Genomic DNA, 72089 nt, shown 5'->3' on the forward strand with positions numbered 1-72089 from the left:
GGATAAAACACCAGCTCTGAAGTCAAGAGGACCTAAATTCAAATCTGGTCTCAGACACTTAACACTTCCTACCTCTGTGATCCTAGGCAAGTCACTTAATCCCAATTGCCTTGCTAAAAGAAAAGAAAAAAAAAAGAAAAGAAAGAAAAGAAATGGGGTAGGGAGGAAGTGTAAGAAAAGGTGAGGAGGGAAGTGCTAAGTTCTGAACAGTTTTTAATGTTAGAAGATTTTGTCTGAGCTTAGAAGTAATAGAGAACTCCTGGAGTTCTATTGAATATATAGGAGTAACATGATTGTACCTGTAATTTAGCTTCTGAGTCGAGGATGGACAGAAGGGCCGAGACTTGTGACAGGTAGAACAATCCACAGCTTATTGAAATAGTCTAGGGATGAAGTGATGACATCTACTCTCCCTAAGTTTACAGTAAATAATATACCTAGGAAGTCCTTAAGTTTTAATCCTCAGACTTCACCAATTTGTAATTAGAATAAGCCTTATAATTGAATGTTTATCAATTTAGTTTAGAAAGACCAACTTTCATAGTTTTCATATAACTTTCTAAGATGCAATTCCTATTTTATCATATATGCCATATATATAAAACCTATTCCCAGAAAAGAGATACAATGCAGTGCACATAAAAATATTATTCCATTTATAAGAATTGGGAGTCATTAACAGATAGCTTTAGCAATAGTGAAGCCAAGAATTTTACTCTTATCCTTAAAATATTGGGGTTGAAGTTCCTTAGTGAGAAAATAGGTTTACATTGATATTATGAGCTCTTAAAGCAAAAGTTAATTGCATTTACCCACATTATCAGTAGGATATTCTTGCAAAATAATCTTAAATCACTGAAAATAATTTATGCTACACAATTTTGCCACTGCTAATAAAAGAGAATGACATAATTCCTTAATAATTCTCATGTCAGAGATAGGATTACCATTGCCTTCTAAATTAATACTACATTGACTTTGTATGAAGTTATTTTTCACAGGCAAGGGATTATGTGAAGGAAAGCTCCTTGTAAAAGCATGATAACATTTTAAAATACATCCTCTACTTAACATACTTACTAAATCCCACAAAAATGCATTATTAGGTAAAACATTGTTAGAGAGAAGAGTTAGCTATGTGGTTATAATGGCAAAAGGGGGACAATAAGTAGGCAGAGGAGTTAATGCCTTTTGAACCAAGATATAATTCTGTTCAAATACATAGCATCACATTTTTCATATAATACATTCAACAATGTTATAGTAGAATTTCATGATGTGGTGTGGTTTGGTTATGGCAATTTGTAGCTAAACGGATAGAGTACTGATCTGAGTGTAAATCTACTTTAGAAACTTGCCAGCTACATGACATTGTCAAGTCATTCTCTTTACCTCAGTTTGCTCAACTATAAAATGGAGAGTATAATACCTACCTCGCATGGATGTTGTACAGAATCAAATGTGATATTTTTTTTCTTTTTTTTTTGTTTTTTTGCTGAGGCAACTGGGGTTAAGTGACTTGCCCAAGGTCACACAGCTAAAAAGTGTTACGTGAGGCCATATTTGAACCTAGGTCTTCCTAACTTCAGGGCAGGTAACAAATACAATATTTCAAAATAAAAATTTTTAGCACAATGTCTGGCACATAACACATATTATATAAATACATATGCCTTTTTCTTCTTTGGTTTTAATGCATTAATGATCATATTGAGAAATATAATTGGGGATTAGATTTGTAGGTTGTCCAAAAGGCAGCAAAACTAATGAGACATATGAGTAGGCTGCAAAAATTTTACCATAAAAGAATCACACAGGATAAATAGCATGGAGGGTTATAACAATGAATTGATAAATAACAGGAAAAGGCAGCAGTTAATTCATTTAAAAAAAATGAATATAACCTACCAATAAGGCCTTTGATCCATCCATAATCAAGAGATTAGGCGAAAAGCTTATGCATGTTAGGTGGTTTCCTGGTGGAGAATTTCCCGTAGGACATAAACAAGAGTCAAACAGATTGAGACATAGGTCTAGATAACTTTGAGATATGCCTGTTCAGAATAAGGTATATCCAAAGCCATAACAATAACTAGCCACATTATTAAAGTGCAGTTTCACTATGGATGTAATCTTTCAATTCATTTCTTCTTTCAAGTCCCTCTAAGCTAAAGAGCAAAAATATTGACATATATGAAAGTTCCCTTTTGTGTAAGCATAATTTTAAATGCATATTTTTTTAAAAAATGATTCATTGTTTTTATACTTTTTTACCTCAGAGGGTTTTTTTTAAAACAATAATGGCTTGAATACATTGAGCACTTCCTAGATTGGAGGGATGTAGGTGAGGCACAGCATTCCCTGTTGCCAATTACAAAGAAAGAACAGAGATAACACAGAAAGAGAGACATAATAGAGAAGACAGAGAGATTCAAGACACAGAAGAAAGAGAGAAAGGCAGAAAGATATGGAAAGATATCCTGAGGGTAAGAAAGGAAGCATTCCATGTCAGTTATAAAGCAGAAAATGGGATTATTCAGCAGGATACCAGACCAAGGAAAGGAGCAGAAATCTCTATTCAGTTTCGATAAGAATGGATTAAAAAGTTACCTCTATATTTAAAGATAGGAGACTTCATACATTGCTATTTACAAGATACAATATAGAAAGTCATGACTATATATTGCCAGGCAAAGAGAGGAAAATGCTTTTTAATTAACATAATATTGTGCACTCATTTAATTATTTAGTTTTTTAGAACATACCAACCAAAATTAGACAGATTTTTTTTTTTCTCTGATGAAGTAAGGCTAACTGATTCAGGCTGTTAGAGATTGTAAACATGAAAGGCAGATTGCCTTCTAAAACATTTTTGCTGAATTTTGGTGTAATCAAAAACTCTGTTTTGCTGAGTGAAGGAAAAACTCAGGCCTTGAAGATAAAAGTGTGTCAGAGAGCTTGGAGCCAAATTTTGCCTATTGAAATAAATGAAACAGTACTCACCAGGGATCATGGTGGCAAATAGAAAGCATAACAGGTGCAAGAATGATAAATGAATTTTGTTCCCAACATGTAATTGCACCAGTGCTGATCAAGGATCATAGGAATTAGCTTTGGTAGCTAATAAAATTAGTTTTGATAAGAGGGTATAAAGAAAGCAAACTTGAGCTTTTACTTCTTGAATATATTAGCATGTCATTCATTGACCCGTCCTTTGTTGTGTCAAAATGAAATTATAACATACTTCTGTAATTTCCAAAGTGGCTATGATTTTACAGCAAAATAAGATTCATTAGATGTTGACTCCAATTTTAGCTAGCCTGAAGGAACCTTCCAGACCATCTAGACAGATCCCTCATCTTACAAATGAGAAACTGAGACAAAGGGAAGTTAAGTGATTTACAAAAGTTCACCCAGGGAAAAATTAAGGAGAGCTAAGATTCAAACTTATCTATGCAATGAATGAATGTAAATGAATGAATGAAATGACCAAACAGATTCTTTGACTTCAAATCAATTCTTCTTTTCATTTTACCATATTGTTTCTTTTTATGATAATAACAATAACAATTATCATTTATATAGCAACTGTTGTATGCTAGGCACTATGCAAAGTGCTTTACAAATATTTCATTTACTGAGATAAATACATATCACATCAAATTATCTATGCATAGCAACAGGGTGTGGTTTCATTGCTACTCAGATTGAAGTTCTTTGGCTAGAATTATGCTCTGTGTACTCTAGTATTGAAAAAGTGTTGTCCAAACATTTTTAATAACTTCTCTGAGTTATTTTGTTTTATTTTTTATTTTTTATTTTTATTTTTGCTGAGGCAGTTGGGGTTAAGTGACTTGCCCAGGGTCACACAGCCAGGAAGTGTTAAGTGGCTGAGACCAAATTTGAACTCAGGTCCTCCTGACTTCAGGACCAGTGCTAGCTGCTCCATTATTTTGTTAAAACAAACAAACAAATAAAAAAGCCAACTTTTTTTTTTTTTTTTTTTTTGCAGATAAACTATCTTTTCCTTTAATTCCCTTCCCTCCTGAATTCCTACTATTCCCTTACAAATGTGAAATCTTCCCTTCTCTACCACTCAAGCATGACATAGCCTATTTTGTTCTACATATCTCTAATGTAACTCATATAATTATCACACTGTTATTGTTATGCCACAGTTCTCTTTAACTGGCCTGACTCAGTTTCCCTGTCCCAGTTTCCTTTACTGTTCTGTCTCTTCGGCTCTCGGGTTATAAATTAGCAAGATAAAAGAGTAGATCTCCTGATTCTTTTATGGATTTACAATATTCCTTTAGAATATTCCAAGATTAACCCATGATATCTTTACTTCTTTGTCTCTGGAATTTTTAGGTTTTATGGCTTCCCCTCCCTGATAAAAAAACTTTCCCTCCCTTTCTCTTCTTTGTCTCCAAAAAGGTATTTAAGAAGTTGGGGTTCCTCCATTCATTGCTGGAGAATGGCATCTGGCAGCTGTATGCTGGACACTGGATTCTTTGGGTCCTCCAGCCCTGGGACCAATATGGATTCCTTGGTCCCAGTATACTTATCTCTGTCTGACTGGATAATCTGAGACGAGAGTCCTGTCCAGTCAATCTTACTCTCCCATTAATAAAATATTAAAACTCTCTAATCTCTCTCCTGCCTCAGTTTCTCTGGCATTACATCATGACCTAGGTCACTGTATATTTTCTAATGTAATGCCGGAGAAACTGAGGCAGGAGAGAGATTAGAGAGTTTTTAATATTTTATTAATGGGAGAGTAAGATTGACTGGACAAGACTCTCGTCTCAGATTATCCAGTCAGACAGAGATAAGTATACTGGGACCAAGGAATCCATATTGGTCCCAGGCTGGAGGACCCAAAGAATCCAGCGTCCAGCATACAGCTGCCAGACGCCATTCTCCAGCCCTGAATGGAGGAACCCCAACTTCTTAAATACCTTTTTGGAGACAAAGAAGAAGGGAGGGAAAGTCTTTATCAGGGAGGGGAAACCATAAAACCTAAAAATTCCAGAGACAAAGAAGTAAAGATATCATGGGTTGGTCTTGGAATATTCTAAAGGAATATTATAAATCCATAAAAGAGTCAGGAGAGCTACTCTTTTATCTTGCTAATTTACAACCCAAGAGCGAATAATCCTTAGTTTTACTGGGTCAGAGACAGAACAGTTAAGGTAACTGAGACAGGGAAACTGAGTCAGGACAGTTAAAAGAAAACTGTGGCATAACACTACTACTTACCCCACTAGCCTACAGGTAATGTGTTTCTGAAAAAGAAAGCCATTAGAAAAGTGCCTAATTCAGACATGATTTAAGAAAAAAAAAAGATAGTGATCCTATAGGTGACATAACATAATAGATAGGGAAATGGACTTGGAGTTAAGAAGATTTTGTTTTATAATCCAGCTGAGACACTTGCTAGCTCTGAAATCTTTGATAGTCACTTAACCTTTCTGGGTCTCAGTTTACTCATTTGTAAATGAAACTATTGGACCAGTGAACTTTAAGTTTCCAACCAGCCATAAACTATGATTCTATGATTACCACTCCAAGCCAGAATATATTCTAAAACAGGGAAGAGGAAAAAGACATTAACCACTGAGTCATAACGCTCACCCTTGGACATAATGTTTTCTCAATTTTTTGAGTCTTCTAAATTACAATTTAGTATCTCTCTTCCCAAATATCTTTTAACTGCCATTATAACCAGTACTTCAAAGCCATTCCAACCCTCTATTTCTGAGCACATGACTCAGACTTCTCCTTTATTGAAAATATTAAGGCCAGCATTAAGTACATGAATTCATGTACTTCTCTTTTCTGTATCTCTAAATCCTTAATTATTCTTTCTTTTTTCTTCCATCTTTAATCTTTCCTTTTCTTCTGGCTTCTTTTTTTTTTAATATATAAAAACATATCCAGGTATCCTGAGCTATAGCTGCCTTCCATTTGACCCTGCTTTCTCTTTCAACAAAGCCACACTTTTTAACTACTTATGATCTAAATCTAATCTAACGTTCCACAGTGCCTTTCTAAAACCTTTTCAATTTTTCTCAAATCCCCTATTCCTCCCTTCTCCCTCTTCTCTCAGCTGAGAATCTTGTCTTATATTTTACAGAAACAATTGATGCCATTCTCTGTGAGCTCCCTCTTTTTCCCTCTTTCTCATCTCCTATCACTCAGATGCCTTTTTTCCAATATCTCTTTCACCCTTATCTTACATGACAAAGTGCCCTCACTCTTTACCAAGGTTAATCCCTCTTCTTGTTCAAGTGATCCTATTCCATCCCATCTCCTCCAAAAGATTGCCTCCTCTGTCATCATCACATTTTCAATTTTGCCCTGTATACTGGCTCATTCCCTACTGCCTATAAACATTCCCATGTCTTCCCTTCCTGAAAAATTCTTCCAGTCCTACTATCATCCTATATTCTTCTCTTTGTATCCAAACTCTTTGAAAAAGTCATCTACAACAGACACACATTTTCCCTCTTCTCACTCTCTTCTTAACTCCTTACAATCCATCTTCTGACTTTATATTCAACTGAAACTGCTCTCTCCAAAGTTACTAGTGATCTTTTAGTAGCCAAATCCAATAACCTTTTCACAATTCTTATTCTTGACCTCTATGAAGGATTTGATACTGTTGATAACTTTCTTCCTGATACCACTCTTCTCTCTAGGTTTTTGGGACATTAGTTTCTCCTGGCTTTCCTCCTATCTATGTGACCATCCTTTTTCTATATCTTTTGTTGCAATTATCTTCCAGATAACACACCCATTTTGAACATTCTTGAGTAGAACTTTCCCATAACAAAAGTAAGGGTTCTTTCATTTTCTCCATTTTCAACCTTTCCTATCTCTTCTTGATCCATTCTCCATTGTCTCTTCAAGACAATCTCCTTATTACTAAGCCTGATTTGATCTCAACACATCACAAGCTCCTTTTAGTCACTCTTTTCCCATTTTCTTTTTCATATACTTTCTATAGTGTAATGTCCCTTTAACGCCCCCAACAACAACAACAACAAAAACAGTGATTCAGCTCTAAGCAGGATGTTACCATCTGTCTCTTTCCTGTTATGTCTACTCGATTTCTGCCTTTATCTGTTCCTTTGTGTACATTTGGGAAGAAGACTCTTACTGGTCTCTCTGCTACTATTCTGTTTGTTATTGTCTTTGCCTACTGCATTTATGTACTCTTTCTGCATTTCTTTTATTTAGTGTGCTTGAGAAGTAAATTCTCTCTTCAGTTCAATTTTTCCTTCTATAAATGTTTCAAATGTTTCTTTATTATTGAATATCATTTTTTTTATGTACAATTCAGCTCAGACTTGCAGAGTAGGTCATGCTGCACTGAATCCTGAGCTCTTTATTACAAAAGCTGCCTCATGATCCTTTGATAGTTTGTGTGCCTTTTTAGTACTTAATCCATTATTTTTATTAATCCATTATCCCATTATCTCTTCATACTCTCTCTCTCTCTCTCTCTCTCTCTCTCTCTCTCTCTCTCTCTCTCACACACACACACACATTTTATCTGTTTGTGTCCTTGTAGGTATAAATGTATATAAGTATATCTGTGGCTATATGTGCATGTTTGTATACATACACAAACACACATACAAGTATATACTTGAATAATATGTCAAGGGAGTATGTCACACAACAATTGTCTTATTGAACGAATGATTGAAAATGAATTAATGTTTACAGTGGGCAAAAAATCGTGCTAAGTTCTAGGATTACAAATTTGAATGATACTTCTTTCTCTCAAATAGCTCACATTCGAATAGTGGGAAACAACAAATATAAGGGGGAATCATCTATAAGACAGACAGAAAATCCAGTAGTCCTTTTCTTCTGGTTGTAGGATTGAGACCATCAGCAATACTAGGGAAAAGGCAGGACTCTCTGGTTGTGCCCACTTGTACTTCAGTGTAACTATATTTATCCATGAGTAACTCACAAGAAAGAAATCCAAAGTATCAAGAAGATTCAAAAATCTCCCCATACCCAAATCTCTACTAATGTGGAAGCCTAATAATTACTCATAATCTGGGGAGTCTTCCATTTTCTGGCTTTACCTCCTTCCCTACCTCAATGGGAACCTCCTCAGCTGCACCCTGGCTAAATCCCCAAATCTTTCTTTTTCCTTTTCAATATACACATACATACTTTTTATTTTCTCCCATATTAGATTGTAAGCTCCTTGAGGGCAAAGTTTTTGTTTTTGTTTTGTTTTATATTTTGCCTTTCTTAACATCCCAAGTGCTTATCCTAATGCCTTGCACATATCAAATGCTTTAAAAATGTTTGTCTGGGGAGGCAAGGCCGAGGGGGAGGGAACTCACCTGATTTCTCTTTCAAAACTCTTCAAATTCCTTTAAATAATGACTCTAACCAAATCTTTGAGCATCAGAATACTAAAAAAGACAGAATAGACCATTTTCCAGCCAAAGACAAATTAGAAGGCCAGTAAGAAAGGTCTGTGGCACCATAGTGGGAATCCAGTGTGTAATTCCAGTGCAGGCTATGCTAGTGCGGTCCCAGCTCCAAAGCCCCTGCCCTGGCCTTGGTCCAATGGTAGGGAAGTTGGAACTGGTCTGACCTCTGAATCAGTGCCAGTACTTGCTTCTAGACCTCTCAGCCCAGAGACACCAAAGAGAACTTGGAAGGTTAACAGAAAAGGTCTCTGGCAATAGAGTAAAAGTCCAGTGGGCAATCCCAGCACAGCCTCAGCCTAAACTTCAGGCCTGGTCTAGCACCAGCAAAGCATGACTCTTGAATTACCAGAGGCACTAGAGATTTCTAAACCTCTTAGCCCAAAGACACCAAAGACAACTTGGAAGGTCAATGAAAAAGGTTTGCAAACAGGGTGTGGAGGGCCTTGGGAAATCAGCAAACCAAAAATGGGCATGGGCAGGGGAGAGGGAGTGATAGCAAATATTAGGAAGATCTCTGTTGCTTTAACAAACTTGCTCTTATAGCTACAATGGGATGGGGACATTCCTAAAACTTCCATGGCAGAAAAGAGTGCTTATGGTCAGGTCCCTAGAATGATCTCTAAAAAAAGCTGGACAAAACTCTTGAAGTGGAACCAAGATGGCAAAATAAAGTTAGGAAGCTATGGGAACTTTCCCAGTTTTCCTCAAAAACTACATGAAACCAAGACTCTGAACAGAGTCTGATGGAATGAAACCTCTCTCCAGCTCAAGATAAACTGAAAATTTCAAGAAAGGTCATTCTCCCTGGGGTGAAAGGGTGTTCAGCCCAGATCAGACAGACTCTGGGAGAGCCAGTGAAAGGGTCTTACAACAAGTCAACAGCTGAGACCCTCATTCTGACTCAGCAGAGGAGCACAGCAGGGGGGCAGTCTCCAGTCCCAGCTCAGAAAGAAACCCTGGGAACAGAGTCCTGAACAGAGCAGGCAAAGTTACCCCTACAAACACAAGCGGGCACTTTGCTCACAGCCAAGGTGAGAGCTGCACAAGAAGCTTGGGACAGCGCCTCCTTTATCCCAGGAACAAAGGTCAACCATAAAGTTCATAAAAGCGAAAAAGAAGAAATACCAAAAGAAAAGGAAAGAAAATGAACAAGAAGCACAAAAGAACCTTGACCATAGAAAGCTACTATAGTGAGAGGGCAGACCAAAACACAAACTCAGACAAGGAGAGAATTAGTCTCAAGCCCAAAAAGACTTCTTGGAACTGCTCATAAAAGACTTTAAAAGGTAAAAGAAAAAAATGAGAAAAGGAATGAAAGGTATGCAGGAGAGAGTGAATAGCTTGGGACAGGAAAGAAAAGAATTGTCTGAAGAAAACAACTTTTTAAAAAGTAGAATTAACCAAATGGAAAAAGACATACAAAAGTTAACTGAAGAAAATAACACAAGAAAAAAAACAGAGCAAATGGAATTTAAGACAGCAAGAATCAGTCAAACAAACTAAAAAGAATGAAAAAAATGGAAGAAAATATGAATCCCTCATTGGAAAAACAGCTGACCTGGAAAATAGATCCAGAAGAGAGAATTTAAAAATTATTGACCTACCAGAAGGACATGAGCAAAATAAAGAGCCTGGATAGCACTTTTACAAGAGATCATTAAGGAAAATTGCCCCAATATTCTAGAAACAGAGGGGGAGATACTAATTGAAAGAATTCATCAGTCACCTTTGGGAAGAGATCCTACAAGGAAAATCCCAAGGAACATTGTTGTGAAACTCTAAAATTACAATCACAAGGAAAAAAAAAACACTGCAAACTGCTAGGCAAAAACAATTCAGCTATCAAGGAGCAACAGTCAGGATTATTCAGGATTTGGCAGCTTCTACAATAAAAGATTTAAGGGCCTGGAATATCACATTGCAGAAAGCAAAGGACCTGGAGTTACAACCAAGAATTAACTACCTAGCAATATTCAGCTCATCTTTTAGGGGAGGAGATGGAGCTTCAATGAAGTAAGAAATCTTCAATCGTTTCTATTGAAAAAACTAAACTAAACTAAACAGCAAATTTAATCTACAAACCCAGAACTCAAGAGAAGCATAGAAAAGTAAACAGAGAAAAAAATATATATTATATAAAGGTTAAACTACTTGCTTCCCTAGATAGGAAACTGATATCTATAACTTTTGAGAACTGTATCTGTCACTGGGGCAGACAGAGGGGGACATCACTGGATTGAGGATATGATTGTGGATGGATTCTGATGTGATCACATCAAAGAAAAAAGACATTAAAGGGTGGAAATTAGATCTGTTCTGGAAACAGAGGAAAGGGGAAGTATAATGGGAGAAATTAGTTCACATGAAGAGATGCAAAAGACTTATTACAAACCAAGGAAAGAAGGGAGGGTAATGAGCATTGTTTGAAGTTTGATCTCATCAGTTTTGGTTCTAAGCGATAATAATTTAATCATTCTCTTGGGTATACAAATTTATCTAACCCTATAAGGAAGTAGGAGGAGAGAGAAGAAAAGAAAAAGGAGGGACAAGATAGAAGGGAGAGAAGAAACACTAGGAGAAAAAGAAAGAGAAGGGAAGAAAGGTTGATAGAAGACAAAGTAATGGGTTGAGTGGGTTAAAAAAATAAAACACTACCAAGAGAAGAGTGAGAAATGGAGATAAGGTAGTGGGTGGAAAGTGGGTGAAAAAAAAAAAAACACACCACCAAGGACAGGGTGGAAAGTGAAAACAAAATGTATATATAGAGGAGAAAATAGGATGGAGGGAAACAGAGATAGTAATCATAAATGGGAGAGGGAATGGGATGAATTTCTCCCAGAAAACTAAAGAGAATAGCAGAGCGGTTTAAAAAACAGAATCCTACAATATATTGTTTACAATAAACACATTTGACATAGAGAGACACATACAGAATAAAGGTAAAAGGCTAGAACAGAATTTATTTTGCTTCAGTTGAAGTGAAAAAAAAAAGGAGGGTAGCAATTCTGATCTCACATAAAGCAAAAGTAAAAATAGATTTTATTAAGAGAGATAAGGAAAGAAAGTACATCTTGATAAAGGGTACATGAATAATGAAGTCATAATGATACTAAATGTGTATGCACCAAGTAATAGAGCAGGCAAATTCCCACAAAATATTTTTTAAGCCAGTTACAAGAAGAAATAGCAAAATTGTTCTAGTGGGAGATCCCAATCTTCCCCTTTCAGAAGAGACAAATCTAACCACAAAATAAACAAGAAAGAAATTAAGGAAGTTAATAGGCTCCTAGAAAATCTAGATATGATAGACCTCTTGGGTATAAAAACCTCACAAACAAATGCAGAAAGGCAGAAACAGTAATTGCTTCCTTTTTAGACCATAATGAAGTAAAAATTATATTAAATAAAGGGGCAGGGAAAAATAGACAAAAAAACAATTCAAAATTAAATAATCTAATTCTAAAGAATGAGTGAGTAAAACAACAAATCACAGAAATAATTCATAATTTCTGAACTCAAAGGAGAGATGAATAAAATAGAAATTAAGAAAACTATTGAACTAATAAACAAAACTAAGAGTTGGTTTTATGAAAAAACCAACAAAATAGATAACGCTTTGGTTAATTTGATCAGAAAAATTTAAAAAAATAAAATAAAATCACCAGAATTAAAGATGAAAAGGGTGAACTTACCACCAATGAAAAAAAGAAATTGAAGGAATAATTAGCAGCTATTTTGCCCAATTGTATAACAGCAAATCCAACAATCGAACCAAAATGGATGAATATTTACAAAAATATAAATTTCCAGGTTAATAGAGGAGGAAATAAATTACTTAAGTAATCCCATTTCAGAAAAAGAAATTGAATCAGTCATTAATCAACTTCCTAAGAAAAAGTGCCTAAGGACAAATGGATTCACAAACATTTAAAGAACAACAAATTCCAATACTATGTTAACTCTTTGGAAAAATAGATAATGAATGAATTCTGCCAAATTCCTTCGGTGACTCAAATATGACACTCATATTTAAACCAGGAAGTGACAAAACAAAAAAAGAAAATTAAAAACTAATTTCCCTAATGAATATTGATGCAAAAATTTTAAATAAAACATTACCAAAGAGATTATTGCAATTTATCAGCAGGATAATACACTGTGATCAAGTGGAATTTATACCAGGAATGCATGACTGGCTCAATATCAGGAAAACTATTATAATAATCAACCATATCATTAACAAAACCAACAGAAATCATATGATAATCTCAATAGAGGCAGAAAAAGCTTTTTGACAAAATGTACTACCCATTTCTATTAAAACTATTAGAGATCATAAGGATAAAGAAAGCTTTCTTTAAAATAATAAGCAGAATCTATCTAAAACATACAGCAAGCATTATTTGTAATGGAGAAAAGCTGGACACATTCCCTATGATATCAGGGGTGAAACAAGGATACCCTTTCTGACTCTATTGTTCTAGAAATGTTGGCTTTAGCAATAAGAAAGAAAAAGAAATTTAAAAAACTTACAATAGACAATGAAGAAATAAAACTATCCCACTTTGTAGACAATAAGGAAATAAAACTGCTACTCTTTGCAGATGATATAATGATATACTTAATCATAGAAAATCATCCAAAAACCTACTGGAAGAAATTCAGAGCTTTAGAAAAGTTGCAGGATATAAAATAAACCCAGACAAATCATTAGCATTTTTATACATTACTGACAAAGTCCATCAACAAGAGCTAGAAAGAGAAATTTCATTTAAAATTACTGTAGACAAAATAAAATACTTGCGGGGGAGGGGTGTCTACCTTCTGAGACAAACCCAAGAACTTTATTGAACACCATTATAAAATACTCAAACAAATAAAGACATACCTAAAAACTTGGAAAAATATTAATTGTTCATACTAGGCTGAGCTAATATAATAAAAATGACAATTCTGCCTAAATTTGCCTACTTGTTCAGTGCCATAACAATCAAACTACCAAAACATAATTTTATACAACTAGAAAAAATGATAACAAAATTCATCTGGAAGAACAAAATATCAAGAATATTAAGGGAATTAATGAAGAAAACACATAGGATGATGGCTTTATAGTACCAAACCTAAAACTACATTGTAAAGCATCAGTCATCAAAAAAAAATAATAAAATTGACATATTGGCTAAGAAATAAAGTGGTGGGTCAGTGAAATAGATTAGATACATAAGAAACAATAATTAAGGACTACAGCAATATAGTATTTGATAAACCCCCAAATTCCAGCTTCTGAAATAAAAACTCACTATTTGACAAAAATTGCTGGGGAAACTGGAAATAATATGTCAGAAAGTCATATTTCATATAGACCTATATATCATATCCCATATCAAAACAAGTTCAAAATGGATACATGATTTGGGCATAAAGGATGATACCATAAACAAATTAGTAGACCATGGGATAATTTACCTATCAGACCTTTGGAGAAGGAAGGAATTTATGACCAAAGAAAAACTAGATACCATTATGAAATGTGAAATGGTTAACTTTGATTACATTAAATGAAAAGGGTTTTGCCAGTATTTCTGATAATGATTGTATTTCTAAAATACATAAATTACTGGGTCAAATTTATAAGAAAACAAGTCATTCCTCAATTGATAAGTGGTCAAAATATATGAAGAAACAGTTTTCAGATGATGAAATTAAATTCATTTCTAGTTATATGAAAAATGCTTGAAATCACTATTGATTATAAAAATGCAAATTAAAACAATTCTGAGGTACTACTTCATACCTCTCAGATTGGCTAAGATGACAGGAAAAGATAATGATATATTTTGGAGAGGATGTGGGAAAATTGAGACACTAATGCATTGTTAGTGCAGTTGTGAAATGATCCAACCATCCTGGAGAGCAATCTGGAACTATGCCCCAAGGGTGATAAAACTGTGCATACCCTTTGACCAAGCATTACTGTTATATATCTCAAGGAAATCATAAAGGAGGGAATAGGATCCACATGTGCAAAAATGTTTGTAGCAGCTCTTTTCAAGGTAGCAAAAAAATTGGGGAATGGCTGAACAAGTTGTGGTATATTAAAGTAATGGAATATTATTGTTCTATACAGAATAATGAACATACTACTTTAGAAAGGACTGGAAACATTTACATGAATTGATACTGAGCAAAACAAGCAGAATCAGAAATACATTTTATTGAATAACAGCAAGAATATGGGATGATCAACTGTGAAAAACTTGGTTCTTCTCAGTGGTTCAATGATCTAAAGCAATCCCAATAGACATTGAACAGAAAATGCCATCTGCATCCAGAAAAAGAACTGAAACTGAATGTAAATCAAAAAATGTTATGTTCACTTTTTTCTGTTTTTTTTTTTAATCTCTCTCATGGTTTTTCCCTATTGCTCTGATTTTTCTATCCCAACATAATTCATAAAGCAATATGTGTTAAGAATAAGTAAACAAATGATTTTTTTAAAAACAAAACTTTTGACATTTAGGACAATGCACACACCCCCACCCCCCACTCTGGAAGCAGAGAGTTAAAATTCAAGTAACAAAGGAACATAGAATAGTTTATCTCTCAGACTTGTGGAGGAGAAAGAAATTTGTGACCAAAGATGAACTAGAGACCATTACTGATCACAAAATAGAAAATTTTGATTACATCAAATTAAAAAGCCTTTGTACAAATAAAACTAATGCAAACAAGATTAGAAGGGAAGCAACAAACTGGGAAAACATTTTCACAGTTAAAGGTTCTGATAAAGGCCTCATTTCCAAAATATATAGAGAACTGACTCAAATTTATAAGAAATCAAGCCATTCTCCAATTGATAAATGGTCAAAGGATATGAACAGACAATTTTCAGAGGATGAAATTGAAACTATTACCACTCATATGAAAGAGTGTTCCAAATCATTATTGATCAGAGAAATGCAAATTAAGACAACTCTGAGATACCACTACACACCTGTCAGATTGGCTAAGATGACAGGAAAAAATAATGATGAATGTTGGAGGGGATGCGGGAAAACTGGGACACTATTGCATTGTTGGTGGAGTTGTGAACGAATCCAACAATTCTGGAGAGCAATCTGGAATTATGCCCAAAAAATTATCAAATTGTGCATACCCTTTGATCCAGCAGTGTTTCTATTGGGCTTATATCCCAAAGAAATACTAAAGAAGGGAAAGGGACCTGTATGTGCCAAAATGTTTGTAGCAGCCCTGTTTGTAGTGGCTAGAAACTGGAAAATGAATGGATGCCCATCAATTGGAGAATGGCTGGGTAAATTATGGTATATGAATGTTATGGAATATTATTGTTCTGTAAGAAATGACCAGCAGGATGAATACAGAGAGGACTGGCGAGACTTACATGAACTGATGCTAAGTGAGATGAGCAGAACCAGGAGATCATTATACACTTCGACAACGATATTGTATGAGGACATATTTTGATGGAAGGGGATTTCTTTGACAAAGAGACCTGAGTTTCAATTGATAAATGACGGACAAAAGCAGCTACACCCAAAGAAAGAACACTGGGAAACGAATGTGAACTATCTGCATTTTTGTTTTTCTTCCCGGGTTATTTATACCTTCTGAATCCAATTCTCCCTATGCAACAAGAGAACTATTCGGTTCTGCAAACATATATTGTATCTAGGATATACTGCAACATATCCAACATATAAAGGACTGCTTGCCATCTAGGGGAGGGGGTGGAGGGAGGAAGGGAAAAAAAAATTGGAACAGAAACGAGTGTCAATATAAAGTAATTATTAAATAAAAATTAAAAAAAAAAAAACCAATTAAAAAGGCACTCAGAGGAGAGACACAAAAGGCAGTATGTGCCAAGAAAATCAGACTACCACTGACATCTCCCCTAAGACTCATAGAGATAACTCAGGACATTGAACCCCAAGAGCCTTGGGAATAGCAGTGCTTCTAGCCCAATGCCCTTGGACCATCATCCTGGGAAGCAACTCCTTTGAAGAGTCAATCTGGCTATTGTTCCTGAAAGTGTTGTAGTCATGGCTGCCAAGAGAGTCTTTACCACCAAAATCTTTGTCACTGTCAGCTGCTCCAACACCAAAAATTGACATGACTTTATCAATAAAAATGACAATTAAGAAGAATCACTTTCTGCTTTGCCACTTCAGCCTAAGAATCATGAAACCTTTTTATCTGACTTGCCCCTGAAACCCCCTGTATTTGTTACTGAAATGCGATCTCCTAGAGAACAAGGACTGTCTTAGATTCTATTCGTAACTCTAGCTCTTTGCAAATAGTAAACACTTAATAAGTGCTTTATTAATTAATTATTTTAGAGTTGTATAATCCTGAGCAAGTCATTTAATTTTTATTTGCTTCAGTCTCTTCATTTATGAAATGGAAATAATAATAACCCCTATCTCCCAATCATGTTATGAAAATGAAATGAAATAATATCAATAAAGTGTTTTGCAAACCTTTAAAAAAAAATAAAAAAATAAAATAAAATAAAATAAAATTCAAGTAACAAGATAGGGAAAGGAGCAGACAACAAAAAATTTTTCTGACCATTAAAAGTCACTATGGTAACAGGAAGATCAAAACACACATACAGAAGTAGTTAACAAAGTCAAAGTCCCTACATCTAAAGCCTCCAAGCAAAATAAGAATTGGGTTTATATCATGGAAGAACTCAAAAGGGATTTTGAAAATTGAGTTAGATAGAAAGTGGAAAAATTAGAAATAGAATTGAGAGTAGGGCAAAAGGCAATATAAAAAGACAATTTGAAGAATGCTCATAAAGCAAATCTAGGCAATTGGATAAAGAGGAACATAAGCCTAGTGAGAAAAATAATTCCTTAAAAAACTAGTTGTGCAAATGGAAGCTAATGACTTTATGAGAAATCAAGCCACAATAAAGCAACCCGCCCAAAAAAAAATTAAAATAGAAAAAATGTGGAAAAACAACTCTGAAAGTCATGATCAGAAAAAAAAATGAACATCAGCTTTCAAGAAATTATGAAGGGACACTTCCAATATGCTAGAATCAGAGGATAAAATAGAAATTGAAAGAATCCACCAATCACTTCATGAAAGAGATAATAAAATGAAACCTCCCAGTAATATAATAGCTAAATCCTAGAACTCCCAGGTTGAGAAGAAAATTTTGCAAGCATCCATAAAGAAACAATCCAGACAAAGTGGAGCCACAGTCAGGATAACATGAAATTTAGCAACTTCTACTTTAAAGTACCAGCTGGCTTGGTAAAGGTTATTCCAGAGAGCAATGGAGCTAGAATTAAACAAAGAATCCTCTAACCAGCAAAACTGAGTATAATCCTTCAGGGGAAATGATATATATTCAATGAAATAGAGGATTTTCAAGCACTTGTGATAAAAAAGACAAGTTAAATAGAAAATTTAATTTTCAAATATAAAACAAAGACATACTCAGAAAAGTGATATCATAAGGTATTTAATAATATTTATCTAATATTATATATCCCATATTTCTACATAGGAGGATAATATTTATATTGTTATTATGACAGGAGTACATGTAGACAAAGGGCACAAATGTGAGTTGAATATGAAGGGATAATATCTTTTAAAAATGTAATTAAGGGGTGAGAGAGGGATATACTGGGGAAAAGGGAAAACGAAAAGTGGAATGGTGTAAATTATTTTCCTTAAAAAGAGGCAAGAAAAAGCTATTACAATGGAGGGGAAGAAGGAAGAAGAGGGAGAGGGAGTGAACTGTACTATCATCAGAACTGACTAAGAGGAAATAACATACACATTCAGTATGGGTATAGAAATCTCTTTTACTTTGCAGAAAAGCAGGAGGGGAATGAAAGATAATTATAGAAAGAGGAGGGGAATAAAAGAGAGGGCATATTTGGGGAGGAGGTGATCAGTAGCAAAAAACTTTTGAGAAGGAATAGGGTGAAAGGGAAGAGAGAATAAAATAAATGGGGAGAAATAGTTAGCAAAAGAATTTTGAAATAAATTTCTCTGATAGTTTCATTTCTCAAACATAGAGGGAACTGAATCAAATTTATATATGAAAAAATATAAGAGCCATGCCCCAATTGATAAATGATAAAAAATATGATCCATACCCAAAAGGCTATAAATTCATGCATATCCTTTGACTGAATAACACCACTACTAGGCATGAATCCCAAAAGAATTTTTTTTTAAAGGAAAAGGACCTATACATAGAAAAATATTTATAGCACTTCTCTTCTCAGAACAAAAAAAAAATGAAAATTGAAGGGATGTCCATCAATTGGAAAATGGCTCAACAAATTGTGTTATATGATTAAGATGGAATATTATTGTTAATGGAAAATGATGATGGAAAATAATGGGAAACTGGAAAGTCTTCCATGAATTCAAGCAAAGTAAAATGTACTAACTATATACAAAGTAATAGCAATGTTCTGGGATGATCAGCTGTAAATGATTTTGCTATTCTCAGAAGTACAGAGATCCACGACTATTCTGAAGAACTTATAATGAAAAATCCTATTCATACCTAGAGAAGTAACTGATTGTCTCTCTCTGTCTCTGTCTCTCTTTGTTTCTATCTCTTTGCCCTTTATTTTTCTTGAGAGGTTTTTTTGGAGATGGGTGGGAGATCTGTTTTCTTTAGCAATATGACTGTTATGGGAATGCTTTGCATAATGTCTATTTGGTTTCTTAATGAGGGCAGGGAGTGGGGATATGGGAAAGGACCCAGAAACCAAAAGTTTTGAAAAACAAATGTTTAAAAAAATGTTTTAAGTGGAACTGGAAAAAGTTAATTAATTAATTTAAATAAGACTAAAAAAGATAATGGAAAGAGCAGACAAAAATGTTAGGGTTTTTTTGGTAATAAGTAATTTTGAATAAAGGCCTCATTTCTCAAATATATAGAGAACTGAGTCAAATTTATAGAGATACAAGTTAATCCCTAGTTGATAAATGTTCAAAGAATAGGACCAAGCAATTTTCAAAGATAACAAAGCCATTTTTCAAAGATAACAAAGCTACTTTATATTGTCTCCCATATATATATTTATATTTGTATATAAATATATATATATTTAACTCACTATTTATTAAAGAAATTCCCATTAAAACAACTCTGGGGTACCATCTCACACGTATCAGAATGAAAAAAAATTGCAAAAAGGGGAAAATGTTGGATGTTGGAAACCCACACTAATGGATTGTTAGTAGAGTTGTGAACTGATCTAACAATTATGAAGAATAATTGATAAATATGCCCAAAGAGCTGTAAAACTGTCATAACTTTTGATCCAGCAATACCACAGCTGGATCTGTATCCCAAAGATATCCAAAGAAAAAAAGGAAAGGACCTATTTGTATAAAAATATTTATAGCAGCTCTTTTTATGGTGACTAAGAATTAAAAATCAAAGGGATGCCCATAAATTGAGGAATAACTAAATAAGCCATCATATATGATTGCTATGGAATATTATTGTGCTATAAGGAATGACCAGCAGGATAATTTCAGAAAAAAACCTGGAAAGACTTACATGAACTGATACATAATGAAATGAACAGAGCCAGTAGAACATTATATACAATAACAATAATAATGTTCAATAAAAAATTGTGAATATCTTAATTGTTCTTAGCAATCCAAAACAATATCAAAAGACTAATGATGAAGCATATTATCTGCCTCCAGAGATATATTGTTTAAATACAGACCTGAAGCATGCTATTTTTTACTTTCTTTTTTTCTTTTACTTGAGTTTTCTTATACAAAATGACTAACATAGAAATGTTTTACATAATTGTACATGCATAACCAGTATGTGATTGATTATAGTCTCAGGGAGAGGGAAAGGGAAGAGGAAGGGCGTGAGGAACAGAATTTGGAATTCAAAACTTTAAATAAAAATGTTAATAAAAGGAAAAAAAGGGTGAAGAAGTATTTGAAAAGAAGATATATATATGTGTACATTTTCATATACTACATATGTATACACATAATATATATGTATATATTATCTAAACACACTTATTAATAATAAAAGTTACATGGCATCTATTATATATAATTTATTTATTTACACTCAATTCCCACTTTTTCAATTTACTATTTGTTTGATGTAAAGCAGTCACTTAATTTCTCCGAGTTTCTTTCCTCATCTATAAAATTAAGGGGTTGGACTTTATGATCATTAAAGTCTTTTCCAACTGAAAATTCCATGATTGATGTATGATCATAATTTGCATGTTGGTCAGATACTCTGGAAAAGATTTCTGAGCAAACATGCACCAGATTTACATAGGAGAAGGAAGCATAACCACTAAAAATATGGATATAGAAAAGTATAAAGGAATATTTTGCTTTGGCAGATGCTGACACTTCTGGATGTACATTTTACAATGAAAACGTAAATTGGAACTGTCTCAAATTTTTAAATTTCTTCTGTGAAGCATCAGTTTGATGAACATTTTTCTCTTTCATTAAATTCAAGATACTCTTTGAAAAGACACTCTGTCTTTGTGGATGTGCTTTGCTACCTATTCTGTCTACCATCCTGGGCTTGAAAGGAAGAAGTTTTGGGCCTCTTCACTTTTCCTGATTGGCTGCTATGCTCTTCCTTGGTACTGGAGGATGCAATCTCGCTGACACAGCTGACAGCACTGAGATGATTAAAGGATTGGGGGAGAACAGAGAAGAAGAGAACAGAGTATGGGAAGTGTGAATTACTTGTCACATTTTGCAATAATTAAGGCATGAATGGGGGAAAAAAAGAAAGTAATTCCTTAGAACTCCAGAAACTTTAGAATACAATTTTCAATATAATACAGACTTCTTTTTTGTATTTAAAATGGTTTGAATTCATTAAAAAGATTCTAGTAACTTGATTTTTGAATCAGAGGAAAAGCCAGCTTCCAAAGATAGTCGAAAATCTCTCCTTTTGACCTGGTCATCTGTTTGGAAGTGTCCCCCACCTAAAAAATTTGGGCATCTGTGTCTTTTAATCAACATTCATATGATTTTATATTTCTGTTTAATTATTTTTTTTCTTTCTCCCTCATCCTCTTGTTCTTACTTCATCTCAGTTGTCAAACATTGCTGTTGTTTCTTTGAAACTATAACATTTCTGTATATGTCCCTTTTTCTCTCTTTATAGGGTTGCAATCCTATATCAGGACTTTATTACCCTTCACCTAGATTGGTTTTCCCCTTTATTGGTTTTCCAGATTCCAATCTCACTGTTTTTTAATTCATATTTAATTCATCACCATACAGATGTCCAAATTATATTCCTAAAAGCATGTTTGTCCCTGTCATTCCCTTCTTAAGAAGCAGCACTGATTTCTATTTATCATAAACAAGTTACTATTAGTAATCCAGTGCCATGAGCTTACTAGGTGTTCCTCATTGATGTTTAATTTCCATCTCTGATCCTTGGTTTAGAATTTTCCAAACAGTTGAAATATTCTGACTCCTCACTCTGATGTATATAATCCCTAATTTCCTTCAAGGTTCAGTTCATGTCCCAACTCCTACATGATATTTATTCTAATTCTATCTCCTTGCCCCCATACTTATACACGTTCCCTCATGAAACTAGGGGAAGCTAGATGGTACAGTGGATGGATACTGGATCTAGAATCAAATTAACCTGATTTTAAATATGATCTCAAATACTTAGTAGCTGTGTAACTCAGAGCAAATCACTTAATTTCTGCTTTACTCTGTTACCTTATCTGTAAAATGTGAATAATAATATTACCCACTTCCCAGGGTTGTTGTAAAAATCAAATAAGATCATAATTGTAAATCACTTAGCATGGAGTCTGGCATATAGTAAGCACTCTAATCACTGAATGGATGTGACCCCAGTCAAACTGAGACCAGTTGAAGCTTACAAAGGCCAAGGTCTCCCATTGCATCTAGGGACATTTCCTGATCTATATTTGCCCCCTGGACCCAGATGGCTCTGGAGGGGAAAGTAAGGCAAGTAACCTTGCCCAGGCCTCCCTCACTTAAATCCAATTCACTTGTATAGCATAACATCATCTCCCTGATGTCATGGTCCTCTGCAAGAATGAGGGACGAACAACAACAGATGTTAGTAATTATTATTATTATGTTTCTTTATATGGACTTTGCATATACTTTATCTTTACTTATACGTGTTTATATTGTTTCTTCCCAATATAACAAGGGTGTGAACTGATTTTGTCTTTGTAGCCCCAGAGCCTTAAATAGAATTTGATGAGTCTTAGCATCTCTTTTAATATATATTAAATAATTGAAGTGACCAGACCCCAGTGTCTACATCTACCATTCTCACTCACTGTTTAGCCATCAAGAAAATAAATATAGATGGTCAAAATAAATGATAGTGACAGGCAAAAATTGATCAAAATAATGAGACTGGATCTTATTTTAAAAACAGCACTCAGTAATAGTTACAACTGGTTTTTTTTCTATTTTTTAAATGGAAATATGTCAGAAATTTTGGAATTTTTTAAAGCATAAAAATAGCTTAATTTTATAAGACAGGAGAGGAAATAAATTTTGAATTAAGACACATTTTTATCTTTCAGAAATAGGTAAGGTTAAAGTTCTGTTTCAAGGCAGAGGAATAACTAGATGAACTATCAAAGTCCTTTTCTGTGATGTTGAGAAATAGTAAAAAGTACTAGATACTAGGGAAAACTGAAGGCCCATTATGCATAATATCCCATAATATTCAATAAGTTACATTAACTTGCCAGCCCCACTAAATGGCTAACAGAAAATCAAAGTTCTTTGAATAGGCCAATTTTTTTTTTTATTAACATCTTAGGATAATTCTGGGGAAAAATAATAATTTCTTCTTTAAGCTCTTGAAAAGCATAAAACCAGACAGTTTTTCAATGTTTGATGCTAATAAGTAGTGATGAAAACACGACCAGCTTGCCCTTTGATTTTCCTGGATCTCATTGAAAGCATATTGCTCAGTTCTTTGTGTCTAACTGTTTAACCCCTGCATAAGTCAGCAAGTGTGCTTAAGCTTTTGAGATTAGCCTAATGTCCCCTGGCTCATCGCTGGCATTCAGATAGTTTTATATTTCATAATTCTTATTGTTTTTTATGCAAAGCTAAAGAAATCACCAAAGCAAGACAGAACAAACATCCTTCTCCAGATTAACTAAACGAAGGTACCAAGAATTATCAACACAGAAGGCATGTAAAAGTGTTAAACCCCAAATTGAATGCTTTCTCAAGAGACAAAATAATCCCAGCCACCTAGGAAAATCAAATGACATCTAGTCTCCTTGTACTGCCTTCCAGATTGTGAAGTGAGGAAGAAGAAAGTCATATCTGTGACTGCCTGAAGGTGAAGAAGAAAGTTTGCTTGAGTAAATTACTAGACCAGAGTTAGAAATTTAGTTTGGAATCAGAGGCCCTTTCTAAAAAATCAGGATTCTGGATTATAACTTCACTTCATTTCATTGCTGAGTCAAGTGTTTATTTGAATTAAACTGCAGTCCATTTGCAGCAAAATACCTACACCAAAGCTGTTCAATGCAGTAACTCCTAAACAGAGGAAAAACAACATTTCTCAGTTTCTGAATGAAATTGATGAAGGTAATAAATCAATTGGGGGAATGGAATTAATTTGTTCATACTGTAATCAATTGAATCTTGCCTTCTCTGCACAGCATGTGGATTATAGAGGAGAGCCTTGCAACAGGGATCTGGCTGCACAATTTGTCTCAGATATTTACTAATTATGCAAGTCACTTAACTCCTCTGGGTTCCAATTTCCTCAACTGTAAAACAAGGAAATGACCTCTAAGACTCCCTATATTTCCCAATTCTTGATATGATCATATATCCAACCATACCCATTGGCTTGGTTTTGGATACTCACCACTTTCCCATCTCTCCCAGCCTCCTTCCCCTCTGATTGGAGGGCTGAAAGACAAAGCACTAAACTCTCAAAGCTTGCCTTTGTAGAGGTCTAGATTTGGATGTCCAGCTCATTGTCTTCTCCCTCTGAAGCTCAGCTTAGTTTCCACTCCATAGAACAACATGCCTTCATCCCACATAGTCCCCCTTTTTTCCCTTCACACTTTTCAGCTTCTTGTTGTGTTGATTTCTCACAGTATATTGTAAACTCCTTGAGGACAGGGAATGCCATTCTTATTTGTATTCTCAGCACTTAGCATGGTGTCAAGTAGTAGGTACTTAATAAACTTTTTTTCCCCCAAACTTGCATTGAATCATAAAAGATCACTTAGAAAAAATAGAATTTTCTCATGATTTCTACAAAGAAAAGGCAAATTCCTTCCAATTTTTATGTAGTCTAGCTCCCAGAATTCAAGTGAATAAGCATATGTTAAGCCCTTACTAATTCCAGCCGCTGTGCTAAATGCTAGGGAAGACAAAGAAAAACAAAGATATGGTCTCTGCCTTCAAGGAGCTGACATGTGAATGGGAGAGACAATAAGCAAACAACTTTTAAACTACATATTTGATATATATGCAGCGTAAATTTGAAGAAATCTCAGAGGGAAAGCACCGGTGTGCGGAAGAAGGGCGGAATCTAAACTGACATAAAGAAAGCTAGTGGATGCTGGAGATAGAAACATAGAGAAATGACTTTACAGGGATGGGATCTAGACAATAAAAAATGCATAAAGATAAGAGATGGAGTGTCCTGTGTGAGAAATCAAAAGGATGTCAATGTCTCTGGAGCATAAGAGTATGAAGAAAGAAGTAAAGTATCAGAAGATTTAAGAGGTAGGAAGGTGCCAGATTATGAGGAGATTTAAAGGCCAAAAAGAGAGGTGGAGGGGACAGGATAGCTGATCTTAATAGTAATAAAAGAACTACCAGACCCACACCTTAGGAAGATTACTTTGGCAATTGAGTGGAAAATGAACTAGAATGAGGAAAAGACTTGAGGCAGGAAGACCAATCAGATGTCGGTCTCTTATCACCTCACTCTTGGATGATTGTAATGGAAGGGTGTTATATTCATCCAAAAGTGGTGTGGTGAAGGACTTATATTATGATTGTGGCAATTTTAGAAGAGAAAAAGGGTACATCTATAAAAGTTGTTGTGACAGTTAAAAATCTATAGAATTTTTCAACAGATTGGATATGGGTGATGAGAGAGTAAGTGGGGAAACATAAATGGAAAAACACAAGAACTCCAAGTTATTTATGATTACCTTCTTATGTCATATATAATATTGATAATCTGAACTTCAGCACTTCCTTAGTGTTGGAAAAAAAAATACCCCTTTCTTTATTCCATGATCTCTGCCAAATCTGAGAACTTATCAGTGAGTGTTTCCTTTTGCAAGCTATAAGTGAGTTTTGAATCATACTACTAACCAAAAGTTCATTCCTTGATAGAATCATAGTACTTAATACTTTTCAAAGACTCTTTTTTTTTTTTTTTTTTTTTTAATGACTGGAGACCATTCCAGGCTAAATGGCTGGGTAATTCCATTTCTACTCTGTTACTTTGAATTAACATTAACAACACTTAGGATCTCCCCAAAAGGTGAAATTTCTTCCTCCTTAAGCCTACATGTTGTCCAAAAATCCTCTGGCCTCTTATAATTCTTCTTAGTAACTAAAGACACCCAGAGAAAATGTGTCTTTCTTTTAATAACTTACAAAGACTTAGTGAAGAAGTGGATAAAATAATGGCCTGCGAGTAAAGAAGTTAATTCAGATCTACCTTTGAAATTCACTCATGTTGTGACATTGGAAAAATTCATTTATTTCTTTGAGCCTTGATTTCATCATCTGTAAAATGAAAGGGTTGAATATGAGTCCTTCAAAGTTCCCTTATATGTCTAGTTCCATGATTAATATTAATTTTTAGAACTTTATTTTTGTAGCACAAAAGTGAAATTTCCCAAACAAATAACACATTGGAGAACAAGAAAAGGAAATAGGAAGCACAGCTACTCACTGACTGGCCATTGGTCAATCACAAAATGACTTTGGGGAAAGAATGGGATCCATATCCTAGCTACCAAGCCCAGCTGTTGCCTTCAGAGTCATATTTCAGTGATAATCATGGTAAAGTTCATTCAGTCATTTGAGAAAATTTAAGAATTGTGAAGGATTCTTACTGCTTTGATTGATGATTTTAATTTGCGCTCTTCTTCCATCACCTCATTCCCTACTCAGAATACCATATTCTTAAAGCAAATAGTTTATTAGTTAGTCCACAGAAAAATTAGATAACAAAGAGAATTTGAACTAAAAGAACTTAGGCTACCTAATAAGCCCTCTCATCATATAAATGAGGAAACTGAGACTTATGTTTTATTGTCGGTCATTTTCAATTGTATACAACTCTTCATTATCTCATTTGGCTTTTCCTTGCAACAATTCTGAAGTAGTTTGCCATTTCTTTCTCTAACTCATTTTAAAGATGAGAAAACTGAGGCAAATAAGATTAGGTGACTTACCCAGAGCCATACACTTTGTTATGTATCTAAGGCCAGATTTGAATTCAGATTCTTTCTGACTCCAGGATCAGCATTTATCTACTATATTCCTTAGTTATACAGAAACTGACACATAAAAAGATTAACTTGATCTTCTCTAAGACACAAAGAGAGCAAAAACTAAAGAAGGTTTTGAACTCAGATTCTCTGACACCAGAATCAGTGCTTTTTGTACTGTATCATAGTCTTTTAAGGATATATTTATATATTTATGAGTTATTCGCCAAATTCATACTGACAGGTTGGGTTCCCCATTACTCTTCTCAGAATTCTAGAGATTCTAAGAAATCCTTTCAAATAGTAGTTGATAGGCCTTCAAGCTTATAGATTCAGAACTTTTATTTCTTTTAAAAAATTAATTGTTTTATTTCTTTCTGATTACATATTCATATTAACTTTTTAAATACACATTTTGTTATGAATCATGATGGGAGATAAAAATAGAACAAAAGGGAAAAACCGTGGGAGAGGAAAAAAAAAACAACAAAAAGAAGTGGACATAGCATGTGTTGGTTTGCATTCAATCTCTATAATTCTCTTTCTGAATGCAGTTGGTGTTTTCTATTGTCTTGGATCACTAAACCACTGAGAAGAACCAATCCTTTCATAGTTGATCATTGAACATTCTTTCTGTTACTATGTACAATGTATTTTTGATTTTGCTTATTTCATTCAGTTCATGTAAATCTTTCCAGGCCTTTCTAAAATCAGCTTGCTTATTATTTTTGTAGAACAATAACATTCTATTACTTTCATATACCTTCACACTTATTCAGCCATTCCTCAATTTGCTACCTCAAAAAGAGTTGATATAAACATTCAGATTGGGTAGGTCAGTCTATCTAGGCTGAGTCAGATAGGTCATCAGGTTCCTATACTGACTCCTCACCAAAAGGTGAGTTCTGAACTAACGTAGGCAGTTTTCCCTGCCTACTGGCTTAGTAGCTACTAAATAATGCCTTTTCTTTACTTTTTGTTCTTTTCCTTTCCTTCTTTTCCTCCCACCCCTTATAGAGGCTATTTCAATAAAGCAGTAGAAGCTTGAAGCTTCTTTCCTTGGACTCCTTCAGAATTCTAGCTCTAAGGTTGTCAGTCACTTTAGTGAATTATTTGTTGTTTGTTGTTCAGTCCTGTCTGACTCTCTATGACCCCCATAGGGATGTTTTTTGGCAAAGATACTACAGTGGTTTTCCATTTCCTTCTCTAGTTCGTTTTACAGATGAGAAAACTGAGGCAAACAGTATTAAGTGATTTACTCCTGGTCATACAACTAGTAGTTACTCTGTATTTATTTATTTTTCCTTTCCACATAAATTCCTCCTGCTCCAAAATCCCTTCTCACTTTAAAAACACTTTATGTTTCCTTTTTGTGAACAATACTTTTCACATCCCATACTAGTTTTGGAATTTTATGTAAATGAGTATCTAGGAACAACATGAATAAAGTCTGTATCCTATAAGGATGTCTGTTGGTCTACTGGAAGCTTCATATGCAAAGAAAATATACAAGTTACCTAAATTTTGTAAGGTTGGAAATATAGATTAGATTGCATTAGATGACTTTCTCATTGTCTCTTGGTTTGTTGTGGCATTTACCTGGCAGTTTTATATTTCATGGTTTTCCCTTTCTGTGTCTCTGTCTTTTAGCCTCTTTAGAACTTCAGCTTTTCTAATAGTCTAGCCCTAGAAAGTTACATAGTTTTCTACTCAAAAGACCTAAAGAGGATCTAAAGAGAAAAGCTTTCAGAAAGCTTTGCATCATAAAGCTCTGCCCCTTGCTACAATCTCTTTTGTTCAATCTTCAGTGAGAAGAATATAACTTTTACATTCCTTCTGCATTCCAAGCTTTATGGCAGATATGAAGGTCAGTAGGGGAGAATGTTATCCACTTTTAAAGATCAACTTAGTTTTGAATCAAGGTAACTCTGATAAAAAGAGAAATCTGTGCACTCTCCTAACTCACTACTCATTTTCCCAAGAGCTACTACATTTTTATAGCTAAATCAGAGGTTGGGAGAAATGTATATTAATCTTTCTGCTCAAAGAGTTAGAAGATAATGAGATGTCAATTGGTAATTATGATCTAGCCACATATGACTGAGTATATAGGCTCTTATTCAAATGATATCCTACTATCCAAATGATAACCTACTAGAATGCAAGGAAATCAATCTGGAGTCCAAACAAATCAGTAGTCAAAAACCAAGCTAATGATAATAGCTTGATTCAAGTAGAAAACTTGAACTAGTCATAATCCTATGATTCAGGGCTTACTATAAAGGAAGGCCTACAGTTCTTAAATTGCAGTGATGACAGCAATTGTAAGGAACTACAAATTGAACCAAGAGGAACGTTTAAGCCTTAAACTTGGGTAAAAAAGAACTCATCATGGTACTGTATGCATATGTTATCTCTACATGTCTGAAATTAAAACTCAAAAGAATAAATAGAAGTACAAAAGAGGAATCAATTGAACCCCCCCCTAAAAATTATTTATGACTACTAACATATGGCCTGTAATCCCCTGCTACTAGAGTAGGCTGAGATTATTAGGTGATCACTAAAGTTCTCTGTTCTGAATTGCAGAAGGACTAAAGTACTAGTGGTATCCACACTGAGTTTGGCATCCACATGAAGGGCCACCAGGATACTTAAAGCAGACCAGATCTGCTCAGATTGGAAATTGGAGCAAATCAAAGGTTCTGTCTGAGTCAAAAAACATTGAGATAAGAGTATGAATGGCTATTGTACTTCACACACACACACACACACACACACACACACACACACACACCCATAAAGAGATGGGTGAGACCAAAAATTAAAAAAAAAATAAAATAAATGATGTATTAATGAATTTGTATAAGAACAGGGAGTCACCCAAATCCAATGGAAGTCAAGATAACTTTCCAGATCATCAATAATACTTTTCAGAGTTAACTTACATGGGACAAGTATAAAATATGGCTACTATTTTCAAAGCTTCAATTTACTCCTTTGCATTGCGATTCATAACTCTATGGTTTAGAGAAATGGACTTCTACTCTGGGATTTGGTTCCTTTATTCATAAAATGAGAATATTGAACTAGTAATTTCTAAGGTCCTCTCCAAAACCAACAATCCATGAGTTTATAAAATTAGTTCCAAAATTAAACTAATTTATAACATTTGTTATTAGACAAGATAGGAAAAAAAAAACTGGTTGTTTGTCTTTAAAATATGGAGAAAATTAGCCCACAGGAGTATATTTGATCAAGAAATAACCTCTTTAAAATCTTTGATTTACTCAAGTTTGACGAATATCACGGTAAAGTTCAATGTTAATAATAATAATAGTATATAACATTAAAATGTCTATCATATGTAAGACAATGTCCTAAATAATGAGGTAGAGGTGGAGATACAAAGATCAAATATAGCTCACTTTCCATTAGATTCTTGTAAGGAGAAACAGACAATGTTTACTTAAGGTAGAAAGTTAAGACCTGGAATATGGACTGCAAATTTCTCCAATAGATAATAAATTTCTTTAGGTTCAAAATTCTTTCACTTGTGTCTTTGTGTCTCTGGCACCTTGCATAGTTTGCCACAATTAATGCTTTTAAGCATTTAATGCTTTTTAAATGAAAGACTGTTAGAATATTTGTGGAGGGAGAAAATATGTTCTATGTGAGGGAACGTGAACATCTCTGTGGTAAAGTGCTTAATCATTGGCTACTGTCAAAGAAATGTGGGTCCATAAGGTGGAAGATGGAAAGAGGGGATAATAATGAGAGCATGATGCAGTCATGGGAATGAGAAGTAGAATTGGCTTACCTGGGGGCAAGGTATCAGAAGGGGGCAGTAACACTATATAAATTAAGGTAATCAAGAACCTAAGATCGTTAGTTCTCTGATATAAAGGAATGAATGGACAAGTAAGAAATATAGTAAAATAATAAAATAATAAATTTCAAGAAATTAGGGATTGATATAGATTTCTAAATTTCTTTTTATCACTGATACTTTAAGAGTCTATATGGGAATATAAACTCAATTAGATCAAAACTTCTGCTGATTTTTTTGATTGTCTACTTTTCTTATCCTTTATCCTTTCTACCATAGTTTGGTAATTATAGTCATAGGCTTGTTAATTAAAAGAGAAGATTCTGTTTTTTGATCCAATATGCTAATTTCCTTTGAGAAGTAATAAACAATAGGACAATATCCTTAGCTAAAATAGACACACAAAAATGTGCACACATCACACACACACACACACACATACACACACACACACACACTCTAAATAGGTGAATGTTGAAATAACTAATGATATAGCTGTACCCAGGAAATGAAACATGGATATTTTTTTTTCCTGAAATGATAGCAAGGCAGATAACTCTAGAGTAATAGTACCAAGTCTCAAATCTTAAAGCTCCCATTTCTTTGCTTTAAAGTAATAAGATAGAATGTTCTGTTCACTTTTCTTTGAATTCTCTTTTAGGCCAGGTTGTAATTTCCTGTTCTTTGATAAAGCTCCAGGAGACAGTTTTTTTTTTTTTTTTTCAGCAATGAATTTCCCTGTGTCCAATGTAATACCAACATCCACTTCACTATATTATTTATAAATTTAAGAATAAAGTTAACTTTCCCATAATCTTATTATAATCTGATTTCTAACTCTTTCTGCTTTTTGACTTGCATGTCTCCTTTTGTTGGCAGATGTGAAATAAAGGATCCCAAGGGAGATAAGAAACATTTTATAAGGATGAGAAGTAAGCTAAATTAATTGGATAAAGTGTAAGTTAGAGTGAACATTTGCTGATGTGGTTGAAACTAAGTGTTGAATAGTCAAGATTGATTAGCTTAGTTCATTTGAACATGCTGCATCAAAGAGTCACATTATAAAAGTCAATTTCCACATAAGCTGTGGCTTATCTATTCCATGGCTACAGATTGCAGAGTCAGAACTACCAATTCTATCCCTTGGAATAAGTGATATTAAATGCAGTTGGGACAAGTAACAAAAAGCAATCAGACTCAAATCAACTTTGCAATTCATGATATAAAATGAATACAAGAAATAATTAAGATAAATGTAGTTGTACAAGAAGAGCAATAAATTACTAAAGTTACCTCTTTGCTATAGGATTGTTTTTGGTTTTGAACTATCTAAATTTTATTATCCTAAAGCAAAATCTCACTTACCACATTTGGATATACTTCTGACACCTTGAATAATTTACTGTATGCCATGGGCTTGTAAATATAGGCTGCTGATCACAGGTTGCAAAGTAGTAGATATAAGGTAAGAGAATGTAGATGGATCTATATAACCTATTCTCTGCACTAGAAATGCAAATCTGTCAGTGGTCCTATAAATGGTGGATAAGAATCATTCTCTCCTTCAAAAAACACATTGTTTTGATGATTCGATGGCTCCAGCAACAGTATTATCAGTGTTTTCCTCTACTCTATACCCCCCCTAAAAAAGCTGAAAAGTAAATAAAATGGAAAGTCAATAATAGTTTTTCGATTTTATTTATTTTTCACCTTTTACTTGATTTACAAGCACACTCTAGCCTAGGAGATGTTTAAGAAATTTGCTATTGAATCTAACACACACTGTTGAAATAAAATGTTTCTGATTGAATTGATACATTATGTTGGAGAAGGTATTCCATGTTTTAAAGAAATAAATCAGGTCTGGATTGTGTAATTAATATCATGTGATTTGATTTCATCACCCATTTTTTAAAGATCATCTGACTTAAAATAGGAAGGGGATAATGGAATTTATCTAGTCTAATGTCCTCCCTCATTTTTGAGATGGAAAAACTGAATCCCACAGAAATTACAAGATTTTTTCCAAAGTCACAAGTATTAATTAACTGACATGCAATTCTAACCTAGGTCACTTGTCTACATGATTAATGCTCACTCCATTACACCAAACTTTTAAGCACTGGATAAAGTCAAAACTCCATTATAATGGAAGCTAATGTACCTACTACACATTTGATTTGTATCATGGTACCCTTAGTGTTTCATTATGAAGTTTTAAAATATGTAAATTGCTATTTAAACAAAAGATTTTAGATGCCTCAAATATTTATAGTTTTGAAATCACTTTGGTAAAATATAATCTGGATAAATTGGATATTGGATAAATTTGGATAAATTATTTTCAGAAAGTCTAAAAAATAAATTGAGCTGTATTTTATGCTTTTTTGGAGCAGAAGTGGTCACTACTGTCTTGGCAGTTGGGTGGCAAATTGTATAGACCATTGGTCTTGAAATCAAGTAGGCTTCAAATACTGCTTAGAACACTGAACAGATGAAGGTTCCTTAGTCTTTGTGGGCCACAGTTTTGTTTTTTTGTAAATTTCTGATAATATTAACACTTACCTCCTAAAATTGTTGAGAAGACCAACTGGTATAACACATTTACAATGTTTTCTAAATCTTTAAGGAGTGATATAAATGCTAAGCTATCATTAAGAGGCAGCTAGATGATGATTGCTATCATTGTTAATATTATCATTCCCTATATGCTTCTCCAAGGCTCTCCTTCCAACTTTGTATACCCATAGATTCTGATGCCTACACTATTTGTATGATGTCTTACCCACAAATATCTTTGATCTGGTGTGGGAGAAAATGAATTAGACTCAAGGTCTTCTGACCAGTTTTCAAATCCTTCGGCTTACAATCTTTTTGACCCTGGATAAGTCCCTTAGTATCTTAGAGCTTTGGTTTTCCAGCTCTAAATTTGTATGGATATGTTAGAAGTGAAGCTTTGGAAAATCATTTGGAAAGAGAATTAAGTTAGTTCTAGTAAACTTCAGGCATAATAACTAAAAATTAAGTGACATGTCTTATCCTAAAATAGGGATGAACCAATAAACAAGGTGTAAAATTAGAACTCTTTCCTAGAAATATTAATCCAGCATTTACTTGTTCCACCTGTCTTCTTCACTAGCCAAAAGTCACTACATGCAGTTATTAACTGTATTGTCATATACTCTCATTGTCATTGATTGTCATGCCCTGAACCTCCCAAGTCAGTGATGTTGTTCTTGTGCCAGATCTACAAGCTCTCTCAAATCTCCTTAAGGTCAATCTTTATTTTTATCCTATAAAGGCAAATGATCAAAAAGAAACAAACTTATAGTCAGATAGTGTTGGCAAACATTCATTTGTGGCCAAAGTAATGAGAGCAGGGCATTATAAATGCCATATAGAGAAGCTTTTTTTCCCCTCTGGATATTGTCGCCTTTGTGGCTTACTGCCTGCCCTTTCTCTTCCTCCATATCTCTCCCTTTTCTTTTTTGCTGAAATATCACATGCTGCCAGTACATTGCTCAGTGATAGATTGCTAAAAGGGACAGGTAGGTATTTGATGAACTGTTCTGGGCTCTAGCTAGACCTTTTCCACCTGTCATTCTGCACCAAATTTATAGACTTCCTAAGTGCTAAAGAAGAGAGAGAGAAATACGCCCTTCTCTGTAGTCAGAGTGATTTACAATAAACGACAGATTCCCTTCTTGCTAATCATTTGATAAAGCCATATTGAAAAAGCCCTAATTTAGGAGAAAGAGAGATATCCCCTCCAGCATTCTCATTCCTGAGCCATGATAATTAGAACAACTGTATAAATATTCCATTCTGATGTAACTCGTTTGAATATTCTGTGTATCTTACTTGTGCTACAAATAAATGTAGTAGGCATTTATAGGTTATAAAAGATTAAGAATAAATTCTGATAAGATTCTACATTCTATAGCCCATCATTTCTATATTCTAAGATTTCATCTACTTTAACTTTTTTCTCCTTCATCATCCTTAAGGGGAAGAGGAAACATTATTAAAACATATTTAGAGCAAAGAGCAAAGAGAAGGGAGGAACTGAAGAGTATTGGATTTCCAGGAATCCAGAAAGGACTTGGTAGCAATGTTAGAAAGACAGAAGGGACTGCCACCCTAATATACTGAACTTATAGTCAATTACAGATAGTTATCACTGTTAGAATAGAATCTATGGCTCAATTATAAGGCTTATAGACAAGAGTAATTGCTTATATAGACAACTGTTCTTTGCCATGTCTGTGTAGATGTCTTCCACTTCCATTCCACAGACCTGACAAAGTTACCAGTGACCTAAGCTAAGGATTATCCTTTGTTCTGACTACTTTCTGCCACCCCACAGCTTTCAACATTGGCAGGGTTCAGGGAGGAAGAGTGAATCAACATTAATAAAAAAGAAATTGACTGTTGCCTTGATCCATTTATAATCATTCCTGAATTATCTATTGCTCATTTCCTGTTAGATGCAGAAATACCCCAAAGCTTTAACCTTTGTATCCTATTCTTTTCTAGGACATGATACAACTTCAGTCCATCTAAAACCTCAGCCATCCCACATATGTATGTCCCACATAGAGTTACCCAGATGAGATTGACCTGACAATAGTATTATTAATATAAACAAAACATCATAAAATTACAAAGCCCTGCTATAAAACTGTTTGCTCATTCATTCACTTATAGCATTGTTCCTATAAAACCAACTGATATTACAGCAATGTTTCATCTTATCATGTTTTCTCAAAACCAATTAAACTCATTAAATAGGTTTTGAGTGAATATACAATTTATGTCTGGACTTGTGATCAGCCCAAAGAACTGTGGATGAGGCAACCTCCTCTCCCAAAGCAGGTCAGTAACTTATTTAACGATTAAGAGATGAAATTACTTGCTCAGCATTATATGTCAGGAATATGTCTGGGGCAGGATTTGAATTCAGATCTTCCTGGTTCGGAGGCTAGCTCTCTTATCTCTAATTCCTCACTGTTTCATAGCCTCATATGAAAAGTGTTGTACATCACTTCAAATAACATTCCTTCTAAGGAAAATGATTTCCTAATCCTAACACTGACCATTCTGTTTCAAGATATAATCTATCAATGTGTCATAAAGTGACTTCTCCCTCTCCTTAATCACTCTAACTACTCTTCCATGTCCTCTTGTTTATTCTCCATGATAGGCTATGGAGTAAGTAACACTATGAGAAAGGAAGTGGCCACAAGGCATCTTGGTACAAAGTAATAAAGGTACCAAATATAGTATATTATAAGCTATATAAATATGTATGCTTACACACACATACATACACATACACACTATCCCTCTATCAAATGTCTATAGACAGATGGATAGATAGATAGATGGATAAATAGGCAGATAGACACCAAAAATGGAAAGTCTAATAAAAGGAGTTTGGTGGAAAGGAGAAGCTAAAAAAGCCAAGTCTTTCTTGAAAGTCAAATGAAAGCCAGATGAAAACAGGAGCAGAATTGTTCTGGACTAATCCTAAGGGGAAAATGACTTTTCAAGATCAACTTCATCCCCCTCAGAGAAAACTGAGTGAAAGATAGGCTCCAATCTCTCACACTCTCCATCTGGGTTTCATTAATTACCGGGAGCATTAATGGTGACTTAAAAGCAATTTTGCAAAACAATAAAGAAGAAGATGCTATACAGAATATTTATTGCTCCAGACATACATTTTATTCCACCAATTCTGAACAGGTGGGACTATTATACTTTTTCCTATTTGTCTCATATGACTGACTTTCACTCTTAGAAATTTCAGGATTTCATGCTAAGTGGCTAAGAAGGTGCTTAATTAAATGTGTGCTTGGTAATTAGAGTATTTTCACAAACAAGTACAGCTGGATGCAATGTAATTGAAAGGAGGAACATAGCAATCCAATGAACTTTTTTACAGTTGTGGAATGGTATATGCTGAGATAATAGGACATCTTAGCAAAACTCTGAAAGTTGAAGTCATTGATATTTTTTTTTCCTAAAGATTTGATTTCTTTAAACTTCTCAGGGTCACCTCCCTTGGTGGCAAAGAGGTTATCAAATTTTCAAAGCCAAGAGAAGAGTCACCTTTACTCCATGAATTATCTTTGGTCCTAAATCACAAGGTCAACACACTATCAAGTAATAAATTTATCAATCAAAAGAAAAAAAAATAAAAACCAAACCAAATAAACCACAACAAAAAACCATCTCACTTTCAGCCAAATTGCAAGTCTGTGATTTATAAAAGAACTTTTATTTCTGATTTCATTGATACTATGTATGTAAAATCAATGTTTAGAGTTGGCCAAGAACAAATTCCTCATTAATTGGCCTTGTAAATCTAATGAACTCTATACTAGGGTTATTCACAAAGCACTTCATTTTACACCTCTCCAATGCATTTCTCTATCTTTTGTATGACAATAATGTGCTGTGTATCTTATCAACCTATTCTATAGACTAAGTTTCAATATGTCAGGGACCAGCAAGTTATCAAAACTTATCTCCTCCTCCATCAGTGACTATGATAGTGCTTTGCATTGGATATGAATTTAATTTGTTGACTGAAAGAATGAGTCAAGGAATGAATTCTGTCCATGCCCTGGAGAATATTCTTGTACCATTGTCTGATCTGGACTTCAATATTTTTTCAAGAAGCAAATAGGTAAGCCAAGACAGTAGAAGATATAGAGATGGAGCCATACATTTGGAAAGGCTAAAGTAGGATCCAGATTAATAGAAAATACCTGTTTTTGTATCCATTAAACCTTGAAGAATGCCAGGCAAATTTTTGTTATTAAATCATTTAATCATATCTGACTCTTTATGACCCCATTTATGGGATTTTCTTTACAAACATACTGGAATTATTTGTCATTTACTTCTCCAGGACCCCCATTTTACAGTTGAAGAAATTGAGGCAAACAAAATTAATTGGCTTGTAAAATCATACAACTAGTAAATGTCTGAGACTAGATTTGAATTCAGGTTCTCTTAACTTTAAGCCTTAAGTCACTGAACAATCTAGTTACCCTGCCAGGAAAATAGGTGGTATTTAAACACTTGCAGAAAGAATGAATACAACCATGGCATGGGATAGTTGACTTTGATGTATCCCTTCAAAATTCACCAAAGTGGTTTACATGAATTATCTCATTTGATTGTACCCTGACAGGTGGATACAATAAGCATTATTATCCATGTTTTACAAATTAAAAATCTGAAGCTCTGAAAAGTTAAGTAACTCACCCCAATTCATATAATAATTTATTATCAGAGTTAGGTTTCAAGTTGAGAGCTTTTCAATCCCAAATTGACTTTATTATATTTTTCAGGTTTTTCTGACTCTTCATGATCCCATTTGGGAGTTTCCTTTGCAAAGATAATAAAATATATACAAAAGCTGACAGAAGAAAAATCACACATTAAAAACTAGAACAGGGCAAAAGGAAGCCAATAACTTTATAAGACATCAAGAATGAGTCAAACAAATTAAAAAGAATGAAAAAAATGGAAGAAAATGTGAAATACTGCATAGGGAAAATAGCTGACCTAGAAAATAGATCCAGAAGAGAAAATGTAAAAATTATTGGCCTACCTCACAAAAAAAAAAGAGCCTAGATAGCATTCTACAAGAGATCATAAGAAAAATTGCTCCAATGTTCTAGAAACAGAGTGGGATATATAGATTGAAAGAATCAATCAATCAATCAATCACTTCTGGAAAGGAGATCCAAGAAGGAAAACCCCAACAAACATTGTTGTGAAAGTGCAAAACTACAATCTAAAGGAAAAAAATATTGCAAGCTGCCAGACCCCCCAAAAAAATTCATATATCAAGGGGCAACAGTCAGGATTATCTAAGATTTGGCAACTTCTATCATAAAGGATCAGATGGCCTGGGATACCATATTCCAGAAGACAAAGGATCTGGTGTTGCAACCAAGAATTAATTACCCAGAAAGATTCAGCATCAAATGGGAGAGCAAGCAAATTCCTAGAGAAGATTTTTAAGCCAGTTACAAGAAGAAATAGACAGCAAAACTATTTTAGTGAAGGAATTCCTCTTTCCCCTCTGAGAATCAGACAAATCTAACCACAAAATAAACAAGAAAGAAATTAGGAGGTTAATAGGATCCTAGAAAACTTAGCTATGACAGACTTCAAGAGAAAATTGAATAGGGACAGAAAGGAATATTTTTTTTTCTCAGCAGTACATTGCACCTACACAAAAATGACTATATATTAGAGCATAAAAATCTCACAGTCAAATACAGAAGGCAGAAATAGTAAATGCTTCCTTATCAGAAAACAATGAAATAAAAATTATATTCAATAAAGGGCCAGGGAAAGATAAACAAAAAACCAATTGGAAATTAAATAATCTAATTCTAAACAATGAGTGGGTCAAACCACATATCACAGAAATAATCCATAATTTCATCCAAGAAAATAACAATAATAAGACAACATATCAAAACCTATGGGATGCAGCCAAAGCAGTTCTTAGGGGAAATTTTATATCTCTAAATAGATACATGAATAAAATAGGGAAATAGAAGATCATTGAATTAGGTATGCAACTAAAAAAGCTAGAAAAAGAATAAATTAAAAACTCCCAATTAAATACCAAATTAGAAATTCTGAAACTCAAAGGAGAGATTAATAAAATAGAAACTAAGAAAACTATTGAATTAATAAATAAAACTAAGAGTTGGTTTTATGAAAAAAAACCCAACAAATTAGATAAATCTTTGGTTAATTTGATCAGAAAAAGGAAAGAAAAAATCAACAGCATCAAAAATAAAAAGGGTGAATTTACCACAAATGTAAAAGAAATTAAAGAAACAATTAGGAACTATCTTGCCCAACTGTATGTCAGCAAGTCTGACAATCTGATTGAAATGGATGAATATTTACAAAAATATAAATTGCCCCAGTAAACAGAAGAGGAAATAAGGTAGTTAAATAATTCCATTTTAGAAAAAGAAACTGAACAACACTGATATCTAAACTAAGTAGGGACAAAACATAGAAAGAAAATTATAGATCAATCTCCCTAATGAGTATTGATGCAAAATTGTTATGTAAAATATTAGCAAAGAGAATACAGCACCTTATCACCAGGATAACACACTATAAATTCGGAGCTGGGTCAATATCAAGAAAACTATTACCATAATCTACCATATCAATAACAAAATCAACAGAAACCATATAACAATCTCAATAGATGCAGAAAAAGCTTTTTACAAAATACAGTGCCCATTCCAATTAAAAAAACATTAGAGATCATAGGTGTAAAGAGACCTTTCTTTAAAATAATAAGCAGTATCTATCTAAAACCTATAGCAAGTATTAGTTGTAATGGAGAAAAGCTGGAAGCATTCCCAATAACATCAGGGATGAAACAAGGATGCCTATTATCACCACTATTATTCAACATTATACTAGAAATTTTGGCTTTTGCAATAAAAAAGAAGAAATTAAAGGAAATAGAATAAGCAATTAGAATCCTATAAAATCATCCAAAAACCTACTAGAAACAATTCACAGATTTATCAACACTGTAGGATATAAAATAAACCCACAAAAATCATCAGCATTTCTAAATATTACTGACAAAGGGCATCAGCAAGAGATAGAAAGAAAAATTTTATTTCAAATAACTGTAAACAAAATAAAATGTTTGGGTCTCTATCAAGACAAACTCAAAAACTTTATGAACATAATTACTAAACACTTCTCATACAAATAAATTCACATCTAAACAATTGGAAGAACATTAATTGTTCCTGGCAAGGCTGAGCTAATATAATAAAAATGACAATTCTGCCTAAATTAGTCTACTTGTTCAGTGTCATACAAATAAAATTGCCAAAACACTATTTTATAGAACTAAAAAAAAATCCATGTGCTGGAACAAAAGGTCAAGAATATCAATGGAATTAGTGAAAAAAAAAATACAAAGGGATGGTGGCTTAGTAGTATCAAACCTAAAACTACATTGTAAAGCAGCAGTCATCAAAACTATTTGATACTGACTAAGAAATAAAATGATAATCAGTGGAAGAGATTATATACATATGACACAATAATCAAGACCTATAGCAATATAATATTTGATAAACCCCCAAACTCTAGCTTCTGAAATAAGAACTCACTATTTACAAAATTTGCTGGGAAAACTGGAAAATAATATGTCAGAAACTCAGTATAGACTTATAGCTCACATCCCATACCAAAATAAGGTCAAAATGGATACATGATTTGGACATAAAGAATGATACCATAAATAAATTAGGAGAACAAGGGATAATTTACCTATCAAACTATTGGAAAAGGGAGGAATTTATGATCAAAAAAGAACTAGAGAACATTATGAAAGATAAAATGAATAACTTTGATTACATTAAACTAATTTTTTCCACAAAGAAAAACAATAACGAATATTAAAAGGGAAGTACAAAGCTTTATTTTCTAATAAAGCCAGTATTTCTGATAAAGATCTCATTTCTAAAATATATAAAGAACGGTGTCAAATTTATAAGAATATAAATCATTACCTAATTGATAAATGGTCAAAGGATATGAATAGGTATTTTTCAGATGATAATATTAAAGCTATGTATGGTTATATGAAAAAATGCTATGTCACTGTTGATTAGAAAACTCAAATTAAAACAAAACAACTCTGAAATACCACTTCACATCTATAAGATTGGCTAAAGTGATAGGAAAAAATAATGATAAATGTTGGAGGGATGTGAAAAAAGTTGGGGCATTAGTGCATTGTTGGTGGAGTTCTGAAATGATTCAACCATTCTGGAGAACAATCTGGAACTATACGAGGGCTATAAAACTGTTCATACCCTTTGACCCTGCAGTACCATTACTGGGTCTGCATCCCAAGGAAATCACAAAGGAGGGAAAAGGACCCACATGTGCAAAAATATTTGTAGCAGTTCAATTTGGGGAATGGCTGAACAAGTTTTGGTACAAGAAGGTAATAGAATATTATTATTCTATAAAAATTATAAACAAGCTGATTTTAAAAAGGCCTGAAAAGATATGAAGTGATGCTGAAGGAAACAAGCAGAACTAGGAATACATCGTACACAATAACAGCAAAAATGTGCAATGATCAATTATGAAAGACTTGATTATTCTCAGTAGTTCAATAATCCATAGCAATCCCAATAGACTTTGGACAAAAAATGCCACCTGCATCCAAAAAATGAACTAAGAATGTAAATCAAGACATACTATGTTTTTTTAATCTCTCCCCTTTGCTCTGATTTTTCTGTCTTAACATGATTCATAAAGCAATATATGTTAAGAAAAATTTTACAAAAGTAAATTAATTTTTTTAAAAATTCAAAAAAAAAAAAAAAAAGGAGGCATTGAGATCTTTTCTGATACTGTACTCTAATGACCATGGATGTTTCCGATTTACTTGTAATTCAAACTTTCCATATGTGTTATCATATCCATTAGAATGTAAGCTTCTTCAAAGCTGAGACTATCTTAATTTTCTATGTATATTCCAAGTGCATAGTGCAATGCTTTGTACATAGTAAGTGTTTAACAAATACTTGTTTCTTTATTTTTCCATTCAGTCCCCTCCTTAGTTTTACTACTGGGCAATGATAATCATATTCATAAACTTACCCCATCTTCCTGAGTTAATTCTAGGTTTACAAACAAGCAGCATTTCTTCTGACAGGGCTAAAAATCAGCTTCATTTAAGGTTGAACAAATCATATGTAAACATCCTAAACTGTGCCTGATCAAACACAAGCCTGATCTCCCTAGCTTACATGACTCCCATTTATAAAGAATAGAAATAGGAAAACTCAAATATGTTGATGAAGATCAACATATTTACACTCCTTTAAGCATTTATAAGAAACGTGTCTCTGCTTGGCAAGATGATGCCTTTTTAGACTAAGAGACACAACTTACCCACAAAGACAGCATAGAGTGCAGTGCAAAGATACTTGGATTCTAGAGCTGATCTCACTTACCCTATCTATCTATGACATTGGTCATGTCAACTAACTTCCCCTAATATAAATCTCAGGTTCTCCACAAAAAAAAAAAAAAATCTATTTTGTAAGGGGTTTTCTTCAGATAATTTTTGTTTTCTTTTCTAAACCCTCTTGCAAAGTTCTCATTTCCTTTACCCATTTTTCTTCTAACTCTCTTTTAAGATCCTTTTTTAATTCTTCCAAAAGAGCTTTGTGAGATGGGGACCAATTCATATCATTCTTTGGGGCTTCATCTATAGACACTCTGCTTGTAGTATCCTCAGGTTTTGAAATATATTCTTCTCTTTGTCCATAAAAACTGTCTATAGTCAGAGGGTTTTGGTTTTTTTTGCTTTTTTCCTCATTTTTAAAAAAAGGTTGAGGTCTGCTTTTAGGGCAAAGAGGAGATTGTCCAAGCTTCTTCTACAGGCGACAGTAACTGCCCTGGGTCAGTGTTGACTAACTTATAGTGCTGGGGGGCATGGTCAGATCCTGTGATATTCTGGGGTTTAGGGGCTCATTATTTGCCTTTTGTATTTGTGTTGGAAGTCTTATAGCTATTCTGCTCATCTACTGGTTTGCAACCAAGACAGAGTAGCCAACACTGCTGTGGATTCCTCCAGATAGATTCTCTGGTGCATGAATCCCACACCACTCTGGGCCTGTGCACTATCTGCTCTTGGGTTTCCATGTGGCTGTCTGCACTCAGTCTGCCTCCTCCCAATTGAAACAGACATTTTCTAGAGATCTTCCAAATTATCTTCTGCTGGAAATTTGTTACACTCCAAATATTTGTGGCTTCTGTCACTCCAAAACCAGTTCAGAAGCTGGATTTGCTGTTAATTTGAAGGACAAGGAGAGAGCTCAGAAAAAGATGTGTTTCCTTTTGCCATCTTGGCTCCACCCCCAACACCATGTTTCTCAAAGAAGATTTCAAAAATAGCTCCTAAAGTTGAAGAGCAAAAGAGATGTTATTGACTGAAATAAGACATCTGGATTTGGTCACCATCTCTAGTACTTTGAGATATTATATAGTACAGGTCTAACAAAAAATGAGAATGGGAAGGTAAGGCCAAAAGTACTTATTAAATGCCTACTGTGTACCAGGCACAAGTTAAGCACTGGGAATACAAAAAAAAAAAAAGAGGCAAAAGAGGAGGAGGTGGAGAAAAAAAAAGAAGAAGAAGAAGAAGAAGAAGAAGAAGAAGAAGAGAAGAAGAAGAAGAAGAAGAAGAAGAAGAAGAAGAAGAAGAAGAAGAAGAAGAAGAAGAAGAAGAAGAAGAAGGAGGAGGAGGAGGAGGAGGAGGAGGAGGAGGAGGAAGAGGAGGAGGAGGAGGAGGAGGAGGAGGAGGGGGAGGAAGAGGAGGAGGAGGAGGAGGAGGAGGAGGAGGAGGAAAAGAAGAGGAGGAGGAGGAAAAAAAGGAGGAGGAGGAAAAGAAGGAGGAGGAGGAAAAAAAGGAGGAGGTAGAGGAGGAGGAGGAGGAGAGGAGGAGGAATAGGAGGAGGAGGAGGAGAGGAGGAGGAGAAAAAAGAGAAGGAGGAGAGGAGGAAGAGGAGATGAGGAGGAAGAGGAGGAGGAGGAGGAGAGGAGGAAGAAAAAGAAGAGGAAGAAGAAAAGGATGAGGAGGAAGATGTGGAGGAGGAGAAAGGAAAAGGAGAAGGAGGAAGAGGAAGAGGAAGAAGAAGAGGAAAAGGAGAAGGAGAGAAAGTCCTAGTTAAAGATGATGATGTAGAGACACAGTTACATTCAAAGAGGAAAGCACAAAATATTCCATGCAACATAATTTATTACATTATTAAGTATTAAAAAGGAGACAAGAAAGAGAAGAGATGAGGGTGAAGAAGAAAAAAAAATTATTAAAGGGATGATCCTGTGGTTTAAGTAAGACTTGGACCCTGTACTGATAAGCTATGTGTGATCCAGAGCAAGTCCAACCTGTCATCACTCCCAGGCAATTCTCTAAGACCTTAAGTAGTAGATGAATCATAAGGTCCTTAAATGTCATATAGATAAAATCTTGAGAGCTCAGATTGGATTTTTTGGAGTTCTTATTGCCCTTAAGGGGCTCTTCTCCTGTGGATGCAGGCATATATATATTCTGAATTTACTTAGGTGGAGAGTAACTTGGCCCCTAATGAGCAAGGGATAATAGGTTTTTCATTTTCACTTTTCTTCTTACTCAATCTCTACCCAGGTGGAAATGATTTTATTTATAGCTTAATAGGTTATAGCTTATTTCTAGAATGCTTTTACCAAAAGAGTAAACCTAAGTTATGTACAATAATAACTTAAGACAGAATTAAGAGGCTAATTGTTGGCAATTTTCAATACTACTTATTAAGGAGTTTATGTGTCACATCTGCATTGTCCTAATCAAACAATTCCTAGTACATGACTGCTGATAAAATGGTCAAATTGTCAATGATACAGTTTTTTTCCTCTGACTTTAGCTGGTTGCAATTCAATATCACCTAAGTTCTTTGTACTTCTTGAACTCTAAGGTTACATCCATCTCAGATGGGGACTCTTTTGTCTAGTATCAGAAAATCACAAAATAGTTACCTTAAATACTGTAACTGGTATTAGTTACTAGTATTAGTATCAGTTACCTAGCTGAAAATATATTGCAGATGCTATTTGCCTACACCTACTTGGAGACCAGGATGAGGAAATATAGCAAGTCATGACTTCTTTCCAACCCACTCTCATGAAGCAACACAATACAGTCCTGAATCTTTTTATACTTCCACTGATTTATCAGTTCTTCTGTATCTACAGTAAATAAATGGGACTCTTTTTCATCTCAAAAAGCAAACATCTCAGCAATGAGTTAGATAGAGAGAGAAACAGGTCCCCCAAAGCTTCCTTTTTTTTTTTTTTTTTTTTTTTGGTCACAATCAGGAATGATAGTTCTATGGGATAACTCTCAATACATACACAATAAATGTTATAGAAATTTAGAGGAGGAGTTGAAGAGAATATGGTCAAGATAGTCTTTAAGAAGGAGATAAGGAATTGATCAGGATTTTGAAAGTTAGGATTTGGAAAGGAAAAGATAAAAGTTGAAATGTACATATGAAAATGTAACTAAGATATAATAAAAGTTACACAACAATTCAATCTGGCTCATTGGTTTTAGAATCTTACACAATTTACTAGTCAACATATTTAGCTACATATAAAAGAATTGCAGATGATTTACAAATACTAGTAACTGCCCAGCTCCACAGAGATAATAGTTGGGGAAATACAATTTCATGGTCAAGGACAAAGAAGTGGTTTTATTCTGATAAATAAACAATGATCTAGATAAATGTATCTAGAAGATGTGGTCACAAGTTTTAACTTTTTATTATTACTTTTTTGAATAGAAAAAAAAAACAAAAATAATACAAATAAGCTTTGTAAATAGGTAAATATAAAATTAGATTGTAAATTAATAAAAGTAAATAGAACTATAGAAAATAATTAGGAAAGGAAAGACACTAAAATTAAGAGGTTAGAAAAGATTTCTTATAGAAGATAAGAAATTTCTTATAGAAGATAGTATTTGAGTTGAAATTTAAAGGAAGCCAGAAAAGCCAGGATGTGAAGATGAGAAAGGAGAATTTTGTGGGCATGGAAGACAGTCAGAGAAAATGTCCTGCCTTGAGAGATGGAGTGTCTTATTTGTGGAACAGCAAGGAGGCCAGCTAGAAGGAGATTGCTTTTTCAGTAGCTCCAAAATTATTTTACTTTCCAGGGGGAGTTAAAACCATATTGTGGTACATCAAATTTGGGGAGAACATTTTATAAAACTATGGTAGAGGAATATTTAGCAGAATTTTCAGATTGTCTTTATGGTAGCCCCCAAATGCAAAGGAACTGATGGGATATTTGAGTGTTTTATATGTTTCTATATCTATTCATGGACTAATCTGAGTTTTTTGCTTTTTGCATTTCCAGGATAAATTCAGCAGTGAGATTTCTGGATCAAATAGAATGGGCAGTTTAGTACCTTTTTTATATAATTCTGAAATATTTTCCAAATGATTGAATCAGTTCTCAGTTCTTCCAAAATAATATTAAGGTATCTAATTTCTCATAATTCAGCCAGCACAAATAACATCTATGTTTTATCTTTGCAAATTTTATGGTCTTAAAGGGAAACTTCAGAATTATTTTAATGTGCATTTCTCCATGCTTTAGAGTATTTTTCTAAGTTATTGATTCCATTTTAATTCTTTGGAAAACAAACTATTCAGATTATTTACCGACTTATCTATAGGGCAATAGCACTTGATGTCATATACTTATGCCTGTTCCTTATATATCTAGGAAAATATCTTAATATATATTTGGTATATGGATTTTTCCCATTATGTACCATTTATTTTTATTCTCCTCTCATGAGTTTAATTCATATAGTAACTTTATAATGTTATACATTTGAAATAGTTTATTTTACTTTTTATAATCTCTTCCTTAGATTGTTAATAACTCCCCAATTATAGTTGTGAAAGGTGCTTCCTTACATCCTCCTCTAATTTTTTAAATGATAAGATCGTTTATATTTAAACCATAAATCCATTTGGTACTTACTGTGGTGTAAGTTTCTGGTCTAAAATTAGTTTTTGACAAATTGTCTCCCAGTTTACCAAGAATTTCCTATAAAATAGAGATTATTCCCTCCCAGTAAATTTCATTTTTGTCTTTTTCTTATACAAAGATAAAGTGCTTTTCATGTCTATATATTATTGTTTCCTATTCCACTAATTTATTTTTCTATGTTTGAACTAGTACCAATTCATTTTGATGGCTATGCATTTCTTGTATAATTTGAAAACTGGTAATGCTAAGCACATTTCATTCTTTCATTTTTCTCCATTATTTCCTTTGTTATTTTTGATCTTTTATTCCTCAAGATAAATTTTGATATTGATTCATTTAGTTTTATAAAATAATACTTTTTAATTTTATAGATTTAGAACTTAATTTATGAATTAATTTAGGAACTACTATTATTGTTATTATCATGGCATGGCTCAGACATGAAGAATGAATAGCTCTGCAATTTTTTAGTTTTTCTTCTAAATCTATAGTAATTTGAAGTTGTTATAATGTAAATACTGAAGGTATTTTAGCAATTTAAAACCAAGATTTTTTGTTTGCTTGTTTCTACCTATATTGTAGTTATTTTAAATGGAATTTCTTTTTCTATAGGGTTTTCTTTTGGGTTTTGTTAGTAATATGCAGAAAGATCAATAATTTTGTGCATTTTCTATGGTGCTATTTTACTGGTTATTGTTTCTATTATGTTTTTCACTGAATCATAGAGGCTCTGTAAGTAAACCATTCTATCATATGCTAAGAGGAATAACTGCCTCCTATTACTCCTTTAAATTTAAAAAAAAAATTTTCTTATTACTATAGCTAGCTTTTCTAGCAATATATGGGAATAATAGTGATTATGTATGATTATGTTTTATTCTCTCCCTCTCCCTGCAGCTGTTGATGTTCTTCCCCCATATTGTATCTGCAGACTTATTCATTTATCCATAAACCATTTATTTCACAAAATTTATTAAGCATCTATTATCTACTTTTATATATATATATATATATTCCTCTTCCTTTCCCCTCTCCAAATGTAAAATAAGGTCTGGTTTTTGTTTGCTTATTTTGTTTTGTTTTTGCTTTGTTTTTTCTTTGTTATTGTTATTGTTATCAATTTTCATATCCTGAACACATGAAATTTTACGTAAATTACTTAAGATAAGCAATAATTTTGATAATGGGTATATTTTACTTGTGACAAGAGTGGTTATGTTTGTATGATTCTACTTACTCTAGGTTGACTCAGAATGTTTGACTTGGACCAGATGAAAGTAAATGGAGCTGAATTTCCAAGTTTTAGTTAGATTTCTGTCAGTTAAATGCTAGGCTTTGTGCTATATGCATATGTTTCATTATTCTTTTATGATATTTTAAATGGATATTACTCTAAGGAAATTAGCTAAAGCTAATATGTTTAAATAACACCTCAATGACTGTTAGAGATATTTAAGTAGATATGTATATTTCTCTGATCATTTGTTATCAATGTCAAGTGAAGTCAAAAAAAAAAAAACAGGGAGACTTATCTTCTTTAAAGTTGTTCATTTTCATACAGGATTTCTGACACTGAGTTCAAGTGAAAGAAGGATTCTCTACAGATAGTGATAAGATATTTTGTTTGAAGTTGACAAGATATGCTAATTGTATCAGGTTTGGGTACCTGAGATCTGTAATCATTCAAAAAAAATTGGCCTATCTACATAGGAAATGTAGACTGAAGAACATTTATTTTCTAGACTATATTTGCAGAGTTGTTTCATCCATACACTTATGAGGTAGGTCCAGTGCTAAGCAGGGACTTAATTGACTTTGGGGACTGATATAGTATTTTTAATGAACCTATGATTCTTTCCTTCCCCCCCAAAAAAAAGTTTTCTTTTTAACGTGAGTTCTTCTATTGGTGTTTTCTGGGATATAATTCATATCATACCATCATTTACAAAGATGTTAAATTATTAGTCAATTAATTAGCATCACATAGGACCTACTTTAGGTTAGATATCATATTAGGGATAACCAGGCAAAACTCTCACAAAATACCAGTACCTATTGATAAAGAGTTTATAATCTAATGGGGGGAGGGATTGCATGCAAAGAAGTATGTACAAATATATGCAGACTAAATTTGGGATAGTCTCAGAGGGAAGGTACTAAGAACAAGGAAGACTCAGAAAAGCTTTGGAGAAAATGAAACTTTAGCTGAGACTTGCAGGAGCTCAGAGAAGTCAGGAGCAACAGAAGAAGAGTGATCACTGAGGTATAGATAGTAAAAACTCCCTAAGTCAGAAGAATGAGTATTATAAACTAGGAAAAACTTGTGCCCTTGGAGTTGATTGAATAGAAGATGACATGGTCAAAGCTTCGCTTTAGGAAGTTAAATATAAAAAAAAAGCTGATTGTGAAAAATCCAATGGGATAAGGAGAGACACAATGGAGGTGGGCATGAGCAAAATATTGTGCATAGTCAGAGAAGAATTACATTGAAATAAGGCAGAGTTCTGAGCCAATGACAATTTATAAATGGAACCATGGTCCTCTCTAATGAAGTGAACTTCATATTTTGTCATGATCTGAGATATGCCTTTCTTCCAGGGCCCTATTTTTGGGAGTTAAATATCTAGAAATTTAAGAACAATTATATGAAATAAAGAATAATTCCATTGGTAGATACGTAACACATAAGCAAAAATATATCAGCAGGATCATGAGTTGGATGAAGCATGGGGCATCTCCATTGATTAAATGGGACATACGAAACTCATAAAACTCATTCACCTACTTATATGTCCATTGAACTTGGTCAACATGTCAAGGAAAAACAAGGATAAAAGGTCTTTAATTAGCTTCCTGTGATTTAAGCAAGTGAACCTAGAATCTGCAGCTCATAGGTATGGGCCATAATATATAGAATTTATAATCACTATTATTATATCAAATTGATTAATACATATTGGAATAAAGGTCCAAATTAAATTTCTCACAGTATTTATATATGTTTGTATTTATATGTATGTGTGTCTATATACATAGACATGTATACACATACAAGTTCATAAACCTTAATTTAGATAAAAGTTTCCATAATGTCTGCTGGACCCAAGGGTTATCTTAGAATCTGCTTATATTGGTTCATAAATATTTATAGCTCAGAAATAGGCAAAGGCTATAAGTCCAAGTTTGATTTATTATTTTGTTAATTGTCTAGACTAAATAAAATGATTAATAAAATGTTAACAATGCAGATTAACATTAAAAGGTTTTCTGAAAACATTCTATTTTTGGAGAGCCAGCTGTTAAATATTTTCCTCTATTTAAGTACTTATAAGAGAAAACAGTTAAGAGTTGAACTAGGAGAAAATAAATGAATTGGTTGTAATAGGCACACTGGAAAGAGTAGCTATATCTTTTATATGACATGTAATTTCTCCTCTCACTATACCATTAATATAGTTTTATTTCCTGATACATGGTTTCCTCCAATGGCTTCATTACTCTCATTTTCTATGCAAACATTCTTTCATATAGCTCTTTTCTATATTACAATAGTGAGGGTTATATAGATATATATGTAAATGATGAATTCTACTAACATATTTTAAAATGTTGTTATTTTTTTAAGTGGCTAACATCTTTCATTAGCCTTTTCACTAGAGTTTTTCAGCACTGTTTTTTTTTTTTTATTCAACTTTCTCCCTTGAAGCATTCAAAATCTCTACTTTGAGCATTTTCCTTCTATTTTATTTTTAGTTGGATTCCAAAAAAAGTCATCTTTTCACTATCCTAACAATTTGAAGTCTCTCAGTTTATTTTGTCAGATTTTCCCCAGGTAGTGTCTGTAGAGTTTGCTCAAGCAGCAAAACCATCAGTAACAATGTCAAAGTGGAGTGAACTCCTACTGATCCTCATGGTTCCTGCCTGAAAAACCCACCTTTGTGACAACTAACTAGCTTAAAGGCTTGTTCTTTTCTACTGCCCTCTGCGATCCTTGAGCTGAATCTAAGTTCCCTTAGAGAATATGTATCCAATCAAAAAAGTATATTACCTCAAAGTGTAAAGGAACCTTGAAGGTTACTTAGTTCAAACCATCACTAAAATGTGAAATATGAAACTGTTCTTTTACTGTATAAAGCAGCATGTTACTTTAAACCACAATGAATGTTCCATGGACACATTTCGTGGGACAATTGTCTTGAGTCTGAGGTTCAAACTATTTATTCCCCAGGATTCAACAGGAAAAAGAAGGCAGCTTTGCTGGGAGGACTTTAAAAGACCTAAGCTTCATGTACAAATGTGTATATTTGTACATGTTCTGTTATTTACAAATGAAAAACTCTGCAAAAGTTCCCAGTTCAATTCAGCCTGTTGTTCTCCTGTTCTGAGTCCAATTTATTGTCTCTTACAGGAGCCACCTGCTAGTGGCTGCTGGGGATCTAATTTTGACCAGCAGAGTAAATCCCTTCATGTGAGAAGATGATAACAATACAAAGAGCCTGAGAGGCAGTTGCATTCTGTGACTTCTCTCCTCTTCCCTCATGCCTCCAATTTATTTCATTTCCAATTCACATTCAACATCTGTATTTGATTAGCAAATTATTCAAATGTGTTATAGCTATGGGAGCTTTTGCACTTAGGCATGGTCCTTGACACTTTTCTGATCACAATAGTTGTCCAATATATTTGTACTAATGAATGATGGTTCAAAAGTACAAATTGTACTAATTGTACACAGGGTGTACAAAAGTCACCTTTTTGTCAGTCACCTTTTCTGTCTACCTCACTCCAGCAAAGCAAAGATGATACATTCTTTAAATTCTTTTATTTATGATTGAGTCTGCTAAAAATAATAAATAAAATTAACCTTATTTATTTTTAGAAGTTTAGTTTAGGAGCTTTAGTTTAGGAGTTCAGGAGCTGTAACATCTTTGATGATAGTGTTTTAATGGACTGACACATCAATGCATTCTAGCTCTTCAGAATGCAGGATATAATATTCTTCCCCACCCATCTTTCTATATTCTTTATGCCCTGTACTTGTTCCCCATCTGGAACAACTCCATTGGTCAAGAGAGCATCTCCCTCTCTGGGTGAGTGAATTTCCTTCCATTTAAATTCACATCCATCTAAATGCCAGAATTTCATGGGACCTGGCCATGCACACACCGCACCAGAAGTTAGTTAGCACTGACCTAGTGGGGCCACTGTCAACTTGTGGAGGAAGCTTGGATAATCTTCCCTTTTCCCTAAAATTAAACTAAAAGTTTTAAAAAATAAGCAAAAAAGCAAAAAGAACTCTGACCATATATAGTTTTTTATGGAGAAAGAGAAAAATAGATTTCAAACCCTGAGGACAATAACAGCAGATTGTTTCCAGGTGAAGCCCCAAAAGGTGATATAAATTGTAAGATTTCTCACAAAGCTCTCTGGGAAGAATTCTAAAAGTATCTGAAAAGAGAAAAAAAATGGGGAAAGAAATGAGAGGATTTGCAAGAGGATTTGGAAAAGGAAATACAGAAATCATTTGAAGAAAACTCTGTACAAAATAGATTTGACAAAATGGAAAAAGAAAACAATTCCCTAAAAAAACAGAATTTTTGAAATGGAAAAACAAAACATAGAACAAAACAACTCATTTAAACATTCAATTGTCCAATGACAAAAAGAACTAAAAATGGTAACTGAAGAAAATAATTCACTAAAAATTAGAACTGAATAAATGAAAATGAATGACTCAATAAGACATCAAGAATCAGTCAAGCAAAACCAATAAATAAATAAATAAATAAATAAAAAGAAAATGTAAAATACCTCCATGAAAAAAACAACTGTCTTGGAAAATAGATATAGGAGAGACAATCTAAGGATTATTGGACTTCCTTAAAACCATGATGAAAAAAAGAGCCTAGACATTATCTTTCAGGAAATCAAGGAAAACTACCCTAATGTCCTAGAATCAGAAGGTAAAATAGCCACTGAAAGAATTTTCCAATCACCTCCTGAAATAGATCCTCCAAATGAAAACTTCAAGGAATATTGTGGCTAAATTTCAGAAATATTGGACCAAAGAAAAAATATTACAAGCAGCCAAAAAGGAAAAAATTCAAATATTGAGGAGCCACAATCATGCTTTTCCAGGACATATCAGCTTCCACCTTAAAGAATTGAAGGACCTGGAATCCAATATTCTAAAAAGCAAAGGAACTTGGAATGCAATGGAGAATAAAGTGACCTTTCAGGAAAGAAGATGGACATTCAATGATACAAGTGAATTTCATTTATTTCTGATGAAAAGACCAGAGCTGAACAAAAATTTTGACCTTCAAATATAGAACTCAAGCATAAAAAGGTAAAAAGGAAAGAATTCTTGAGAACTATATCTCTGTTATTTAGAGAGACTCTATATTTAGAGAGTGCAAGTATAATCTTATTTTACTGTGATAAAAAAGAAACTAGAGGCAGAAAAGGGATTGTACTAGAAAAAGGGAAAGGAAGATTCCCTAAAAGAGGGAAATTACCTGTCATGAAGAGGCAAAAATGACCTATTAGAATTATTGCATCTTGATCTGAAAAAAAATGTATTTATTATTTCTGCCTTTCTGCATTTGATTTTCAAGTCTTTATGCCCTAATCCAGGGGTCCTCAAACTTTTTAAATAGGGGGCCAGTTCACTGTCCCTCACACTGTTGGAGGACCAGACTATAGTAAAAACAAAAACTTTTGTTCCTGTTCTGTGTTCAATTCATTGTCTCTTACAGGAGCCACCTGCTAGTGGCTGCTGGATATTATGTGAACCACCTGCTAGTGGATGCTGGGGATCTAATTTTAACCAGCAAGTAAATCCCTTCATGTGAGAAGATGGAAAGAAGGGAAAGGGATGAACATTGTGTGAATCTAACTTTCATTAGATTTAGCTCGAAGAGAGAAGATTAGACATATTTGGTTTCACAGAGAAACATCTCACTTTGTAGGGACATGGGAGAGGAAAGGGAAAGGAAAGGGGGAGGTTAATAGAAGGGAAAAGAGAAGAAAAAGGGGAAAGGTATAAGAAAGAAGGAAAGGCTATAAAGGGGAAGGGCTGCTTGAGGGAAGTGATGGTCAGAAGCAAAATAATAGAGAGGAGGGAAAGGGGGAAAAAAGAGAAAAGCATAATTTGGGGTAAATAAGATAGTGGGAAATATAGAATTAGTCATTTTAACTGTGAATATGAATGGCATGAACTCTCCCCCAAAAAGGAAGCACTTAACAGACTGGATTAAAAGCCGGAATCCTACAATATGTTGTTTACAAGACACACATTAAAGTAGAGTGATACATACAGAGTAAAGGTAAAAGAGTGGAGCAAAATCTCTTATGCTTCAAGTGAAATTAAAAAAGCAGGGGTAGAGAGCCTGATCCCAGACCTAGCAAAAGCAAAAATAGATCTAATTAAAAGATATAAGGAAGGAAACAATATTTTGCTAAAGGGCACCATAAATAATGAAATCATATCAATATTAAACATATATGCAAGTGGCATAATATCTAAATTCCTAAAGGAGAAGAAAGCAGAAGAAATAGTCAGAAAAACTATACTAGGAGGGATCTCAACCTTGCTCATACAGAACTAGATATCAAACCTCAAAATAAATAAGAAAGAACCCAAGGAGGTAAATAGAATTTTAGAAAAAAACTACCAACGATAGATCTTTGGAGAAAACTGAATGGAGACAGAAAGGAGTTTACTTTTTTTCTCAATGGTTCATGGAACCTATACAAAAATTGACCATATATTAGGGCAGGGGTCCTCAAACTATTGCCTGCAGGCCAGATGCGGCAGCTGAGGATGATTATCCCCTTCACCCAGGACTATGAAGTTTCTTTATTTAAAGGCCCACAAAACAAAGTTTTTGTTTTTACTATAGTCTGGCCCTCCAACAGTGTGAGGGACAGTGAACTGGCCCTCTATTTAAAAAGTTTGAGGACCTCTGGATTAGGGCATAAAGACTTCAAAATCAAATGCAGAAAGGCAGAAATAATAAATACATTTTTTTTTCAGATCAAGATGCAATAAAAATTACATTTAATAAAAGGTCAGGGGAAACTAGACCAAAAATTAATTGGAAACTAAGTAATTGGATTCTAAAGAATGAATGGGTGAAACAGCAAATCATAGACACAATCAAAAATTTAATCTAAGAAAATGACAACAATCAGACAACATACCAAACTTTGTGGGCTAAAGTCAAAATGGTAATTAGGGGAAATTTTATATATCTAGATGCTTATTTGCATAAAATAGAGAAATAGAGGATCAATGAATTAGGGTCACAACTAAAAAATCTAGAAAAGGAACAAATTAAAATCCCCAATTTAATGACAAATTTGAAATTCTAAAAATAAAAGGGAAGATTAATAAAATTGAAAGTAAGACAAATATTGAATTAATAAATAAAATAAGAATTGGTTTTTATGAGAAAACCAACGAAATAGAAAAAAAAAAGAACACCAACCAAAAATCAAATAAACTTTTAGTTATTTGGTCAGAAAAATGAAAGAAAATCAAGTTGTTAGTCTCAAAAATGAAAAGGAAGAACTTTTCACCAATAAAGAGGAAAGTAGAGCAATAATTAGAAGTTATTTTCCCAATAATATGTCAATAAATGTGATAATCTTAGTGAAATAGAGGGATACCTACAAAAATATAGATTGTCCAGTTTAACCAAAGAGGAAATAAACTATTTAAATAGTCCCATTTTAGAAAAAGAAATAGAACAAGGTATTAATCAACTCCCTAAGAAAAAATCTCCAGGGCCAGATGGATATTCATATGAATTCTACCAAATGTTTAAAGGACAATTATCTTCTATACTATGCAAACTATTGGGAAAAATAGGGAAAGAAGGACTCTCATCAAATTCCTTTTATGATACAGACATGGTACTGATATCTAAACTAAGTAGGATGAAAACAGAGAAAGAAAATTATAGACCAATCTCCCTAATGAATATTGATGCAAAAATTAAATAAAACATTAGCAAAGAGATTACAGGAAGTCACCCCCAGGATAATACACCATGATTTAGTAGGATTTATACCAGGAATGGAGGGCTGCTTCAATATTAGGAAAACTATTAGCATAATTGACTATATCAATAACCAAATTAACAAAAACCATATGATTATCTCAATAGATGCAAAAAAAGCATTTGATAAAATCCAACACCCATTCCTGATAAAAACACTAAAGAGTATAGGAATAAAGGGACTTCTCCTTAAAATAGTCAGTAGCATCTATTTAAAACCATCAGCAAGTATCATATGTAATAGGGATAAACTGGAAACATTTCCAGTAAGATAAGGGGTGGAAACAAGGTTGCCCACTATCACCATTGCTATTCAATATTGTATTAGAAATGCTAGCCTTGGCAATAAGAGAAGAAAAAGAAATTAAAGGAAGTAGAGTAGATCATGAGGAAACCAAATTATCACTCTTTGCAGATGATATGTTGGTATACTTAGAGAACCCTAGAGAAACAACTAAAAAACTATTAGAAACAATCCACACCTTTAACAGATTTGCAGGATACAAAATAAATGCACAGAAATCATCAGCATTTTTATATGTTACCAACAAAGTCCAGCAGCCTGAGATATTAAGATGTAATGGGCTGAGGCTCGAGTTGATGCACTGAGGTCCCAAGCACATGAGGCTAAATAGTAATTGGACCATACTCTATTAATATATATGCTTGGAGAAAGAATGGCCCCTGCCCACTCTTTGTGCAAGTCCTGATGTGTTGTATAGGAAATGACAATTTTGGTGGGTGAAGGCAGGGGGGCAGAGAGGGAAGCGGAAAGAGAGACTGCTGGCTGCCTTCTTGACACAGCTACTCACATTGCTATCACGACCCCCCTTCACCTCTGATCCCCCTTCACCTTCGATCCTTCTTCATCTCTACTAAGCCTAAAGATCGATGATTTTCCCCTAATGTGAATTCCTGACTCCAGCTGATTTTAAAATACGTGGTCATCACATTAAGAGAAATTCCATTTAAAATAACTGTTGATAATATAAAATATTTGGGAATCAGGAAGTATGTAAACATAACTACAAAACACTTGCTGCACAAATAAATGATGAACAGGTTGATTGTTGAATGGTCTGAAAAGATTTACATGAATTGATGCTGAATGAAACAAGCAGAACCAAGAATACATTGTACAAAATAACAGCCAGAATGAAACTGTGAAAGACTTGGTTCTTCTTAATGGTTCAGTGATCTAAAGTAATACCAGTAGACTTTGGACAGAAAATGTCATCTGCATCCAGAAAAAGATCTAAGGAGAGTAAATGTAATCAACACATGCTCTGTTCACTTCGTTGCTGTTGTTGTTGTTTTTTAACCTCTCCCATAGTTTTTTTTTCCCTTTTGCTCTGATTTATTTCTCCCAACATAATTCATGAAGCAATGTATGTTAAAAACAAATTAATATAATATAATATCTAAAAAAAGAAAGAAAGAAAGACTGGGGCATAGTTGAGTATGATTTGACTCTAAAAGCAAAACCACCTAGAAAAAGGTAAAAAATAATAATTATGTTATGCAAATGAGGTGCAGAGGAAGAATAGACACAGATTTAAAAAGTATTAAATACTTTAATATGTACATATTATTTCTTGAAGAATACAACACCCTCTAAAATCTATAAAAGAAGTAAGGAGGGAGGGATGGGCAGAGGGGGAAGCAAAAGTTGGAGGAAACAAACAGGGGGAGCATCCATGCCTAGGGAAAGATTAAGTAATAGCAAAGCAAGTTAAAAAGCAGAATTAAAGGAGAAAGGTTAGCAGGGATAGGAAAGAAGAGATATATACAAACACTAAAGCAAACATCAGGAGTAGCATTTATTAGAAAAAAATATGGCTAGTAATCATTTAGACAAAGTCAACTTAAAATTCAATCAAGAGAGAAATCTACATTATACGTCAGCCATACTAATATTGCTTTAGATGAATGTTTACAGGTGGGTAAATGTTTGTGTTTTTGAATATATATAGATACATATACATGTTGCTCAATGTATATGTATATATAGATATATGTATATATGAGTGGGTATGAATGTATATATGAGTGTATATGTGTATGTGTGTATATATGTGTGTGTGTGTGTGTATATGTAATGTATGTATACATAAATATATGTGCCTGCTTGAGGAAGGTGGCAGAGGGATGAAAGGGAAAAAGAGAATAAAGTTTAAAAAAATTCATAATAGAGAACAAAAAAATAACCTACAAAAAAGCAAAGAAAAGATGGACATGCATGAATATAATTTCTTCTATTAATATATATCCTTTTTTTGAACTAGTAATTTATTGTTATAGATTTTGAATCCTCTCTGCTGGCCACATGACAATGTTCTGTTTTGTTTTCCTTTTTCTGTTTTTTATAAAAGTAAAACTATATATATTTCTATCTAGTTGAGGTTGGGGCTGGGAGTAAGAAACCAAGAATATTGATTTTAGATAATGGCTGAGAAATAACCAGGAAGAAAATATAGATAAGGGAATGGGGGGGGGGGGTGTTGGTAAATAAGAGGCATTGCAAGAAACTAGAAAAAAAAAAGAGGTAAGAGGGTATTTGATTCAGAAGAGACAAATCTGTAAATTCTCAAAGGAAAGAAATGTAGCAATAGCATTTGGAATAATTAATGGGGAGGGGGAGGAGAGAAAACAAGAACAAAAAATCCACTGGAGATGAAAGAAAGGAGGAATACAGAAAGGGCATGCAATAGAGAGCCTTAGAGTAGGCAAAAAGCAAAGTAAGAGGAATTAAAAGGAGAAAGGGAAGATTGAATTCAACAGAAGCTTTAAAAGACCAAGTCAAATCAAAGGAATGTGGGAAAACCCCATTTAACAATATGAATAGGAGTTTAAGAAGCAGCTTAGGGAGCTAAAAAGGAAGAAAAATTGCCTCTGATTTTAGCCTGAGAAATCAGGGTGAATATAAAGGGACCAGAAGGGGGGCTCTTTACACTCATCAAGGCAGGGAAAAGAGCCATGAAAATGGGAGAAAGGGTTGTTTGACATGCATAATATGGATGTTTGAAAGAAATATGACATCTGGCTTGGAAGATGTGATCAAGGCTATGAACTGAGGAGAGGAAAGATCAGATTTGCCAATGTCTATGTTCCCCAAAAGAAATGTGAAAGGGAAAAGTTATTTGAAGGATATGTCACATTTTCAGTATATGACAAGAAGGATAGTGTTGTGAAGGGATTTCAAGTGCATCTGGGAATAGAAAATATGGCTGGAAATAACAAAATTGTGACCTTGGAAGCCAAATATTTAGAATTTGTCTGTCAAGACACAGGATTGATGGATGCTTATTTGGCTACACATGCTATCACAATCTGGACTAGATTTTAAAAAGGAGGGAAATGGCTCAGTAGAATTGATAGGATCTATTTGCAATAAAGAGTGGAATTTGTGACATGTCAAATGATATATATCTCCTTTTCTTAAAGCACTATGGCAACTAATTTCTCAAAAGCCAAGATATTTGAGTAAAGTAGATGAAGAAATAGAAAATGTTTCTTAGAGCACAATGCAATCTGATACGTTAGGAAAGGGCTGAAATTTGAATTAGAAAACATAGACTGAAATTTTTGCTTTTATACTTTCTTCTAGTGCAACTTTGGAAAAGGCTCTTCTCTGTTTCTCAGCTTCTTCAACTATAAAAATCAGGATTGTAGTAGATGAACATCAAAGACTTTAAATATGCGATTCCATCAAATTAAACATAGTAAGGAAGATTATCATGAGGATGGGTCAAAAGACTATTTGGATGTTAATTGAGGTGAGCAGAACTAAGAGAACATTGTACACAGTAGCAGCAAGATTAGATGATTATTAACTATGTTCTCAGCAAAAAAAAAAAAGTGATCCAGGATAATTCCAATAGAATTTGAATGGAAAATGCCAGATGCATCCAGAGAGAGAACTATGGATACTGAACATGGATCAAAGCATAGTGTTTTCACTTTTTGGTTTGTATGCTTTGCTTTTTCTTTCTCATTTTTTCCCTTTTGATCTGATTTTTCTTATGAACATGACAAATATGTAAATATGTTTAGAAGGATTGCACATGTTTAACTTATATTGGATTGCTTGCTTCTTGGGGACAGAAGAGGTAAGAGAAGGGAGGGTTAAAAAATTGGAACACAAATGAATGTTGAAAACTATCTTTACATGTATTGGAAAAATAAAATACTATTGAGGGAAAGAAAGACTATTCAGAGCAAATACAATGTTCTTTTTCTTTTTGATGTGTGGAAAGGCAGTTATATACCAATATTTCTACAGCCTGTAGAATGTGAGGATGTTGGCAGGTCCATCACCAGTTTCTTGATGTTGATAGGAGTACCAATCCTTGTAGCATATGTGCCTTGTAGGCAAACTATCTAAACTCTCACAACCACACCCAACTCCACAGTGACTTGTGCCTCAGTAAAAGTGGAAATAATCATAGAGTTGCTGTTTTCCCAAAGACACAATGTGATACTTATCAGTATTTATCAGTGGCCACATTCTCTGTCATAAAAAAATAGCTCACAGACTTCTGGCAAAAATGGCAGCGAGGACACATACATCTACTTAAGCTCCATCTTTTCTCTCAGAATAATTTATTTCATGACAAGCCTCAGAATTAGTGCTTGACTGAAAAAATTAAAAAAAAATAATTACCAAGAGAAGATATCCTCGAAATTCACCAGAAAAGGTCTGTTTTTGCTCATGGATGGGGATGGATAGATTGAGTGTGCAGTAGTAGCACAGCAGACAGAGTAAGACAGGCAGCTCACAGCTGTGCAGACTAGAGTGGGGTGGGGTGTGATCTCAGCCTTTCTACAGAGAGAGCTTTACTACAGTATCAATTACTTTATTCTGGCAGCAAGCCAGTAGACAAACAGAGAAGTTAAAAACACAGGAGGTGAAGACTATAACCCCAAAAAGCTAGGGTCTCTTGGGACCTGGTCACACCCAACTGGAGTGATTCAGCATGCTCTCAGAATCTCAGAGAGCAGACAGCGCCACCATTGCTGTCCTGCTAGTGCCTTGCTGCTGCCCCCTACAATCTGTAGAGGAAGCTCAGTAATACCATCCAAACCCTGCCCCCCCAAAAAAAAGCAGACTGCATTTGTTTTTCTTGTTAGTTTGTTTTCTTTGATTCTTTTTTGACAAAAATGAGCACAAAATTAAAACAAACTCTATTGATAGCTTCTATATGGATATAGAGCAGACTTTAAACCTTGAGGAGACTAAAAACAGACTGTCTCCAGATGAATCCCCAAATGGGGATATGATTTGGTCCTCAACACACAACATTCTCATAGAAGAAATTTTAAAAGGCTCTCACAAGAGAGCTAGAAGAAAAATGGAAAAAGGAAAGAGAAGCTTGGCAAGAGAGTCTGGATAAGTCATCCCACTCATTTAAAGATAGAGTAGATAAAGAAATCAAATCCTTGAAAAAACAGAATTAATGAGTTGGAAAAAGAAAATAGCTCAATAGAGGATCTACTCCTACTTGAACTCTTTTCCCTCTTTAATTTATACTTCATATTATTGCCAGAATAAACTTTCTTACTTAGAGACATACAGATTATTCCATTAAAAATAAGCAAGTCATTTCATGTAGCCATTACAAGAATGAATTGAGCCATTTTTATAAGAAAGGCCATCACCATGACCAATATCACATCATGTCCTTGGAAAGACGGCAACTCTAAGATTACAACCACAGCACTGCTACATAAGTCATTATGGAACCAATTGTGGTTTTAGAAGCTCAGATAATTTGTCTGTGAAGTAGACAATGGAAGTAATAAGCTAAATAGAGTTTACTGTAATGGGCTGAGGCTTGAGTTGATGCACTGAGGTCCCAAGCACATGAGGCTAAATAGTAATTGGACCATACTCTATTAATAGATAAGCTTGGAGAGAGAATGGCCCCCACCCACTCTTTGTGCAAGTCCTGATGTGTTGTATAGGAAATGACGATTTTGGTGGGTGGAGGCAGGGGAGTGGAAAAGGAAGGGGAGGAGAGACTTTTGGGACGGTCATTGCCACGGTTGTCTCCACTCACTTTTTCTGTTTGTTAAGTGTCTGAGGCTGGATTTGAACTCAGGTCCTCTTGACTTCAAGGCTAGTGCTCTGGGCGCCAAATGTAATGACCGTGTATTTAAAGTCAGCCGGAGTCAGGAATTCAGGTTAAGGGAAAAATCTTCAATATTTATTGAAGTGAAGAGGTGAATAAAGATTGCTATAGCAAATATAGGCAAGAAAGATTGCGATAGCAAATATAGACAGTTGCGACAGGAAGCCAGCTAAGAAAGCAACGCGAGCCGAGCCAACAGTGGAGCCAACAGTGGAGTCAACTGTGGAGGCAATTGTCGCAATGCCCGTCCCAAAAGTCTCTCCTCCCCTTCCTTTTCCACTCCCCTGCCTCCACCCACCAAAATCGTCATTTCCTATACAACACATCAGGACTTGCACAAAGAGTGGGTGGGGGCCATTCTCTCTCCAAGCTTATCTATTAATAGAGTATGGTCCAATTACTATTTAGCCTCATGTGCTTGGGACCTCAGTGCATCAACTCAAGCCTCAGCCCATTACATCACCTTTTCCACTCCCCTGCCTCCACCCACCAAAATCGTCATTTCCTATACAACACATCAGGACTTGCACAAAGAGTGGGTGGGGGCCATTCTCTCTCCAAGCTTATCTATTAATAGAGTATGGTCCAATTACTATTTAGCCTCATGTGCTTGGGACCTCAGTGCATCAACTCAAGCCTCAGCCCATTACAGTTTACCTTCTTTTTATGATGAGGAAATTAATAATCATGGTAAATTCAATTCAGTTCACTTCAACAAGTGTTTATTATACAAGTACTAATGCAAGTACTAGGAAATAAAAATACAAAAGGAAAAGTAACTCCTGCCATCAAGGAGCTTACATTCCACTGGACTAAAATGAGAAAAATCCATATTATATCTAAATTTTTTAAAAAGTTCCTATCATGCAGACCATGATACTTTCTTCAAGAAGATGCTAAGATGTGATAAGACAAGCTTAAAAAAAAAGAATTGAGCTTATTATTTTTTCCTACAATTCTCTAAAACCTCCAATGGAACTTTACATGCTCCATTACTAACAAGATACTTTCAATGAGTCTCCTGTGCATATATGCAAGCAATAGTCCCATTACTACCTTCTATTTTTCATTGAATATTTTCCAAACACATGTATTTCTAAGATAATGCAATTTCCCTGATTACATTTGCTACTTATTTCATTACTCTGTAGCTATTCTCAATGTATTTGTGTTGGTAATTGCAGATGGCATATTTTATAGGAAAAATGCCAAAACTTGCTGTTTTGAAAAACATCTTCCAATCAAATGGTGAAGTGCATTTTAGTTATTCTGCATTTTCAATGGGAAAACTGTGTGCTTCCAGAATTCAGATGTAGCCAGGTGTTAGAAGGATTGTCTCAAACTTGATCTAAGAAAGGCAACTCAATGGTTCCTGGAAGTGATATTGTTGTTTCTATAATAATCACTACTAGAAGGTGGGAGCAAGATAGAATATTTCTCATATTCAATTCAGAGTAAGATAATCATGTACTCAAAAGCTTCATTTTCTACTGATAGGACATTAAATAGTGAATTATTTTAGAAAAGAGAAATTTCATTTAATAACTTTCATTGTTACTAAATCAAAAAGACAAAAAAAGTAGATTCCAGTCTATACACATACACATACCCATTCATACCTAGCTAGATGGAGCAGCTGATTATGATAAAAAAACTAATGAAGTCAGCATCACAATTTTGAACTTTGTATAAGTTCACTTTTTTTTTTTTTTCAGTTCCATGACCATAGGCCATAAATTCAATATTGTATGGCCAATACTCTTGATTGTGAGTAAAACTGGTCAATCCAAATAAAGAAACAGTTACTAAGTTTTAATAATGTACAAGATGCTTTTATAGGTTTTGGTATTACAAAATTTAAAATTGATATAATGGAAATGATGGAGTGAAGGAGGGCAAATGTCTTTTGGTATTTTCTACTCTGTTAGAACCTAGCAGATGCCATAACTGTTCAGCCAAGAAACCTCATCAGAGCTAAAAACCAACATATGGTAGCAGAAATCAGCTCAGAAGAAACATAGAGCAAAGAGCTATTGAATATACAGATATATGTTATATATGTTCATATGTTATATATTATATATATGCACACACTAATATATACTTGTATAGAAATATACACATATGCTTATACAGTCATTTATGTATTTACATCTATGCACAGTAGAGAGCAGCAAAGAGTACTAGAGTTATGTTTTCATAAAAGGACACTAACCACAGAATGCCTTGAATCTGATATAGCTTCCAATGGTCCATATGTGAGGGAATCCTCGGGTAATACAGACATATCCCTGAGGTAATCATGTCAGAAATTTTAAATTTCACAAAAAAGTGTGATTTACACAAGATAAATCTATTCCCACTCCTAGAAGTTAAAAGGAATATCTGAAAACATATGTCCTACCCCAATAGGTCAAATGTTTTATCCTAACATGATCATTTTCCCTGGATATCACCATTCCTAAAACTTAACTCTTTCCCTCCTCATCTCTCTGAAATTCTCTGATTTCCTTCAAGTCGCAGCTAAAACTGTGCTTTCCATAAGAAGACTCATCTGAATCTCCTAAATGCTAGTGTCCCCTCTCTCTATTATTTCAAGTTTTTTCTTGTGTATAGGTCATTTGGTCATAGTTGTTTGAACACTGTCTCCCTCATAAACTGCAAGTTCCTTAAGAGCAAAGACTATTTTTTTAAAACAACTTTTCTGTATATTCTCAAAGTTTAGCAGAATCTGGTACACAATTGATGTTTGACTTTTTGGAGGATAATGCAAATACAATGGCACCTATATCTATGTGCATATTTGTGTGTAAATGTATACTTATGTGCACACAAATACATATGTATTAGGACATTTATGTTTATACACACCTATGTTATATTTTGTAATAAGATATTGCATGTGTGCATTGTGTCCATGCAGACTTACACATGCACATTAGATACTGATGAGTTAAGTTTTTGTGTAAATGTCTTCTCTTGTTATTTAACTTGGCAAAAACTTGGAAAAAAACTGAAACCTGTCAATTTGGGCAGGGAGCCATGTGGGATCAGATGGAAGTTTCTTTGCCCCTGTTCTTCAGTGCAGTCAATCTCGGTTTTTGCAAAAGTTTAAAGGAAAAACTGGTGAACTAGACCAAAGAAAAGGGCTCCTTGGAAATAGCTCCCACTGCCCTGCTGTGATGGAAGCATGATGACTACTGCAGGCTACTGGCTTCTTAGCAGGCAGGGGCAGAGCTGCCAAGAAACCTGTGGTTTGCACCTGCTGCTTCAAGGTTTTGACTGCTCTGCTTTCCTTCTGGCTTCTGCCCTCCCAAGGAGTCTCAACAGGCCTCAAGCCATTGACTGCGAGGAGAAAGGGAAGAGAGGGCAATGAAGTATGGAGGACAAAAATCACAGTAGAGGGCTTAAGCCCCTTGAATCTTTTCTGAGAAGAAATAGAGAAAAATATAAAAGTAGTCCACCCTATCCCTGTGAGCCCAAAACTTGCCTCATTCATTACTGGGTAACATAAGGATTGTGTGGGATGGCACACAACAGGGAAAAAAAAACTTTCCTTTGTTTTCTGTGATTTGAAGAAGGCTGGAATGTGTCTGTTGTACTAAAGACTCTCCTTTCCATTCTGCTACCTGTGGCTAAAGAGTTAAAAAAAAAAAATCAACTAAACTCTCTCATTAAGACATTGTCTCTGGAAAGTTCCTCATTAGAGTTATTCCCTTTTATTAAGGCAGTATCTAAAATAAAACCATTTTAACTAGAACTGGTAATCCCCTAGTCCCTTAATCCCTAATCAGGGTTTGGTTTATTTAATTAGATTAGCTCCCATCACCTAGAAGAATCTGAATCCCTGAAGAAATGAACAGGGATGTTTTGTTTCTTGGAAGAAGGTGGCAGGTAATAATAATAATAGATGGTATTTCTATAGTATTTTTATATAGTGCTTCATTTTAGTATTACAACAATACTGTAAAGTAAGGATTATGGATATTGTCATTTCTATTTTATGAATGAAAAGGCTGGAGCCCAGAAAGATTAAGGAAAAGTCAGGGGGGAAATTGGAATACCATTTTGGCTTTCTATCTACTGGACATCATTAAATCCATGACTCTGGAAAATGAGCTCAATATTTTATTTTAACTAAACTAAACTCAACAGAAAGGTAGATATCAAGTAAATTCTAAAGTATGAATTCAAAGATTTTCTTTTGGTCATTTTCCCTTGGTAATAGAATAAGGGACATAACTGCTGGTAAGCGCCTAATTAATCAAGGTGGGGACCATTCTTAGTTTGTGACTGACACATCAAGAAACTCAATCAGCTTAAATACATCTTCCCCTTTCTCCTCCCCCCACCCTGACTCACTGCCTTTGCTTCTTCAAGCTAAACAAATAAGATCCCCAAGCACATGGACACATTCTCCCAGGAATACAAGAATAAGATGCATTTACAACCGCTAAATGCCTCAACTTGTCATCCAGTAGGAGCACACACAAACTCACCCAAATTGAGAATTTAAGAAAAAAATTCCCAAATGCTGAAGCTTTGTTGTTTCTAGGGTGACAAGGTCCTACATGTGCATCATAGACTGAGAATCCTACAGATTCAGTGTTACATAAATTTGCATCATTGCTTGGTAGGTTCAAGATGATTACAATAGATAATGTTTTCAGGTTGCCCTAACCAGACTACTCAATTCATTGGTCACTGAATGGTGAATGAGTACCTAGTGGGGTCACTTCCACAATATTTCAGATATAGTTTTTCTAATGTCCCAGGACATTATCACATTGGCAATTAAAAGGAACTATGCTATTGGATAAAAGAAGGACTCTTCTCTAGTCCTGAGATTGGAAAGATAATTTCTCTTTCTCTAATTAGTTTATGGTGTCAACATTTAATTAAATAATGTATCCTCTTGGAATTTTTCTTGGTGACCAATTATCTGCCAAATGTTATTCAAAATTCTTTCCAATTTTGTAAGTAGTTTTTGTCAAATAACAAGATCCCAGTAACTATTGTCTGGGTTACCAAATACTGTCCACTGTGATTACTTGTTTCTATACATTGTGTACCTAATCTACTCTGTTGGTTGATTTATTTTTTTAACAATACAAATCATTTAAAAATATTTGCTATTTTGTAACATATAGTTTTAAATCTGGAACAAATAGACTTCTTCCTTGCCACTTTTTTTTTTATTACTCTTGAGATTCTTAACATATTTTTTGTTATTTCACATGCAGTTTTTATTATTTTTCAGAATTTATAGAATAATCACTTGATAATTGAATTGATAAAGTACTGGTCAAGAACACTAATATAGATAATATTGTCATTTTTATTATTTTGGCTTGACTTACCTACAAACAATTAATACTTCTCTACTTATTCAAATCCATCTTTATTTCTGCAAACAGTGTTCTATAGTTAGATTAATGTAGGTTTATAGGTATCTTGTCTGATAACAAATATTTTGTCTTTTATAGCTATTTAAATGAAATTTACATTTCTAGCTCCACATTTTTTCAACTTTGTTAAAGTTGTTTCAATTAATATTAATTACTAATTGTTGCTTTCTAAAAACATTATATAATCTGTAAAAAGAAAAAAAAAAGATAATTTTGCTTCTTCTTTACCTGTGATTATTTTTTCAATTTTTTCTTTTTTATCATTATAGTTAGCATATTTCATACTATGTTGAATCGAATTATTGACAATAGACAACCTTTACTCCTGATCTCAATGGAAAGAAAGCCCTCTAATGTTTCACCATCACACAAAATACTGAATCTTGGTTTTAAACAGATTTACCTAAAGCCAAAGGAGGGAAAAGTCTAGAGTTAAGTTCTACTTCCTCTTTGAGACTCTGTACCTCCTTTTCTAATTGGTTGGTTTTTTTTTTCATAATCATTTTATTTTTCTTGGATAGTTTTAATTTTTTTCTTCAGATTTTCCTCAATGTCTCATTTGATTTTTTTATTTTTTTCAAGTTCTTTTATAAATTCTCTCTAAGCAAGGAGTGATTTTATATTATTCTTTAGGGAAGATGCTTTTTTTGCTAAAGTGTCCTCCTCTGAAGATGAACCTAGGTGTTCCCTATTCCCATAATATGTTTCAAAGATTGAGTTCTTTCTTCTTTGCTACTTCATTCTTTTTTAATAAGAAGTATTAGTCTAAGCATCTCTAGTTGTAAAGTGGAGATGGTGCCTCAAGTTTCCCTTCAGCTCTCTACTCTGACCAGGAACCCCAAACCAAAAGCTTCACCCTCCTGCATGTGCCCACAGCCAGCAGTTCTCCTGTCTACCTCTTTTCTCACTGAGTACTGGTTCCTTTTTGCCCAGGGTATATCCCCACAGTACAGCCGAGCCCTGTGTTCCCAATCAGCTGAGGTTCCTTTAGTCTTCCTGAATTCATATACCAAATCCATAAACTGTCTAGGAGGTGAAAGTCTCTGTGGTTCTTGGTGAAGCTCCAGCCATATCCAGCTAGCACTAGGGGTCCCCACTAGAAATTTCTGTGGAGCTAGCCCAGAGGTGATTGCATTTCAGACAGATAAATGCCTAGCCTGGGGTCTTTCTTCTATTTTCCAGTTGTATCAGAAAGATCCCATTTCTGCCCTAAGTTTTCTTGATTTTTCACCAGTCTATGTTCACTTCAAGGCAAAAATTTGATCCATTTGTGTGGGAAATTTGGAGAGTTTGAAATTTACCTACGTTGCCATCTTCCCAGAATCCTCCCCTTAGGTTCTACTTTCCAAGGTATTCTTGAATGGATTTGCTAGGTTCTGAATATGATGGTTAAGACTAGGCCATTCCTTTAAAGAAACTATGAAACTTCTCTGGTACTGACTTTTTGCTAGGACTTCAATTATGCCACAAAATGCTGGTATACCTCTTGTATTAGTTATTACCTGGAGTCCTTCCATACTTCTACTAGCTTTAGGACTACTGCAGCATATACCATGCAGCTCTTGTTCTCCCTGTGCTGGGCTTTGTTTAAAGCCTTTCTGCTGACTTTAGACTTGAGGCCACACCTTCTAATGCTGAATAGAGTAGGGCTCTCAATTCTTGCAGGCTCTAATTGCAATTTTATAAACTTTTGAACTATTGTTCCTACAGGAATGGTATTAAATCTGCATATCTCTGGTCTGGGTAGAGGAGTCTATAGATGATTCTCCTTATTTTTCAGTGTATTTTAAACTTTTAGAAGTTGTGAGATATCTGGTCTCCCCTAAGTCTTAGCATACCACCATCTTCCACAAATTTTGAAATATTTCCTACTATTTTAATTTAGTTTGCTTGTCCCACTTTTCTCTAGCTTATTCATGCTCACTCACTGGTTCTTATGCTTTTTCATCATGCAGACATCAAGGGAAGATGACAATTTCTTATTCACTACCTTTTTTTCTTGTGATCTTTTTTCTCTTAAGGAAATAGAGTTTTCCCCGTTTGACTCCACCAAATTCAGCAGCATTTCTTGGGAAATTCTTTTTCTACCCACCCTCCATTTACCTGGGGATATAAATTCTCCCATCCTCATAATAAATAAAATCTCACATTGACAGAGATAGTTGATAAAACTAAAATCTAAGTAAGTAGGTTCAAATCACATCTCCTCCAGTCACTACCTATATAACTTGAAACATTTTATTCAAATTCTGAGATTCAACTTCTTTACTATTGAAATTGGGTGATAATACCTCATATGCTTGTAAGGATACTGTAGAAGTGCTTTGAGAACTGTAAGTCAATCTAGAAATTAGTTTGTTGCCATGAAGATGAAAGGAATCAGGTTTATAAGTTCCATGGCTTTTAATCAAAATAAAAATTTTTAGTTTTTGGAAAATAGGGAGATATTTCAGGAGTATAATAGAAAGAAATTTCTATTTGCTAGCTTAAGAAATCCATAGACCTGAGACATAACTTAAATACCATGAAACTAAAAATTAATAATTTTAAGTTCTATTTCATCAACAGCACTTCCCTCACTTTAATTTCTATGATGTGGTTTCATAGATTTTGAGAACAATATGCTGTTTGTAAATCTTTTTTTTCCAAAATCATTAATATACTGAGACTGGATTTTGCCATTTAAAAAGTCAAAAAATTGAGAAAAATGTTGATCTACTTTCACAAGGTCTAATTTTGAAAGGGTTGCACTTTTCCTTGTCTCATCTTATTGTTCATCCCTTCATTTTCAAAGATCAGTAATATCACATGTTATGTCTTGACTTGCCTATGAATTGGATTAATTGAGGCAGAATTTCATAGTCATCAACCTCCCTCTCTCTTATGGAGTCATTGAAAGTCTAGTGGAAAGACAAAAATCAAAATGATTGTCAATGGCCTGAGATGCAATATATGATCTTGGCATCTTTGATTTCTGACCAAACTCTAAATACTGCATAAAACCTGCTTCTGCCACTTCATGGCCATGGGAAGAAACTATTCTGATTAATTAAACATTCTTCCAGGGGAGTTTTCACATACTTAGACATTCCCCTAGCTCATCAACAAGTTTGAGGCCTATTGCTTATCCTCTACCTGATTTAGTCCATGGGCAAAATGGTTTTGTAGAAGTGTGACCATTATGCATTCTACAGCTTCTTGGAGCCTTAGATAAGAGTTGGGTGAAAGGTGGATACAAAAGGTGGATGGGCAGCCCTGAAAAGAGTTCTGCAAAGTCTTCTCACTGGAGGTATTAATATATGCTATGTATACCATCTTAATATTTTGCTTCACCTTACAAAAGTTCAAAATGTAGAGCTTGGTTCTCAGGTCAATGAATGAATCTTTGAATGGGATTCTTATACTTAGAAGTCAGGACAATCTGAGTTTAATCCTGTCTTAAATATCTAACCATTGGTTTAATTGTAAAGAATAAGTAGTGATACAGTACCTTGAGTGACCCTATTTAAGTCTACTATTAATATTTTTATCTATCTTACAGATGAAGAACCTGAGACTCAGAGAAGTCACTTGTCCATGGTCATATAGACAGAAGTGTTTCTGATACTAAATCCAACACTTTATCCATTATGCCATATTATCCTTCATAATGTATCATTGAACTCTCTTTTTCATCCCACCATATCTTTACCTATTCAGTGTTCACACTGAGATCTGAGAATGTCTCATGCAAGAAGGACCACTCAATTTGGGTTGTAATGGAAGGAAAAGATGTCTATAGGTATAAAAAAAAAAAAAAAAGAGGAGTACGTTGTGATTACATAATTTAATGAGTTATTCTGTTGATATTAACAAGGATATATAAATTGCAAAGGGTGACCTTCCTAAAGAGAGTCTTACATCCTTCATTTGCTTTTTCTCATTTCTGACACTCAATGCTTAAGGTATGATAAGAAATATCATTGGTGGCACATTTATCATGTTAGGGGATATATTTTGGGGTCTAGA

The sequence above is a fragment of the Antechinus flavipes genome, chromosome 3 (assembly GCF_016432865.1).
Source record: "Antechinus flavipes isolate AdamAnt ecotype Samford, QLD, Australia chromosome 3, AdamAnt_v2, whole genome shotgun sequence".
NCBI classification, from domain to species: domain Eukaryota; kingdom Metazoa; phylum Chordata; class Mammalia; order Dasyuromorphia; family Dasyuridae; genus Antechinus; species Antechinus flavipes.